This window comes from Enhydra lutris, unplaced genomic scaffold (genome assembly GCF_002288905.1).
Source record: "Enhydra lutris kenyoni isolate GAN:26980312 unplaced genomic scaffold, ASM228890v2 scaffoldscaffold18, whole genome shotgun sequence".
In the NCBI taxonomy this organism is placed as follows: domain Eukaryota; kingdom Metazoa; phylum Chordata; class Mammalia; order Carnivora; family Mustelidae; genus Enhydra; species Enhydra lutris.
In genome coordinates this window covers 6,513,712-6,585,800 of record NW_019154102.1, presented here as the reverse complement: position 1 = coordinate 6,585,800, position 72,089 = coordinate 6,513,712, and the positions used below count along the sequence as shown (strand labels likewise).

The 72,089-nt window shown below is 41.6% G+C and overlaps 1 protein-coding gene and 1 pseudogene across 1 annotated transcript in view; both read right to left on the bottom strand.

Annotated features, from left to right (window-relative positions):
- Window positions 1–10,752, bottom strand: part of LOC111147902 (spectrin beta, non-erythrocytic 1) — a 197,217-nt gene extending 186,465 nt beyond the window's left edge. Inside the window, exon 1 of the mRNA XM_022504166.1 lies at window positions 10,711–10,752. The gene's annotated coding sequence lies outside the window, so the exon portion shown is untranslated. The remainder of the gene's footprint in view (window positions 1–10,710) is intronic.
- A 15,588-nt stretch (window positions 10,753–26,340) lies between these two features.
- Window positions 26,341–26,792, bottom strand: LOC111148180 (annotated as a pseudogene).
- Between the last annotated feature and the right edge of the window lie 45,297 nt (window positions 26,793–72,089).

The window sequence follows — 72,089 nt, the reverse complement described above, 5'->3', positions numbered from 1 at the left end:
ACCAGGAATAAGATTTTATGTTTTGTCATGCTACATGTATTGAAAGGAAGAGTAATAAACATCATCAAGTGATTATTTAGACTGTCAAAACTTGACATCTTTAGCCCGAGATCTGAGAATGTGGCCCTTATTTGAAAGATAAGTATATGCACTGGGAAAAAGGTTTAAAGGATCAACACTGCATGCTGCTGAAGTCACTAAATACCTAGTGATTTCAATTTTCCTCTTTGTTTTCATTTTTATTTTCCATATGATCTACAATAAACATTTATATTTTGGTAATAAAATTTAAAAACTTTTATGTTAGATGATTTTATGCTAATTTATAACTTTTTGAAAGTACACATTCTTCAGAAGCCATTCAGAAAAAAACTATGTATACTATATAGAGTCGCAGACACTGTCAAATATTCAAGGATTCTAAGAAGGTTAAAAAGAAAATTAGTATTTTAACTTTTTTTTTTCAATTTTTTAAATTTATTTATTTGACAAAGATCACAAGTAGGCAGAGAGGCAGGCAGAGAGAGAGAGGAGGAAGCAGGCTCCCCGCTGAGCAGAGACCGGATAAGGGGCTGGATCCCAGGACCCTGAGATCATGACCTGAGCTGAAGGCAGAGGCTTAACCCACTGAGCCACCCAGGCGCCCCAATATTTTAACTTTTAAGACTATTGTACTCACGATAAAAGCACTCCCTTGCTACAGATTTAAAAATACAATGGAAAATGTTTAAACATCACAGAACAAAATAAATAAGCATTGTTTTAGGGAAGCATCTAGGTTTTCCTTCCCCTTTAAATAAGTAAGATAAAAGGGCTAAAAGGAAGAGGGGTGTAAACCACCATAAGGGCATGTTTTACCCCACCAAAGACTGTACAGCTGAGGAAGAACATTCCAGAAAAATGTACAGCCTTTGAATGTTTACATTTAGCCTTGAAGCAAACACACTAGGACAATTATCCCTGAACCTGCTATCAAAGAGAGTAAGGAAACAAGAAACCTCACTCAGAGCCAGAGGCAGTAGCCATAGAGGCCAATCTCCTGGAGGATGTTTTTTACCAGCTCCCTTGTGGCCCAGTTCCTACATCTTTTCCCACACTCCACGGAAGTAATAAAATACCAAGGCTCCAACAAAGTGCACACTTAAATAAGGAATGGAAAAACCTTTTCAAAATTTCAGTGCTCTTTATGCCTTTAGTATTAAGACTCTTTTCTGTAAGTTCCGGCAGGAAAAAAAAATTGAATCATTTTACTTATTAGTTTTTATCCATCTAAAATGAGGCTTATCGTGGTGTTAGGATATTTTTGATAAAGAGCAAGTGTTTATTGTTAAGTACTTCCAAAAATCTGGGAAATGTGGAGAGATTAAATTAGAGCTCTTCCACAATCTCATCACCAAGAGATAACCACTTTCTAAGCACAGACATATTTAATTATAGATATACACTGCCAAATAATAAATTCTGCTTATTTATATATCGTTCTGCATTTCATCCTAGTTCATCTGTTAGGTAAAAGTCTGTAATTATGTTCTAAGACAGAATTTATTGCCCAACCAATGGCTTCAAGTTTTTATGTTACAGATCAGAAATAGAAGGATGCTACAGACTGTAGAGCAGAGATGTCAAATGGCTCTAAAAATCATTCAGGTGTTTACTCCCATAATTTAGAGTTTGCAAAGGACGGAATTATGACACCTATAAGCAGGGGTCAGTTTTAAAGCAATCTTGAAATTATAACATCTTACTTTCAGATTTCAAAGCACACTTAACCTAAACCTTCCTCAATCAACCACTTAAAACTGATAGCAGGAAAAAACCACAAAAGTCATGGAAGTCAATCAGTTCATTTCTACAAGCTACATTTTACGAAGTACCAACACAGTTGGGAATTTAGGCCATAAAACAGAACTATTTCCTTCCAAATATTTCCCCCAAAGGTGGAGGGCAATGTGATTCATTCCTGAGACTCACTTTCAAAATGTTATCTCCACACAATTCCCCATTTTAAAAGTCTTAAAATAGCCCGCTGCCTCCGTTCATCGTGGAGATTAATCAATCATACATATATCCCTTGTCTCACCTATGTGATAGAGAGATACAATAAATATCATACACACACACACACACACACACACACACACACACACACACACATAAAAATTTGCTTTCATCCAAAGAAGAAAAGTATTATTAAAATTCATTCCTCTCACACTTAGCCTATAATATTCCCAAATGGTGAGAAACCATTAATCGGAAGTAACAGAAATCTGGAGTTATTTTTATTTTAAAATTTTCACTTATAATTTCATCTGCTTTTCTGACCAATTTCAATGAAACATGATGGTTTAATGGTTACAAAATTAGCTTCAGCAGCTGTGCTTGGGTTTCCACAAGTAAGAACAAGTATGTCACAGAAGTCCACTGCCCTCTTTCTGCACAAGGATGCTGTTTGGAAATACTAAAGAAACCTGGTCGGGGCGCCTGGGTGGCTCAGTGGGTTAAGCCGCTGCCTCCGGCTCGGGTCATGATCTCGGGGTCCTGGGATCGAGTTCCGCATCGGGCTCTCTGCTCAGCCAGGAGCCTGCTTCCCTCTCTCTCTCTCTGTCTGCCTCTCTGCCTACTTGTGATCTCTGTCAAATAAATAAATAAAATATTAAAAAAAAAAAAAAAGAATCCTGGTCACCTTTTCAGCTGACCCAGGTTAGTGTTAAGTCAAGTTAGCTTTCCATCATATCTAAATGCTCTACTTTTCTCTGAGGCCTATACCTTGAAGACACTAACTTAACTCATTTTTCCTCTGCTCTTAGAAAAGTGGACAGAAGGACAAGTAAGACAATTCTTTAGAAATTTAAACTATTCCTTACCAATGACTTATAAGTAGCCAGATTTGCTTCTTTCTTTCCTTTTTTTTTTTTTTAACAATTAACATAAAGTGTTGCTTGCTTTTTTGATTATTAAAAAATGGCCCTCCTGGCAGTCTATTATATTTATTGTGTTCTCTATGTGTAAAATATTTCAAAACTCAAAATGAGAAACATTAAGTCATAGGAATTTCCTTTCTTACAAGAAAGGAAATCACCCATCAACCCACCATCCAAAGCATTAACATCCTTCCAGTCTTTTATTTAATATAACAAAACCGGACTTATACCCTATTGTATAGCATTGCATAAAGGTATTTCCACTGAATATTATATTGTTAGCATTTTCCCATTTTAGTAATATTCTAAGAAACCATTATTATTTGAAGAACTATACTGAATTCCATCCCATTCCCTGTGCCATAATTTGAGTATGTCCCATTTGCTTTTTCACTATAAATACTGGTAAGAATATCCTTGTTTAAAAATCTGTCCTTATTTTTATTTCTTTCTTTTAGGTTACAGAAATACAAGTGGGATTTCACTCCAAAAAGTATAACCATTTAAGGTTTCTGTTATATATATATACAACCCAGTTTCCTCTACTAAGTTTGTATTAATCCAAATATTCTCCCAACAGATAATGCAGAGTTCTTATTTTATAGCCTTATTTACCCACCAATTAAAGTGGAAAAATTAATCTAACTGTTTTGTGTTTCAAATTACTGGTGAATTTGAATAATTTAATATAGTTATTATTGGCTTCTTTGATTTCTTCTTTTATAAACTATCTGTTCATATCCTTTCCCCCAAATAGTAGGACTTCAGTGTTTCCTTGTTTGTTAAAAATAGGCATTAGTTAGGTTTGCCTTTCCTATAATTTAGACATGATACATATGGACAAGTTTAACATAGACTGAACCTAGCATTATTTATCTAATTGATGGTATTTTTACTGGAATATCTTTTCTGAAAAAATCAAAATATTTATTTGAAAGAAAACATAAAGTTGAGACTAAGCAAACTATCCATGTCTTGTGGTAATTAAAATGTATTGTGATAGACAGTGGATTATCCACTTAGCTTTAACAATCCTTTGTGATAGGTACCACCATGCAGATGGAGATACTGAGGCTCACAGAGAGGTCAAGGTAGTATGCCCAAGGTCACTTGGCCTGTACAGGGAGTCACCAGGTTGTGTAATTCCACAGCCTAAAGCTCAGGACCCTTGCATCCAACAGCCTCCCATCAGTCACTCTGGCTCTGATCTCTCTCAACTCTTCCAACATTATCTCCACTGAGGTTCTGCTGGAACCTCAGATTGAACATGTTCAAAGATAAAACTGATTCTCTTCCCAACTAGATTTTCACTATTCCCAGGGTCTATTTCTGTCATCATCCAAGTCTGAAATCCATGTCACCTTAGCTCCTCATCCACTTAGACCTACCTCCCATCCATTCACTCTACAAGCAACTGGCACAGGATTGGGCCATCACAGCCTTTCTCCCATCTCTCCCCTCCTTCTCATTCCCTTGGTTACCACCTTTACCTGCTCCCTTAACCTCCAGACCCCCCCGCAATCACCTATTTCCTCTCTCCCTGCTTTTGATTACTTTCTGTTCCACTCTATTTTGAACTCTGCCAGAGTGCTGTGTTACTCAAATATCTTATCATCACAAAATTTGGGGGATATACAGGATCTTAAAATTAAGCATGAGATCCGATTAACTGGTAGTTACTGCCTAGAGCACTATGTTGAGAATGTTACTGAGGTTTTACCTCAGTTCTGTGGAAAAAGAGTGTCATGCCTGATTTTCTAGTTCTGCCAGGGAGGGAGGGACTGTGCCCAGGTGCAATGTTTTAACCCCCACTATAATTTCATCTAAGCTCTTCATTTTATAAATTTAGAACTGAGACCAAAAGAGTAAATGGCTTGCCAAAGTCACACACCAAGTCAATAAGAGGTCTTTTATCTTCTGGGGACATTAGAGAATATATTTTATACAGAAGAGTATATAGTCTTTAGATCCAGGAACTAAATTTTATTCACCATTAAACCACCATTAAACACACCATTACTCTAACCCAATTTCAAGCCCTGGCAAGAGAAGGTATCCAATAATTTGTTCATTGAATCAAAAACAATATGGCAGAGTCATTTTAGAGTAGCAGCAAAAGGAGAACAGTAGTATAAAATGCTTCTTGGTAAAAAGACCTATAATTACTCTACTTTCAAGAACAGGAACCTGAACTGACAAAGCGTTTCCAGTAAGTGGTCTTGTACAGCCTGTGCTGATCAATACGTAAATCCCACTGTAACAAAGCCTTTTAAAAAAATAAAAGAATAAGCTGTTTATTAGCTCTTTTGACATAAAAATATCAAGGCAGTTTTTGGAAAGCATTTAGAAGAGGTCAATGGCTCATACACCTTAGGTAGTTTGAAGAGAAGTAATGAAACTGTTATTAACTGAACACCTACTATGTACCTAGCACTGTATACTACTGTCTCCCAACCATATCAGGAAGTATTATCATTTCAATTTTAGGAAAATGTTTCTATTTCAATAAGGAAACTGGTTTCAAGAGTAATGAATTATCCCTAGGCCAGATCCTAACTGTGACCACATGGCTAGTATACAACAGCATTAGGATCTGAGCCTAGATACGTTTGATACCGAAACTAATGCTCTTTCCCAACTGAAAAAAGAAATTTTCCTGCCATAACAAAATTGTCCTCGCAAACCTTATAGAACAAAAATTGATTATGACTCAACTGAAATTACGGATGACTGTTCATCAAATGAAACCACAAAGAGTTTTTAAAAAGAAACACAAACTGGGAGGTAATTTTTGTGATACATATAATCCACAGGGATTAGCAGACAATCTACATAAAGAACTCCTACAAATCAATAAGAAACAAATCTAAAAGATAAATAGACAAAAAGCTTAATGGGGACTTTACAAAAGAAGGAATTCAAATAGCCAATAATATAAATACTTAACCTCACTGATCAGAGAAATGGCAAATAAAAAGCCTGATGAGATATCATTTCATAAATATCAATGGGACAACATTTTAAAGTCTGGTAAATGAAGTAGTGGCAAAGCTGTAGAATGATTATAACATGTACACTACTTGTAGGAACACAAATAGTATGATCACTCAGGAAAAAACATTTGGCATATTTAATAAGGTTGATGATACACATACTCCATTATAAAGCAAATTTTACTTGTGAGAGAAAGAGACAGACAAATGTGTGTGTGCTTGCATCTATCTCCATATATGTACTAAGAGACATATAGAAGACATATTCACAGCAGCCTTTTTATAAGAGCAAAAAAACTAGAATCAATTCAAATCTCTATCTACAGCAGTAGGAATAAATAAGTGGTAGTAGAATACTATGTAGCAGTAAAAATGAATGAATCACAGCCACAAAATGAATGAATCTCAGGAATATAATGTTAATTTAAAGTGAAAGTCACAGAAAAATACATAAAGTGTCATTTCTTTTATATAAATTTCAAAAACATACAAAACCCATAAAGATAAACCATAAAGAAGAGCAAGGGAGGGAATGATAAACATAAGGTCAGGACAGTGGCTACTTCAGTCGGGATGACAGAGGATCAACCACACAGGCAACTATGAATACACAATGATAAGATTCTTCTTCCTGAACTGGGTGATGGGTGCCTGAGTGCTCACTGATTTATGATTCTGTAATAGATCTTTTATGAGCATTATTTTGTACATACAAATCACTTAAAAAACTTTTAAGAAGGCAATGGACCAGAAGGGCAGGACACTGAATATACCAGAAGTAACTGATGACAGAGAACAAGATGGCAGAGAAGATCAAAGGGAGCAGAGGGGCACTTGCACTCTGGGGCTTAGCTTCCTGGACTCCAATTCTGCTATCTCAAAGCCAATGCCTTTTTATCTAGGCAGGGAGGGGAGACTGTTTTTCAACTTTAGAGGTGTCCTAGAAAAGAACTAAAAAACTTCACTAGTCTAAATAACTATTAAAAAAATAGGGCTCCTCCATCTAAAAATTGAAGAACTTTACAAAGTATTTCTGTATTAAATGATTTACAGTCAGTGCATCCCTTTCTTCAACACCACTTAGCGACCCAAGCGGGGGGGGAATGTGCTGATATTTCAGGCAAAATAAAAACAAAAGAAAGATACTAGAAGGATATGGAAGTTCCCTTAGCTGAAGGAGTAGAGCAGTTTCTCCATTTAACATGCATACAAGTCACTTCGGGGTCTTGTTAAAACGCAAATTCTGATTGGATAGGTCTGGGATGAGATCTCTAAGAATCTGCCTTTATAAAAAGAACCTGACTTGGGTGTTCCACAAACCTCACTACTGCAACAAGAGACATTATGAAAACACCTTCTCCAGGGACAGCTAAAAACAGAGTGTGGGTGTCTCTAATTGGGATAGTTTCATTTTACCCACCAAGATAAAGAAATTGAGATACTCTTCCTACACTATATAAACTTGGGTACAGGATACCTGTTATCAGAAAAATCAAGAATACTAAACTAGGTCTTTTGCAAAGAAAAGGTGCTCCAGGAGGCAGCAAAGACTGAAAACTTAAAAGAGAAATCCATGAGAAGTAGCCTTTCCAGAAGGGATATTAGCCCTTTTCTTATGGAAGAAACCAGAAACTACCAAAAGGAAATGCACAGAACAGTAATTAAAGACTGATTATAATGCAGATGTTGGTCATGGCCCAACATAATCAAAGGAGCATCACACAGGTCTATATATTACATATATATATGTGTATGAATAGCTCTAGAATTCTAAGAATATGCTCTTAAAATGAAAAGCTTATTATTTTAACAGAAACCACATCAAATAATTCCCACTCATCATGTCTGTTTAATAGTAGTAAAAACCCTTCCATCTCAAAATAGTACTTCTGCATGTAGAGTCATGCTTTCATACAGCACTCAATAACCACTCAAACTCTTCCAAGGAAACACCAATGCCAAGTCTCCGCTTAGAATGTGTCACAGCAGAGTGAGGTCTTCTCACTTGCTCCTACAACATCACAGACTGTTGTTACTAGTCTCACCCTAAGAGACGCTCTGCACAGAAAGCCCGCACAGCAGTTTCCTCACTGCCCCAATACTTACTCTCAGATGAAGTGTTCGGTTAGTCCAGAGATAAAGAAAGAGTGTAGCCTAACAGAATTCTGCACCTGGTGTGTAAGTCAGAACAGCTAAACCCCCTGAGCCATCAACACAGGATATTTCTTACAACATAATAAATCCAAAATGTCTGGATAATCCTTGGAAACAATACTCCCAAACATCTTTAGGCATCACAATTTTACACAACCCAAGCAACGATGAAATCAAAATTCAAAAATATTCTACATTTTAATGGCCCTCTATTAGAGAAACGCAAAAATAATGCACATAAACCACACAACTGACAGGCAGTTCCACTCTGCAGAACCACATAAAACCAAATGGGGGATTCATTAGAGATTTTTTAAAAATAAAAGTAGATATGTCCTTGCACTGAAGCACTGACCTTCCCTTCCGGTTAGCATACTGAAATTCCCTTTTTCACGCATACATTTTAGAAGAGGTGACATTTAGATGTCTCTCATTTGCCATCCCACATTGAATAAATGAATTGTAGAAGTGGCATTTAGAAGAGAAATTCCCAGTGTTCCCAGACTAAACAGATGAGGACTTTGGGAATCATCTTCCTCTAATCAGATACCAGCCACAGAGGCCTTGGTGGTCTGCCTTTGACCATCCCACCCCTCCCAGCCACATCTGCAAAAAATACGTACACAAAAAAATACATATAAACAAACACAAATGCAGTCAGTTACCATGATAATCCCATTAGTCATGACTGGATACTTAACGCAGCTATCTAAATCAATCTGACTACCAATATACCAACAATCATGACACTCACTTACCTAACAATCCTTAATAGAAGAATCCAAATCTCTAACTGTGCTTAACAGAAAAAGCAAGTGATAAAAAGAAAGCAAATACGGGTTAAAGAAACAATTTACAATCCACCAAAAAAATACGTTTTTCTTAAAACAACTTACTGAATGTTAATTTTTTTTAAATGTCTCAGAGACATAATAACTAAAACACATCAATCCTTTCATTTAAAAAAAAAAAAAAACGGTTTCCTATAGGAAAAATCATATTCTTAGTATTAACCAAAGAGAGAGGTACTGTAGTGTCATCGTCGGAAAGCTTCAATTAATCATTCTTCACATACGAAGAAAGCGATGGATAGCTGGGTTGTAGTCACAGATTATGGGTAATGCACAGAAAAACACTGCGACTCCCGATACTGACTGCACCACTGCCTCCGCACACCACCGGGCCTGTCCTCCCTGCAGCCCCTCCCTACCGCTCAGGTCCCTCAGTCGATCAGATTCCGGTCCGCACCGCAGGCCGGCTCTCTCAGCCTGCATTAGCTCTGCAGGACGCCCCTTCGTCCGAGCACTGTCCCACTGTCCGACCGGCGGGGCGGGAGGGGTCACCCCAAACAGCAGCCCCCCCCCCTTCACGGCTAGGTGACCTGGTCCTCCTGACGCCACATCCAGCTGAAGCAGCATGACAAGGTAGAAGCAGCTCCGGGCCGCGGCCAAGGGCAGCCCCGGGCCTGGGTGGGGCCGGGCGGGGGCCGCAGGCGCCGAGTGGCCGTGCCAAGCCCCGGCAACGAGAACTAGGGGAGGCTGCGATACTGCTGCATTGTGCTGCATCACGGCGAGGGCACTGGGAGCCATCCATCTTGCCAAAAAAGCACATCCCCGCCCAAATAAACCCACCGAATCCGTTTTTCTCCTCTGCGGAAGCACCCCCCACACTCGCCCTCTCCTTGCTCTGAGGCCCGGCTTTTGACTGGAAAAATAATGGACTTGGTTTGTATACTGACATCGACAACACTCCCCTCCCTCCCCATCTGACGACAGGCACTTGGCATCGTTCCTCTCACAAAAACAAAGAGAAGGCTCCCCCCGCCCCAAAAAAGAGGGCCGCGGGCGCGGTGTGAGGGATGAGAATAGGGGCTTCCAGCCTACCCCTGCCAAAGGCCGGCCCGGAGGGTCCCCGCGCTGGTACAAACCTGTTGAAGAGCGGGTGGCTGGAGCTGAAGGGCGGGCGCCGACGCGGCTCGGCGCCCCGAGGCGGCTCACGCCCAGCCCTGGGAGAGTGGGGACGGCGGTGAGGGCGGGGGACCCGCGCGAGGATGGGCGGCGGGGAGGGGGGGGCGCCGGGCCGCCGCCTCCGGCTCAGCTTCAGCGCGGCGCAGCGGGGACCACGCCTGGCCGCATCCCCCGTACCGTTACGCGCGGAGTCGGGCCCTGTCACCGCCGCCCCCGCTCCCCACCAGCCCCGGCCGCAGGGAGCACACCCGAAAATACGCCCTCCCTGCTGCCCACTCCGTACCCATCCCCGCGCCGGGGGCAGCTGCGCCCTGCTGGAGGGAGGAGGCGGTGGAGGCAGAGAGAAGGAATCGGCGCCGCTGCGCCCGAGGATGGGGCTGGGTGACCCCGGTGCGCACAGGGGTGCCGTGTTCCCTCACTGCGGAGCCTGCCGCCCCTGCCCGCATAGTCCGCGTACTGACGAGCCCAGGAGACCCAGACTCCCCGCGCCGCCCCCGCCCGGGCTCTGCAGCCTCCCTGCCCCCACGCCGCTCCCAGGGCTCAGGGCAGCGGTGGGGCAGCGGCGTCTTCCCGGCCTGGGCCCGCGCCCCTCCTCCTGCCCTCCCGCCGCCCAGGAGCCGGCCCGGGAGGCAGCCCCAGTGAGTTGGCATCTTCCTGCCTAGGCCCCCCACCTACCTCCCACGGATAAGGGGGTGGGGGCGCCGGGGTCCCGTCCTCCTCCCGCTCCTCGGCGGCCGGGCGGGTGGGCCGGGAGGCGACTCCGCGGGGCTGTCCGCGGCTGGGGCCGGGGCTCACAGGACGGGACCGGTGGGCGCTGCTGCGCGGGGCTGCGCGCTCGCTCCGGGCGGAGAGGCGGCCGAGGGAGGGACTGGAGGAATCCGCAGCCTGCACGGCAACAGCTGCACTGATTCCGGGGGCTGGGCTGGAGCTCCGGGCGGGGGGAGAAGGGGAGGGAGCAGGCAGGGAGGGGGGCGAAGGGCGGGGAGAGGGAGCGCGCGGGCTCCGGGGGCGCGCACACTCGCGCGCGCACACGCTCTCTCCCGCACACCCTCCACACTCCGCTCCACACTCCGCTCTGCTCGCAGCTCCTCGCTCCCTCGGTTCCCGTCTCGCCTGCCCTCTGCGCCTGCCGGGAGCCCCACAGCCGCCCACCCGGCCCCTGCCGCGCGCGCTAGCCGAACCTCGGGCGCGTCCACGCACTCCCCGGCCCGGGCTCTGCTAGGGCCCGCCGCCGACCTCATCCCCTGCCGCGGGGACCCACCAGGGCCGGCCTAGGCCGGGTGGGCACCGCCGGCCGCCACCACCCGGGCAAAGGGACAATGGGGGCTTTGTCCCCACAGCCGGCGAGGGCCAATTTCACGTTTAATTTGAGGCTAATTTGATTATCGCCTTAGAAAGGGGCAGCCTAATTTTCTACGTGATTTGTGCAGCCTCTTTTCGCCCGCGATGTTTGCGTTTGGAACGTCGCGGAGAGAGTGTTGAGGGAGGTTTTAGAACGTGGTTTGGTTGGTTTGGTTTTAGAATTTAGGTGGTCATGCCTTATAGGTTCCGCCCAGCCTGAAGAAGAGCGACAGGGACCTCTCCGTGGGAAACCTTGGGCGATGGGGGCAGAGAGTTGTTACTCGATGAAGTCAAGCTCTTACCTACCCCCCCCCCCCCCCCCCCCCCTTTTGTGAGGTTCTTCCCCCTGTCCCTCCCAGTGGCTGCGAACAGACCCTACAAGTGGTTTGTCCAACTCCTGCCTCTGGGCGTCCTGGCTCGCTTTACCCTAAAACCGGGTCCTCTTCCTGAGCCTCCGTTGCGGAGTGGGGTCTTCGAAGCTTCAGTGCAAGCCCCTAAGATAGCTTGAGGGTTTGATTTCTCCCCCCTACCCGCAAACCCTGAGATGGACACCGGACGCTTTGTCGAGTTTTTGTCCAGTGCCAGCGCCCCTTCTCAACCAGCTTGCCCACCCAATCAATCCCCCAGGCTATGTAGAAATTCTGGAACCGCCAGTGCTAGGGCGAAAAGATGGTGTCATCACCGTGTCCACGAATAGAAACGCTCTTTAGAGAGCAGAGTCTAGGGAAACTAACGTTCTGCCTGCTATGTAGGTGCCCAACGTCTGCACTGTAAGCTTTCAGAGGGAAGAGGGCCCTTCTCCGTTGAAAAACCCCAAAGGCTTTTCTCTCTGAACATCTGACCCTCAACCCATGAATTAAAAAACAAAACAGAAATAAAAGATAGTTTAGATCATGTTTATATCTCAAATCAATAGACTCGAGGGCTGATGAGTTTGTATTTTTTACATGTATTTTAAATGAATATTTTTAAATAAATCTAAATGAAATTGTTCCAGCAAAGTGAAGATGAGTCTTCCTTTTAGTGCTTCACCATCAGTTTGAATGTTTGTACCAGTGTTTACTTTTGATAGATGTGAAAATATACCGACAAAGGCAAATAATTTAGCATTTTTCTCAGAGGGTTGATCAACACCTCCAGAAGGTGAACCCTCCAAGGACAGGGTTCTTTTGTAGGTTTGTTCACGGTTTGTACATAGTGGACACTTAGGAGGTGCTCAAAAAATATTTGTTGAATTGAATTGCACAGAATCAACATGTAAGTGGCTGCCCTCATTAGGTAATGCAGGAAATCCACCAGGAATGAAAGTTGTTTCCCTTTCACTTATTTTGTTCCATGGCCCTCAGCACCTCCCCACCCACAATGTTAATGAAATACCAAAGTAAACAATGGCAATTCTGGAAAATGCTTGTTTAAATTCTTCCACTGTTACTCTTGAAATGGTGACTCTTAACAGCTTCCTTTATCACAGATAATAGTACTTGACTAACTCTTCATTTGCTGGATGAGTCACCTCCCTTACCCCATTCCACTCCCACCTAATTTTTAAAAATTTCTTTCGGAAAGGGAGGTCACACACAACCTTAGCAAGATATTCTAGTAAGGTGCCAGTAAGTATTCCAAAAATGTAAAAGGCAAGGATTCAGAGTTTCACTATAAATACCTGGATTTTCACCAGACTTTCACTATAAATACCTCATAATTTTGAATTCTTACCCTTTGGTGGGGAAAAAAAAAAAAATCATCATTTAGGAAAGTCCAGGGTACTACTGACTAAAAAAAAAGGTAACAGGTCAAAGAAAAGACAGTTTAAATATGGAGAGATTATTGCAGGGGGCATATATTTCTGTGAAAGGCAAGAATTTAGAAAAAGATGAAAAGCGTTAGTAATTGTGATAACTCAAAAGGATTATTCTCAAATATCTCAGAAGCAGCAAGTTGAAGTTCTTCCTCACATCACAAGATGATTTAAAGGAACCTAGAATTCACTGGTATCATGTCTGTAACATACCATAGTCCTACCCTCCATTTTTAAAACCATATGATTATATATGGCTTTGTCTCCCATAGAAATACTACTTTATTATAAAAATTTTTTAGATATAAATTGCTAATTTAACTTTCCATTCAAACTGTAGGGGAAAATATTGTCAACATAGATATTAGTCACTATAGACTAGGTTATAATGTTATTAATACACAGTTCCCAAATCCCAGTATAATACGAAAGTTCCAAATCAGCAAAAGTTTAATTATTGCTTATATAAAATCAACTGTGGGGAAGCTGTCTGCTCTGTGTCAGCTCAGTCTTCCAATATTTAATATTATGGTTCCTCCATGTCAGTAGGTACTTCTACAATCTCCACTGTAAGGGAAGAGCATGATGGAGGGCTAAGTACAAGCAACTAAACACTTGCACCCAGAAATGGCACAGGGTTACCTCCACTCACATTTTATTTGCCAGAGCAAGTCACATAGCTACACTTGAAACCAGATATTGATAAACAATAGTATTGTTTGCCTGTTTTGTTTAGAAAAGAGAGAATGGCACTTAAAGTAATTCCTTGGTTACATTAAATTAACCCAATTAAAACCCATCTTTTATTGTATTGATAATAGCCTTAAAATTTTAAATTTAGAACACATTTTGAAAAATTGAATAAGTTTTGGTTTTTTTTTTTTTTCATCTCTGTTTACTACTAAATTTGACTTCCTTTCAACTCTGAGCTAGTCTGAGAAGTTTCCTCATAGTAGAAATGTTCTATCTGGGGCTTCACACATACTAATTTTGCACTGGGAAAGCCTAAAGACTTACATGTTTGAGCTGTCAATATCATGAATTATCATGAATAAATAGTTTTTGAGCACTGGTAACACATTTATAGATGTATAAAATAATCCATTCTTTCATTTATTCAAGAAATATATGTACCTTAATCTGTTCTAGGCTTTGCAATAGAACAATGGGCAAAACAGTACAAAAATCACTGCCCTCAGGGATCTTCCATTCTAGTAGGATGGAAGTCAATCAGTCAATCAATAAACAGGTAAAATATATGTATGATGATAAACTTGAATAACGTAAATATGTAGAAATAATATTTATAAAATTATAAGAATGAGTAGCCTCGGCTTTCTAGGAAAAAATCCTCAAATTTTCTGTTAATAAAAATAACCATAAATAGCAATTGTAAAATGTTTTCCAGTTTTTAAAGTGCTTTAGCAGATATATTTTTTTGTTCTTTTTGTTAGTTCTGTGGGGTAGATATTAACCCCATTTTATAGGTTAGAAAACTGAGGACACCAGTAGGTTAAATGAGTTGCCCAAGTCCACACTGCTACTAAGTGCCACTGGTATCTGCTTAGAAGATAGTATATCAGGGCTGTGTGCTTGGCATTGTGTATTATTAAAAAGAATTTATATTTGCAAGATGAAAAAGTTCTTTGTGGGGCACCTGGGTGGCTCAGTCAGTTAAACGTGTCTGCCTTTGACTCACGTCATGATGAGCTCCCTGCTCGGCGGAGATCCTCCCTCTCCCTCCTTCTCTGCTGCTCCCCTTGCTTGTGTGCCCTCACTCTCTCTCTCTCAAATAAATAAATAAAATCATTTTTTAAAAAAAGAGAGTTTTTTGAGATGGATGGTGGTAATGTTTGCACAGCTATGTGAATGTACTTAACACATTGAACTGTACACTTAAAGGGGTAAAAAATGGTTAATTTTATGTTATGTATGTTACCACAAGTTTTAAAAATCTTCTTAAAAAATAAAAACTAAAATGTTTTAAATAATTCTAAATCGAGACCTCTAAAATAATAGAGTAAATGCTTCTTAACTTTTCTTCAGTTAACACACTTGTTGCATTACACTATTCATTCCCTCTGTATTGTGAGCATATGACATGTCCACCGCACACCAAGCACACTCTGACAGTAGGCTATGCTCTGCTACACCTGTATTTTTCAGTTCCCACCATTGTGCTATGTATTTACCAAGTCAGTTCGGTTTATTTCCAAATTTATTTATGCCAGTTACGACAATTAAACCTATTTTACTTAATAATTATAATTAAAAATTACATCAATCAATTAAATATGAGTGTGCAGAGAGACTCCTTTCAGTGATAAGTTGTATATACTTAAACATCTAATTAAAAGCTAAATATATTGCCATCAAATTATGGGTAGATAAGAATAAAATTTAGGAAGGAATGTAAATCGTAAAAACCTTGAAATATCCAGAGTCAGATGGCTTTGCTAGTGTCTTTAAATTCTTGGTCAACTTAAAAGAGAGCAAAGTGTATCAGATAGCTGGAGCTTCTGCAAAAACAAAGTGGTCTTTCACTCCATAAACATGTTGGAAGAAACCGTTTGACTATCAACAGATTAACAGGTGAACATACATTTATAAGTTCCAAGTAAAGTAAAATTTTATCTCTTTTTCCGGATATAAATCTATTCTTTTTTTTTTTTTTTTCAAAATGTGTCTCAAGGATTAGGCAATTAATTATGCACCAAAAGCATGAGCAACAACAATAAAAATAGACAAATTGGACTTCATCAAAATTAAAAACTTTTGTGTATTGAAAGACGTGATCAAGAAAGTGAAAAAACAATCTAAAGAATAAGAGAAAGATATTTGCAAATTACACATCTGATAAGGGTCTACTATCCATAATATATAACGACTTCTTACAACTCAACAGCAAAGACACAACCCTACTAGAAAATGAGCAAAGGACTCAAATAGAATTTTCTCCAAAGAAGATATACAAATGGACTTCAAGCATATGAAAATATGTTCACCATCATTAGTCACTAGAGGAACTCAAAACCACTTTGAAATACCATTTCACACCCTCTAGGATGGCTTTAATTTTTTTTTAAAAACGAAAGAAAATAACAAGTATCAGCAAGAATGTGGAAGAACGGAAGCCTCATATGTTGCTGGTGGAAGTGTAAAATGGTTCAGATGTTATAGAAAATAGATCGGCAGTCCCTCAAAGAGTTAAATGTAATTACCATGTTATCCAGCAATTCCATTCCTAGGTATATGACCAAAAGAACTGAAAACAAGTACTCAAACTCTTGTACACAAATGTTCATCATAGCCCTATTTACAATAGTTAAAAGGTAGAAACAACCCAAATGCCCAATAATGGATGAATCAAAATATGGTATATATATACAATGGAATAGTATTCAGCCATAAAAGGAATGAAGCAATGATACATGTTACAATGTGAAAAAAATAACAGACACAAAAGTCACTTATTATATGATGCCATTTATATGAAATATCTGGAACAGATAAATCCACAGAGATAGAACATAGATTGATGATTGATTGCCAGGGACTGAGAGAGGAGCAGGGGAGAGGAATGGGATATACCACTCAATTGGTATGGAATTTTATTTGGGAGTGATGAAAGTGTTTTAGAACTACATAGAGGTGGTAGTTACACAACATAATGAAGATCCTAAATGCCACTGAAATGTTTGCTTTAAAATAGTTTTATGTTATCTGGATTTTACTTCAATTAAAAAAATATAATTCAAAAGTTGAAGTCTTTTTTATTCCTCATTTCACATCATTTTCTTTTCTTTTCTTTTCTTTTTTTTAAGATTTATTTATTTATTTATTTGACAGACAGAGATTACAAGTAGGCAGAGAGGCTGGCAGAGAGAGAAAGGAGGAAGCAGGCTCCCTGCTGAGCAGAGTGCCTGACAAGGGGCTCAATCCCAGGACCCTGGGATCATGACCTGAGCCGAAGGCAGAGGCTTTAACCCACTGAGCTCCCCAGGTGCCCTCACATCATTTTCAATAACCAATCAGCCACTTGTCACATCAGGTAAATGGGCTTCTGCATGTTCTTTTTTTTTTTTTTTTTTTTTTTTTTTAAGATTTCATTTATTTATTTCTTAGAGACATAGAGAGAGCAAAGCCGGGAAGTGGTGGTGGGGGGAGCGGCAGGCAGCACAGTCAGAGGGAGAAGCAGGCTCCCCGATGAGCAAGGAGTCCAACGCAGGACCCTTGGGATCATGACCTGAATCGAAGGCAGATGCTTAACCAACTTAGCCACCCAGGCATGCATGCATATTCTTTAAAAGTTGCCTATATGCTCCTCTTGAAAGAGGGTTTGTCACAATTTACCTCTCATATACAAGCTGATTGTTCTACTTGTCTATTTTCAGACAGCTTGATTCTAATTACTCTGCCACAGAAATACAGAAGTGATTCTGAGTCCTTATTGTTGGAAACACACAAAAAATTTGGGGGGGGTGCTGCTGGAAACTTCCTTTGGCATGTACCTACTGAGGATGAGGACAGGAAGAGTTCAGAGTGTGATGGCCCACCATAAAACATCACGCAATCTTCACCTTCTTGGCCTGCACTGTCCCATACAGTAGCCTCTAGAAATGTGGCCAATGTTTTCATGACTGGTGTCATTCTTTTGGAAGTCCAAAGATGACCTTGGCAATAAGAGAGGACCATTGCCTCAAGATAACCTCACCCCACCAATGTGACATAGTTTGCCATCCTATGTAAAGGATTCCAGAAGTGGGCTAGATTCATGCCTAGAATTCATTCAAGAAATTGCAGAAATTCATAGGCTGATGGGTGAAGAACAAAGAGAAAAAGAAAAATCACTTCCCCACAGAGATCAGAAAAGTTTAACATGCCACTGATTTGAGGAGAAACTCTTCTGTCTGGATCTAGTGATTAGATCTTGTCCACTTTGCCTCCTAATTATATTTCCGATGTTGGAGTATCCTCATTTCCCATCCTATGTCTTCAGATTCTCAGTGAGTGGAGATGCCCAGTCACAGCATAAATCCTATGTCTCATTCTCAGGGCATGACAATGTAACATTAAGACTATCTGAACACTTGCTGTGGAGGCAATGAAATTCTTTCCTTGCTTGCTTCCCATGGTTGGCAAGCTGGTTTCTTCTCGAGTTTTTTCTTTTATACACAGGCTAGACCAAACAAGAGTTCAATTTTAATGATAGGCATTTATTTAAGACTGAGTCCGGAACTCTTAAAGAATCACAAAAAAAGAGAAAATACTGTATTTGCTTAATTTCAGTTAGTAAGCATTCCCCCTAGATGAGATGTGAAGTATAATAAAAAAATTTTATAAGTAGACTCCAAGCCCAGAAGAGAGTGCAGTGCAGGGTCTGAACTCCCCACTCGGAGATCAAGACCTGAGCTGAGATCAAGAATCAGTCACTTAACCGACTGAGCCACTCAGATGTCCCAAAGCATAATAATTTTTTGTAATTGTTTTAATACTGTTATTTTTGTCACTCATGTATATCTCTAGGCACTTTGATAAGTACATGTTCTCATTTTACTATTACTTATATCTGTTATGACATGTACTCATACTCTTATTAAACCATTTTAACAATGAGGAAATTGAGGCTACAAATCGATTGGGTCAGTTGTCTGAGGTCTTACAGCTAGTAAGTGATGAAAACATAATTCAAACCCAGATCTGACACCAAGTTTCCAAGTCTGAAAAGGGAAATAAGATTCTTTTGTAGAATAGTGCCTGGAAAGTATACAGCACTTTAAAAAAAATTTGATTTGAGTGAGAGAGGGAGAGAGAGAGCCTGCACTAGCAGGGGGAGGGGTAGAGGGAGAAGCAGATTCCCACTGAGTGGGGAGCCCATCACGAGACTCCATTCCAGGACCACGGGATCATGACCTGAGCCAAAGGCAGACACACCCAATCAACCGAGCTACCCAGGAGCCCAGGAAATAGGATCTTATGATATTTTTCTTACTAGCTTTAAAAGCAAACACAATGACTCAAAATATGGGGTCAAAGTTACCCTTTTTTTAACTGAAATAATTTTAATAAAACTTTAAAGAGACTCTTTTAGATGAAGCCTGAAAGGATGTATCTAAGTTTGAGGAAGTTTTAAGTACCCGGATTCTTATGTGCTTATGTTTCAAAGTTCATTCAACTTGAAAGTCATCGGTTCCTTAACAAGTGTTGCCAATATGAAATAAGAAAAAATACTTGAAACAGAAAATCCCCCTGTGTTTAGTGAACAGAGCGGTATTGTTGTTTGTTTTTTGAAGGGGACAGGAGATGGGGGTAGTGGTGGCGGTGTTTGTTTTTATGAAGTCTGCTTTGAAAAGCTCTTCTGAAGCCTTCCCAGGAGCAGCCAAGCGGGAGTGCTGGAGTTGATGCTGTACATGCTGGCTAAGTGTGGGCCTGCCTCAGCTGCAAGTAATTTAATCTCAGGATTCTCTCCAAACGGGACCTTGGACCAAAGCAAGCTGGGAATGCCATGCATTGGATTTCTCATGGCTGTGAGACCCTGTGGTAGAAACAAAAATATTTACAGGTCAAGTTTCTTAAGGTGGTGGGTTACCTAAATTTGAGAAGAATGTGGGATTTCACCCATTTGGGAGGAAGGTTTACGCTCTCCAAGGGGGAGAGTCTGTGGGCAAGCTGGAAAAGTTATCTAAAGCATTCCCTCAACTGTGTTTTAGCTGTTGGAGTGTAGATGCTATCTATCATTTTTAACCATCCTTAAAAGGAGAATCAGGGCCTTCTCTGATTCCTCTGCTCCTGTGTTTATTTGCCTTCCAAGAAGATTTGAGAATTTGCTAGGCTGCCTCCTCCATTCCTCCTCATCATAATTCTCCATGTTCTCCAGAAAGAGCAGCCCAAGACCTTTCACGTGACCATCAGCTACATCCCAGATGAGTGGAAGCTTCTGGTTGCTGAGCGTCTGCATTAGGTGGTATGAACTAGGGAATCAAGATGGCAAGCTTGAGAAGAAAACTCCAAGAAGACCCAAGTGGCCAAAGTTTCACCTTTCCAATGACAAGTATACCATAGGGGTTCATATTCCCTCACAAAGTTGCAACAATAAATTAGTACATCATTCCTTAGTTCAACCTTAGCCTAACTAAAAACTTCAAATAAACAAATAAGATAAATGCCTATTTTTGCTAAAAATCATTGTCACAGTCAGAGGTTTCTCTTTTAACGTTTTCTTTGACAAGCAATACATTCCCATAGTTAAAAAATCAAAATGGTAGGGATGCCTGGGCTGGGCTCAGTAAGAAGAGCATGTGACTCTTGATCTCAGGGTCATGAGCTGGAGCCCCATGTTGGTCGTAGAAATTATTAAATACATACATACATACATACATACATAATCAAAATGGTATTAAAAGGAATGCACTGAAATTCTTGCTCTCATCCTATCCCCACCCACCCCATACCCCACCCCATTTCCTATAGAAAACCATTTTAAAATTTTCTTGTGTCCACTTCCAGGGTACCTGCCTAGTGTCTGTTTGGGCATATATAAACAAAATCACATATATATTCTTATAATTTTTCTCTCTTTATCATACAACAGGCGGCATTCTACAAACACTGTTCCGTACCTTGCTTGCTTTTGGTCACTGAACGTGTCCTAGAGATCATTCCTCATCAGATTTCCTTCTTCTTTGTTGTTGTTACAGCTGCATAGCATTTTGGGATACACCAACTTAATTTATTTGGGTTGTTTCAGTCTTTTGCTTTTATAAACAGTACAAACAAGTGTTTCTGATCAGACATTTCTGTCTCAAACTTTGTTCCTTCTATTTTCTTGAAGTTTCACGCGCTTCTTGATGGCTGCCCAAGGGGTGTGCACTAGACTGACAGAAGGGTAGAGATAGAAGAGGCTTTAGAACGGGCTTAATCCAGCTTACTGTTTTAAGAAAGGGAAACCAAAGCTCCTATAAAGACACTTACCCAGGGGTACAGAGTGATTGGTCTGGGACCAGAGTCTGGGTTTATAGAATCTCAGCCTGAAGTCGTACCTGGTAGATTACACTGCTGGGTCCTGGATGCTGGGTGCTGGGTGCTAGGTGCTGGGTTCTGAGTGTGTGTGTGTGTGTGTGTGTGTGTGTGTGTCTGTCTGTGTGTCTGTGTGTTGCTCCTTCAGGAATATAAAACTCATTGACTACAAAGTCAAACATGGTAAGCTCCAGGAAAGGACTACAAAGCCCCTTGGAGCAAGATCTCCCAGAGCAGGAAGATACCTAGTTAGGGAAAATCTGGATAGGCTTCATCAAGGAGGTAGCATTCATGGCAGGCCTGGAAGGATGGATAAGATTTCACCAGGAAGAAAAGATGAGGAAAGGCAAGAGCACAGATGTGGATATGGGAAAACATCAGGTATCTTTGGGTAGCAAGGAGCCTGGTGTGGCTGGAGCGTAGTGTGTGATTAGAAAATGAGATTACTAGTTGCTTTATATTTTTTAAAAGATTTTATTTATTTATTTATTTGAGAGAACAAGTGGGGGGAGGGGCAGAAGGAGAAGCAGACTACCTGTGGAGCAGGGAGCCTGATGTGGAACGTGATCCCAGGCCCCTGGGATCATGACCTGAGCTAAAGGCAGGTGCTTGACTGACTGAGCCACCCAGGCATCCTACTAGTAGCTTTAATGAGAGTAGTGAACACTTGCCCTATGCCAGGTGTTATTCTTAGTGCTTTATCAATACTAGCCTTAAGTCTTCACAACCTGTGAAGCAAGTACCATTTTTATCTCCATTTTACAGGTGGGGACACTGAGGCACAGAGACCGTCAATAACTTGCCTCAAGTCGTAAGTCACACACTTGGTAAGATTGCATTCTATAGAGTCTGACTCTAAAGCAATGTTAACACTTCCCCATGTTCCTGGGAGATGAGACTGGAAAAAGGTAGTCCTATTAGAGAGGATATTGGGATGCGTGTTGAAACACAGACAGATTTATACCACCATGTTTGTAAACTCAAGGAAATAAATGCTTATTGAGCATATACTCTATCTCCAAAAAGTTATGTATGATAAATATTATTTCCCATGTAATTCAGATGGGGAACTAGGGTTCTGAGTGGGAAAGTAACTTGTGTAGACTCTCAAAGCTGTCAGGTGGCACAGAGAGCCTTCGAAGCCCATGTTTGAATGAAAACCGGTGCTTGTGCACAGGCTGGCGTTTATCCAAATGTAGCCCACAGAGTCCTAGTGCATAGCCTAGAGCGGAATGGTGTCTGTGGTCAAATGAGCTTAGGAAATGCTAAGATGAACAAAGTTAGTCCTTAATTTAATTTCAGATTTTCTCAGAGATTTTAATATACTTCCATGCTTCATAAATCAACCAAGAGGTAGATGTCATATCTCACATTTCCAAAACTGATCTTACCACGATGATCTCTTCTCCCACCACTCCCAAGCCCATTGTTCAAGTCACACTCCGTGGAAATAGTGCTGGGAGGTACACCAGTTTGGGAAAGCCTGAATAGAACATACTGAAGAAAGAAGGGAAGGAAAGTTGTGTTTCCTGATCAGCTGGGCATACACTCACACTGATCTATTGTGTTAAAATATGAAGAGCACTGGAATCTTTCTTTCTGAGGACTGCATAGAAAAGAAGTTATCCAAACTTCCATATCACAGAAGACTGATATATTTTGTTTTGTTTTGGCTTTGGTTTTGGTCCTTGTTTGTTTTAAGTATCAAAATAATAAACCTGATTTGATTTCTAAAGCAGAAATCTCCCAATTTCTATTCTAATTCTTTCCTATCCCAAGGTAAAGGTGTTTGGGTGTGGGAAACAAAAAGTGCATCCTGACCATGCTTTTTAGGTTATGCCTGTGAACTTAATTTCTGATTAGCTGGTGGTTTAATTTATAACTTGATGTTGTTAATGTGTTCCCATAAAAGAGAGTATGTTAAAAAAGAAGACCTTCAGGGCACCTGGGTGGCCCAGTTGGTTAGGCATCCAACTCTTTTTCTTTTCTTTTTTTTTTTAAGATTGTATTTATTTATTTGACAGAGAGCAAGAGAGCACAAGCAGGCAGGGCAGCAAAGGGAGAGGGAGAAGCAGGCTCCCCAGTGAGCAGGGAGTCTGATGTGGGGCTTGAGCCCAGGACCCTAGGATCATGACCTGAGCCCATGGCAGACACTTAACCAACTGAGCCACCCAGGTGCCCCAGGCATCCAACTCTTGATTTCAGCTGTGGTCTTGCTTTCAAGTCTAGGGGACTGAACCCCTCATCAGTCTCCACGATGAGTGTGGAGTCCGCTTGGGATTCTCTCTCTCCCTCTCCCTCTCTTCCCCACGTCACACCTGTGCATGCTCTTTGTCATAAACAAACAAACAATAAATAAATGCCTTCATCCTTTCCTTCAAATTGCCTCATGAAATGTAAAACTTACACACGTGGCATGGGTAAACCAAGGAAAACCGTTGTCTTTAAAAAAGGATTCTGTGAATCTTAAATACTGTATGCAAATAATACCTTCTACTGGGTACAAATTCTGCCTGTCAAAGGACATTTTTGTAGGCAATTATTACATTTGATAAGTTGAATGGAGCTTCCTTTTCAATTCTAGGAGTACCTTTTTTTTTTTTTTTTAATTTGTGGGAGGGTTATTAGAATGGCCAGAAATGCTATCTGTGCTGGTTTTGCTACCCGATAAAATAACCAGCTATAAGAATGAGAGGACGACTTCATAGCATTCATTCTTATTTTGAGAGCTGGGATGTGTGTGGAGGCTTAGATACTAATCCAAGCTCTTGCAAAAACCTGGAAAATCACTTGTAGTAGTGTCGTGTCATACTTTTGAAGAAGTTTGATAGGGGTCTCTTCGGATACAGACAAGATTAACTTGTTGGATATTTTTTCTAAGAAAGTATTTATAATACAGTACTTTGCTGCTGATGCTGCTATTGCTCTAAAACTTAATTTTAATGACTCATGGCTGTGAGTAAAGTCCAAACTCTCTCTATTGAACCCCACTGCACTCTGACTGGAAGGTAGAATATTTAGGATAACCATCACTTCCTTTCCCTAAGTCTGTAGGAAGAGGAACCCAAGGGAAAAACACAAATGAAAAAGATGTATTCACTCATAATCTTTCTTCGGCCAAAATGAACAATATATAGATGCAAATGCTAGTGAAACAGACTGAAAATTAAACAGCACAGGAAAATTGAGAATGATGCTAACCAAATGCAATAAAATACAAATCCATCCAAAACCTAATGAATACAAATAATCTTCTTTCTTTTCACACCCTATGACCTGGTCATACACATTGGGATATTTCTCAAGCATGGGAAACTGGGATCCACAACCTGTGAAACATACCAGCCTCGTGAGAAAGCTCTCATCTTAGGAATCACTGGAATTGGGATTCTGTACCATTCTAGTGGCTTTTTTGTTTTGGGATTGGGTCAGAAATATTGGGTGAAAGGAAACTTTAGATGGCCGTCCTCAATTATAACCTTGGCACCACCCACTCTATGAGCTCAGACAAATGATTTCATCTCTTGTGCCTTTTTCATTATCTCCCATTCCTATTCTCATTCTTTCATATCCAGAAGTACATGTCATCTGAAGCCTTGGGCACTTTGCATCATAAATCAGGAACAAATCCAGGAGGGAGAAAGAGTGAAGGAGACAAGTACCCTGGTTAGGAACCTAAATTTCTGCATAATCTTTGTATTTGATTTTTATTAACGGCATTTCATGTTCTGGACTGTTCCTTACATGTTTGTACATTTTCTCCTGGTCCTCGGAAAATTAAAGTCTCTGTAGAACATTCCATGAATGATCATCAGCATTACAGTTCCACTAAAATAACTGGGACCTATTTATAAACCACAGGAAATTGTTCTTGCTCAGGATACTGTCTGAATAAGTAATTTAAGAAATGAAAAACACTGTCAGTCATCCACATGCTTTCTCTATTTATTGTTTCCCAAACTGGCCTGGAGTGTTCCTATCTCTATACCTTTGTTTAGGCCTTCCCCACAGCTTGGAATGCCTTCCCCAATCACTCAAATTCTCTCTTCCTTTAAACTTCTGCACAGACATTATTTCAGGTAGAAATTTCTATAACTTTTGACATGGCCCCTTGCCCCCTAAAACCCAAGAAACTTTTTCTGCCCTCAAATCTGTGAGTCATTTGTACCCCCAACACATCACTTAGCATTTAAGTCCTACCCTATTTTGTTTTCTCCTTTATATCATTATATAAAACTGGGATTTCCAGAGAGATTGTGAACTCCTCGAGGAGAGCGTCCTCTATGATATAACCAAGGAACTATCCAACATTGAGCTAAGAACATGGATGGCACTTAGTGTGGTTGATAAAAGGTGATGGTCTCAAAAGGTCTAAAGCCAAATGAAAGAAAATTCCAGAAACCCTATGTGCAAAATACACAAAAGTTGACCTAGTGTGGTAGAAGTTGAGGTAAATGTAGGTATACTGGCATCCCGTAAACTGGACCCCATTCCCTACCCTCCTCTCAGTGCAGGTGCTGGACCATCCCCGCAGTTCACTCTACCTTTCTCTCCTGACCTGTGGGTGCCCAGTCTTCTCGGGCATCTGTGTGGGGAAGATAGCCTTCCCAGCACCCCAGAGGCCTCATTCCATTCCCTCCAGGCATAAACATGGCTGATCATGGATCATGGAAGAGACTTTGGGTCATATTCCCCACTTCCTACTGCCCCAGCATATTCCCTTAGGAATGCCTGTGTGTTTGAAATTCTGGAAGTCCCCAATAGTACTTTCTGTCAACACAAACATACTCTTCGCCATAAGCATAGTTCTCTTTTCTCCTTCATATTCTCAGTTAACTGCAAGGCAACAGAGTAAACAAAGTTACTGGTGGTACTTTTTTTATTGAGGTAAAACAGACATATAACATTATATTAGTTTCAATGTAATGAAATTGTAATGATTTTATACAAATATATATTGCAAAATGATCACCACAATAAGTATAGTTAATATCTGTCATTGTTCATAGCTACAAATTTTTTTTCTTGTGATGAGAACTTTTAAGATCTACTCTCTTAAGAATTTCAAATATGTAATACCGTGTTATTAACTATAGTCATGCTGGTGGTACTTTTTTTGTGCTATTTTTAATGACTGAAACAAAACAGATCTAAAACTGCAGTTTCTGGGAAAGTCATTTGTTCTTGCAGGTCTTGTAACTCTCCTCGAATTTGACCTTGGCTTCTCATCAGGCCTTGCATTTAAGAGCAGGGTCTCAGAAGACATCCTTGTTGATGACAGTTTTGTCTAAGGGGATAGCTACCTTGTGGGCATGAGTGATCGTAGTTATAAACTTTTGTAGAGGACTTGATCTTTGACCTCATGGCGATTTTCTTCTTACTTGTGGCAGCTGTCACTTTGTGGGGACAAGAGGTCAATTCCAGCCACCAGAGCATTGCTGTAGGGATGGTCTGAGCTACTGTCATCAATATTCTTCATGATGACTGCTTTGTGATGGTCTGAGCTACTGTCATCAATATTCTTCATGATGACTGCTTTGTGTCCGGAGTAGCATCCAGCCAGGACCAGCACCACCTTCTGGGGTTTCATGAACTTGACCATCTCGATACCAGCTTCTCAAGTCTACAGCAGAAAGCTCTGGTGGTACTTTTAATGGCACAAGGCAGATCTCATTCAGAGCACAGGAACAGAACGAAGAGTGGCCGTACCATCCACTCCTTGGCGCTAGAATCATCATAGCCCATACCACCCAGCGCTGTACTGCACTCTGCCGACATCGACCATCATGGCTGCCTGCTCTCCCTGGCTTCACGCTTGCATTCTTGCTCCTCCCTTGATTTGTCAACATGCTTATTGGACTAACAATGGCTTTATCCTTGACTTTACATCCTGTAGACCTCTTTGGGTGTGGGGATCCAGTTTTCACTTTCAACTCAGACCCTGGTGCTCTTAGTTTTGTTCACTGACCATTGGCTTTTCCAGGTTCACTGATCCTGGCCACTTCAACCACTTCAAAACACCAGGCGCTGCCAACGACACATGGCGAGATGAACCTGCCAGCTGGAATCTGGGGCTGTCTTCCAGAGACACTCTTGCCTGGTCCTGACTTGCCTGTGCTACAAGCCCACTTCTGTTCAGATCCACACCCTTAACTCAGCAACTCCAATTTCAGTAGCCTCCTGACTTCACCCTGCATGTGTTCTTCCAGATATTCAGATGCAGGTTACCTCTACAAACTTTGGCCTTGGGCACCTTTGTGGCTCCCTGTGCCCTCTCAAGCCCTTTGGCTGCCCTGCCCCCCAGTACCTGGCCCACTACAAGGAGAAGTCACAGTGTCACCATCACTGGGGCGGGACTTCCACTGGCCCCCAGTGCCCAGGAGCAGGCATAAGTCAGTCCAGAGAATCATTTTCCTGATAAACCAGTCAGAGAGAAGAGTTTTTTGATTTTCTAAAGTCGGACTTGCAGATCAGAAGATAATTCTCAGAGAGAGATATAAAATGGGGAATGTCAATCCAGAGTCTCAGTCAAGTAAGAAGGAGGTACACACATTTTATAAAAGAAAAGTGGTTTACTCTCTCTCCCATCATTCTACCAGATAGGATGAGTCCTGCTGGGAATGTGCTGTGAGGAAATGTTTATCAGGAAGAGAAGGAGAGGACTCAGGACCCTTGTTATCCATCTTCCATAAGCAGTCATTTCTCTTTCTTTCTTTCTTTCTTTCTTTCTTTTTTTGGGGGGAGAAAAAAGTGTTGGCGTGAACTTCTTGTGCTTTCTTATGTAATAAAAAAGTCAAGCAAAGGTCATGTCTTGGTTCGGCTTGGACTCGGCAGACTGCCTGCATTATTACAGTGCTGGGAGTCTGAAGCTCTTTGCTCCTTGAGGATTACCACACAAATCCTCCCCAAGTGGTTAAGCCTCTTTCCATGCAGAAGGGGCCTGTCTCAGAGCAGGCCATCACTGATGCTTACTTCGTTGGTGATGTTCAGCAAGAGTTAAATGCATCTTCATGGTTTTATTGTAAGAATTCTAAACTTAGGGGGGAGATTTCCAAAACCAGTGCTCCTTCGAATTAACTATGGTAAGTCACTTGCCCATCTGGGACCTTTTGCTCATTTGTAAAATGATAAGTGTTGATCTCATGCAACCTCAAAGACACCCTCCAGCTTTGAAATTCCCTAACATTGTAGTGAGCCTTAGTTGGTATCTAGGCACTGATTGGAAATCTATAAACCAGATAAGATATTCTAGAATTGAGCGTATCGCTATCCCTCAGTAATCACAGTAATAGAGTCTTAGCTTCAAAAGGAAACCATCCTGGGGCGCCTGGGTGGCTCAGTGGGTTAAGCCTCTGCCTTTGGCTCAGGTCATGATCTCAGGGTCCTGGGATCAAGCCCCTCACATCAGGCTCTCTGCTCAGCAGGGAGCCTGCTTCCCCCTGCCTCTCTGCCTACTTGTGATCTCTCTGTCAAATAAATAAATAAAATCTTTAAAAAAAAATAAAGGAAACCATCCTTTTCTTCAATAAATAACAAAGATTAAATGAGATAATATATCCGTGGGCACAACTACCATGGAGGGGCACAGTACATTTCAGTTCATGGGGCATTTCCTATACTAGCATTTCCTCAAATATAATTCTAGAAATGCTATTCTTTCACCAGAGTCACCAAGGCAATTATATCCTAAAAGTTCTTTATAATTTTTTTTAATGCATTCAGGATTCAGTCAAGGATCACATATTGTCTTTAGTTATTGGCTCTGCAGAATAGTCTCCTTTTCATTTTTCATAACATTGATAAATTCGAGGAGTCTAGGTTGATTATTTTACAAGCTGGATTTATGTGGTTGTTTCCTTATGTTTAGATTGAGAACAAACATGTTTGGCAAAAAAACTACATAAGTGATGTTCGTTTTGTTATTTTTTAAAACTATTTTTATTTTACCTTTCATCTGGGATCAAATCTGACAGAAATACCTAAGGTGGAAAAGGAAGGTGCTCCAAAACACCAACTCCCAGAAACAACCAGCATTTACCTTTTAATATATATGCCATTATATTTTTTTCTTTCATACAAAACAAAAATGGAATCTTTTTCTACATTATTTTTTAACTGGCTCTTTTTTCCTTTTTATTGCCTCTTGGGCTTTCTGTGAGTACCTGTAGCTCTACCTCATTCTTTTTTTTTTTTTTTTTTTAAAGATTTTATTTATTGATTTGGTAGAGATTACAAGTAGTCAGAGAGGCAGGCAGAGAGAGAGAAAGAGAGGAGGAAGCAGGCTCCCCGCTGAGCAGAGAGCCTGAATGCGGGGCTTGATCCCAGGACCTTGAGATCATGACCTGAACTGAAGGCAGAGGCCTCAACCCACTGAGCCACCCAGGCACCCCAGCTCTACCTCATTCTTTTCAGTAATTTGTTTCCAGTTGTTAGCTGTTCGAAACTGTGGTGCAATCATCATCCACGTACATTTTTGTCTTTGTGTACTTCTGGGAGTTTTTCTATAAATCATTTTCCCAGAAGTGAAGTTTCTGGATCAACTTTAACATTGCAAAACTGTCACCACCCAACATTGTGTCAATTAACACACTTAACGAAGATGTATCAAAGTGACTGTTTCCTCACATCTTCGCCTGGTTTTATCATCACTCTTCTTGATTTTACCAATTGGAAGTGAAAATTGCTGTATCATCATCCCTGGAATTTTTTTTTTAAGATTTTATTTATTTATTTGTCAGAGAGAGAGAGAACACAAGCAGGCGGAACAGCAGGCAGAGGGAGAAGCAGGATCCTCTCTGAGCAGAGAGCAGGATGCCAGACTTGATCCCCAAACCCTGGGATCATGACCTGAGCTGAAGGCAGATGCTTAATGGACTGAGCCACCCAGACGTTCCCCTCCCTGGAATTTTTAAACCATGAGCAAGGTTAAGTATATTTTTGTAAGTCTACTTCCTGGGTTTTTGTTTGTTTGTTTTTCCTGAATTATCTGTGTCTATCCTTTGCCTATTTTCCACGGGATTGTTTATCTTTTTCTTACTGGTTTGTAACACTCATTTTTATGTTAAATAAATTAACCATTTCTTTTCTTTTTTTCTATTTATTTTTAAAAAGATTTTTTATTTATTTGGGAGAGAGAGGGAGAGAGAGCATGTGCACAAGCAAGGGGAGCGGCAAAGGAAGAGGGGGAAGCAGGCCCCCCAATGAGCAGAGAGCCTGATGTGAGGCTTGATCCCAGGACCCTGAGCTCCAGACCTGAGCCGAAGGCAGATACTTAATAGACTGAGCCACCCAAGTGCCCCATAGCCATTTGTTTTCTGTAGGTATAATAATTCTTTTCTCCAGTTAATTGAAGCATCTAAGTAACATCCTATGAAACGTGTTCTAGAGAATATACTAGCTAGAAAAAAGCCATAGATCATTCTCCTTGAACTTTCCATACAGGGAATAGGGGCAAGGCACTTACTTGATTCAAATCTCTATGTGTGAATAAAATATAAGTTATATATTCATAACACGTACTCTTCTCACTGTATGTGTAATTGGGAAGTGATTTTTTAAAAAAATATCTCTGTGTTAATTTTCTTTAAAATAAAACCATGTTGAGATACTTTCAGATAAAAATTCTTAAAATCTGGGGCTGTGGTGGGTTATCAGGTAGAAGCAGAAATTGTTCTGAAGCTGGAAATAGACTAATAATCAAATCCAGTGTTTACAGCTGGCACAATCTTTTTTTTCTCCCTCTGGCTGAACACGGTTTGGAAATCATCCCTTTGGAAAGTCTCAGGAAGCTCTGAGGACAGCATCTTCAGAAGTTTGACTCTGTCCACTGAATCTTCTCCTACCTTGAGCTTCTGGGTTCAGCGCCGAGGCTGCCCTTTTGCGGCGTGTAGATCATTCTGTTACATGATGTGCACTGCCAGCCTAAATCCTGTCTCTGGAAATATTTCCAAATGGAAATGACTTGTGGTCCAAAGTTGTCCTTGTTTTTTTTTTTTTTTTTTTTTTTTCCTTTGCCTTACCTATCCCAACCAAGTTGGATTCTTTTTCTCACAATTTGGATCGTGTCATTGCATTCTGTGTGAGCAAATTTGTCAGCTTCAGAGACGCCTCCTCTATTTGGTGATAGTAAATTATGTTCAGCTCTTTTACAACATTCTTCGTGATCATCTATCCTGGGAAAGTGGACGTGCTGGCTGTGTGCCTGGTACAAAAATTAAAGATTAGTTAACTGGACGCACTAGGTACATCGCTCCAAGCTCAATCGAGGACACATGATTAACTCTCTCAGCTCTTCTAAATGTTACATTCACTCCTCGGCCTAAAAGTAACACAATTTTTTTTTTTTCTTGTTCAATACTATTGATTCCTCCATAGAAAGAAACAGGAGAAAACAATAATCTCCAATTTTGAATACTCCAGAGCTGGATTTGTCAATGAACTGGAATACATTCAGTCTCCAGTAATAAAGAATTTTCCTATGTTGCTTAGAGGGAGTTAGAATACATTTCCTAGGAATTTGATTTCATACATGGAGGCAGTCCATGAAGGCAAAAGTTAGATAGCCACCCCCAACCTCCAACACAGCCAAGAAATAGGAAATAGAGAAATAAACACATAGAGCAAAAAAAAAAAAAAAAAAAAAAAAAAAAGGAAATAAGGAAACAAACACACTTTCTGACTGCTAAACTATGAAATCACCACATAACGGCACTGGCCAGAGATACACAAAATCTTCTTAAAGGGACAGAAGTCAATGATCTATCCTATGGCTTTAAGGCTAAAATGCCACTGACTCAAGCATAAACTCCCATTCAAAGAAAAAAATGCACATTACTTGTAAAAGGAAACATACAAATGTTGCATGGCAGCTTTTTTGGTGGTTATATAATATAGATATATTAGTTTTGTTTCATCATTCTTCCCATCTGCCTTTTATCCCCCACAGGAGATACTCACGGGAACAAAAATACTCTTTGGCTTTATTTATTTATTTTTTTTAAAAAAGATTTTATTTATTTATTTGACAGAGAGAGATAACAAGTAGACAGAGAGGCAGGCAGAGAGAGAGAGAGGGAAGCAGGCTCCCTGCTGAGCAGAGAGCCCGATGCGGGACTCGATCCCAGGACCCTGAGATCATGACCCCAGCCGAAGGCAGTGGCTCAACCCACTGAGCCACCCAGGCGCCCCTTTATTTTTTTTTTAAAGTGCTATAATTGCTACCATAGTGGATCTGCTTCAGAACTGTGATAAAAAAAAAAAAATTCATCTGACTTGGTTGGGACAGACCCTCTTGTACCTACTCGGTTTGTTAAGCTACAACAGAAATATTTTGATAAAGAAAAATAGGGAACGTCTCTACAAATAAACAAAGGTACGTTTATGGTGAAATCAAAACCTTTTCTTCGAGAAGAATAAACTAGCAATATCTCTTCTTTTGATTAGAGAAAAGCTCGCATGGAATATGGTTTATTGCACTACTGATAAATTTATTTAAAAACCAGTTCTTATGGATGAAACATTGACTCTCATATCCCTTGGTTCCACTCCTCAGCAAGTATACAACGAACTGGGGCTTCATAAATGGAACGTTGAGAAAAATATTCCTGCTGCTTCACGGACACGCCCATAACACACTCACACAGTGGTCTCTGCACACCCTGGGCTTACACACTCCTGTGATACACAGCAAACAGCAATTAAGTACATGTTGATTTGATTGTGTCACAAGGATAGTCATCCTAGTCAATCATCTGTAAGGGATATCACTTATCTCTAAAAACTTTTTTTTTTTTTAAGATTTTATTTATTTAAGGGCACCTGGGTGACTCAGTGGGTTCAGCAAGCCTCTGCCTTTGGCTCAGGTCATGATCTCAGGGTCCTGGGATCGAGCCCCGCATTAGATTCTCGGCTTGGCAGTGAGCCTGCTTCTCCCTCTCCCTCTGCCTTCCTCTCGCCTACTTGTGATCTCTCTCTCTCTGTGTCAAATAAATAAATAAAATCTTTAAAAAAGAAGATTTTATTTATTTATTTATTTGAGAGAATGGGAGAGAGCATGAGAGGGGAGAAGGTCAGAGAGAGATGCAGGCTCCCCATGGAGCTGGGAGCCCGATGGGGGACTCAATCCTGGGACTCAGGGATCATGACCTGAGCCGAAGGCAGTCGCTTAACCAACTCAAGGTAGTCGCTTAACCAACTGAGCCACCCACGCACACCACTCACTTCCAAAAACTCTGAGTGGCTGGACATTCCGACTAAATTTTGACCCCTACTACCCCACCAATTAGAAGAAGAACCAACCAACCAACCAACCAACCAACCAACCAACTACAGCCCTCCTCATTCTTTTGATTTGCATGATTGTGCCATGATTACCTAATTTGTGTTTCATACTTTGCAGAGGAATTTAAATAGCTCAGATGTTTAACTCTTGCAAAAAACGGTGACTAGTCACACATAGCAACTACTTCCTTTGAGAAATGTCACAAGGATGTTTGCAGTGTATTACTGGGCATGTTCAGCATAGCATGCAAACCAACTTAACATATTTACATCCTGTGTCAAATATGAGCTTAGAAACAATCAGAGCAGGGACCCTCCCTCATTTCCCTCACTGGCAACCCCACCGTGCTGCTTCCCTCACTCTAACATTTTTCTGTATGTTAAAATGGTTCCATTCCCATGCTGTAGGAGTACATGTATGTGTCAGACCCACCAAAACAAACAAAAGGTGGTCAGGGCACCATGCCAGGACTGTCTGTAGGACTCAAAGCTGTTGACCATAAGGAGAAGGGAATTCTACCGCAAAGGCCTCATTGGAAACCATGGCCATGGGGGTTTAGGGGACACTGCTCGTGGGCCCTGGGGGAGAGCTGTGCAACCAGCCCCTGTGGCATCACAGTGATGCCAATACACTTGGGGAGTCAGTCCCTGACAGCATACATGAAAGCACAGGAAAAATGCATTTAGGCTGAAGAAATGGATTCTGAGACGAGAAGCACTTTGGAATAGGCCTGTCGCTCCCCAGGACCCCCCACTCTGACAAAAACCCTCTGCAGTTGCCTACTGCTGTCTGAAATGGCCTTCTTTCTTTCATTTAGAGCTCTCTTAAGGCTTTTTTAGATGAAAATAATTTGAGAGAGATGTATAATACTGTTCTTAATATAATACCTAAGTGTAATAGCTGTTCTTAGTAACTCATGCCTTAATGGGAGGAAGGAATAGAATGTTCCTAAGATAAAATGTGCTTATGGAGCACAGGGAGGGAGGAAGAACCTTCTTGGGGAGAGGGTGCTACAAAGGCAAGGAGCTGGGGGTTTGATGCTTGACGTTTTGGTGATGGTCTCGCTGGTTTCCTTCTTAAGTTTCATTTCAGTGGAGAGCAGTCCTGTTTCAGCTGCCTGTAAGTGATCCCTTAGAAAGCTAGAGCAAATGGGGAGTGGGCTGCAGAAGAAAGAGCTGCTGATCCACAGAGGCAGGGTTGTGTAGTAGAAAAAAAACCGGGGCTTGTGCTTGGAAAACCATTCGGTAGCTCTCTGTGGATTATAGGTTCTTTCTATGTAATCAAGTCCTCTGGAGTGGAGGATCAGCCTTCTCTAGATACTTACAAAATTAACATTTCATGCTAATTCCCAAACTCAAGCCTGGAGAAGCTTCCATTAAACAAAATAATGGCAACTGGTGGTTCTCAGGAGAAGAGCCAACATCCCTCCCCCATTCCTCACTTGCCGCCACCACTGTGTCTCTGCTCAGAGATTTAAGATTTGTTTTGCACCTTTCTGAGTGGATCTCAAAACCCTTGACAGACAAGAATGAGGGTTATCCCAGGACAGGACTCTCAGTTTGTATTCATCAGATTACACTTGGCCAAAGCAACAGTCTCAGTTGGAAGCAGGAACCGGCTTCAGGCTTCCTAAGAAGTCTGGTGGGGATTTTGAAAGCACGGGATGAGTCCGGAGTATGAGGCAAGTCTCAAAGTAACTAAAAAATGTGACAGAGGTGTGCCTCACTGTGACCTATACACTGCATATGCTCTTTCCTTTAATCCAACAGGCCAGTGGTGGTAGTGGTTATAATGGGCAGTAGATGACAACAACCAGCACTTACATAGCATTATGACATGCCAGACGCTGTTCTAAAACCCCTACTTACATCAACTAATAACAACCCTGAAGACAGGTACTATTAGCATCCTCCCATTTGACAGATGAGAAAACTGAGGCACAGAGATTAAGTAACTTGCCAAAGGGCACATAACAGTAATAGAACTATATGTGTGTGTGTGTGTGTGTGTGTGTGTGTGTGTATCTTAAATATTTTATTTATTTACTTGAGAGAGAGAGTGCAGAAGCAGGGGGAGGGGCAAAGGGAGAGGAAGAAGCAGTCTCCCCACTGAGCAGGGAGCCCCATATGGGGCTCGATGCGGGACTTGATCCCAGGACCCTTGGATCATGACCTGAGCTGAAGGCAGATGCTCAACCAAGTGAGCCACCCAGGCACCCCAAGCTAACTACATTTTAAATTTTCAAAATAACTGCTAGTGTTATTGCCTTCATTTTGCAGATAAGGAAACTGAGGCTCAGAAGCCTGACCTAACTTATCTAAGGTCACACAGTGTTGAAGTGGTAATGTGGCCCACTTCCAACATTTAGGGGGCCTACAGCAAGAGGACAACTTGAGACCCATATTCCATGGCAAAAACTATACATCAAGCTCACAGTTAAATAAAATCTCTTCTGCTTCATAACAACCTGGAAGGCCAGATTCAAATTTAGAATTTTTAGACTTCTGAAAATGCTGAGCAGAAAAGTCTTCTGTAAAGTCTGAGCCAAAAAGAGGCAGTGCACAGTGAGTTAATGCCCCAGTCCTTGGCCTGGTGCCCTTCTCTTCCCACCCCTGAAACTCTATTAAACAGATACTCCAGCACACACTGTCCAACTCATGTCCGTACTCTCTACAAACAGCTGCCCATAGGCCATGCTGGTATCTAGGGGATACATACCCTGGGGGGGGACACGCCTGGGAAGAGGCCTGCACAGGTCCTGCAAACAGGCTCAGGGCCATTGGCACAGGGTGGGGTCTCACAGTCTAGAGAGGGAGATACAGGGTCTGTTAGGCAAGTTTCTTTGACCTAGTGGACTCTTACCTCCACAGGGTGAGACGTGCCATGGGAAGGGTCATAGTAAAGCTCTCTAGACCTCAGAGCCCAGGGCAGATGCCCCTCCCATCAGGGTCTGAGAGAAGCACTGGTGATTGTATCAGAGCTTTAAGCCTGCCTGCCTGACTCCAACGTCCTCACCCTACTGAACCACCACGGATGTCATTCCCCTGCTTTTGACTCCAGTATCCATGTCACTGGGATTTGAAGTGGTAGAGGAACACTGTGGGAAGGAGGGACCCCTAAGAGTGGGGGACGCAGTGTATGAAGGGAAGGAGCCTGAGAGCTTTCCCCTCACCCACACTCACACTCCCCTTTTCCTCAGGGTTCTGCCTGAGGCAGTCAGCTAGCGCTGCCAAAACACTGCCCAGAGCCAATCCAAGACCCGACCACACCCTTTCCTTGTTTACCGACACAAAGCAGGGAGAGAAGAGCTTGGAAAATGATTCTTTCCAACACTGTTAATTCTCTCTTAACCTGGAGGATAAGACTTCTGAAAAATTAACTAGCCTTAGAGAAAAGCCCTTTTTCTTCCTTCAGATTTTCGAGGATAGCCAAGGGGCCTGTCGGCCTGACCTAGGCGGTCTTGCTCCCGCAGTTACTTCCTGGCACCTGGCATGGGCTATTTACATGGATTTAGGAAGGATCCTGTCAATCTGTCCAGGCTTCTAAATTTAGTTTCCATACATAAATGCAATTTCCTGTGTTAGCTATCATAATTGAAATTTTCCACAGGCTTAATTTTGTATTGTTGACGCTCGGATGTCATCGTTCGCGGTGTCATGCTTCCCGTTTTAAAGAACTACATTAACACCCCCACTAACCAACAGCTCGCAAGCTCAGGTTGTATTCGGAGCTAAAACTCCAGCGGGCAAGGGCAAGAGCCGGGGATCCCGACTGCTACAGCTACAGTCCCCCTCACCCGAGAGGGCCTCAGTTTCATTTTCTGTCCTTTTCCAAAGGCACTGGGGGAGTGAGCCAGACTTCATGCTGGAAACAGACTTCATGCTGGAAAACCAGAGCGCAAGTATCCTAATCCTGCGACCTCAGAAACCCACCCAAAACCAGCATGAGCAAAAACACAGTATTCCGTCATGAAGAGCAGGCCAGACTCGGTCAGAGAACATATCCAGATCTCGCCAGAGGATTGAAAACAGGTCCTGAAAGCTGTCAGGAACTGATCTCTTCTTACCAAGCCCCATCCTGCCTTGATAGTTCACTGTATCTCTTCTCTCTCCCTACCGCCCACTTTTCTCTGCTTTCCCACTCCTTTGTACCCCAAAACGCTGAGCAGACAGCCCCATAGGCCCTCCTTGGGAGTACAGGCTTACCTACTGCCCAATTCCAAACCGAGAGCATTTGATTGGCCCTGCTTGAATCAGGTGCCTATGTCTGGCCCAATCAGCTGTGGCTCAAGAGGGTGGGTGGGGTCAGAAATAGTATAAATGGGGCTTCAGGCCTGGGCGTACTGATGGGAGTGGGTAAGAAGTCGTCGTTGAGTTTTGGGTGGGTAAATGCTCTTGCTTGGAGGCCTTGCTTTGCTATCTAGATTGTGCACTACATGCATAAGCTAGTTAGATGAGTACTTCTTTACCTTTCCCTTAACGCTCCTTGAGGTCGTGGTTCACATTTATGTGTGTTCTGTGCACATCGTGCCGGCTTCATTACCCGGAATCGTCATCATGGCAATATCCTCATCATCCTACCTCACATCAGTAATACCTTTTCTCGCTTTCTGTTGTGGAGCCATGCCTGAAGGCCAAATTCAGAAGTAGGAAAAAACATTGTTGAGAGCCCAATATGATCACCGCTTAACATTTTGCCTGGTTTTAAGCCTGCTTGGAACTTGCGGAAAAAAATGGCTGCTGTCAATTTGATTCACTTTTTAGGCCTGGAGCCCAATCACTGCTTTCATTGCAGTTACTTGACTTGTCTAATATGTAAAACAATAGCCCATTCTACACTCTGAAATATCATAAACCTCTCAGTCCATAAATCCCAGACTGGGATATCTGAGGAATTTTTGGCAGATCCACCCAAGGAACATGGCCAATCTAGATGTAAGAGGAATTTCTTGAGTTTCAAGCCAACCAAGAACATTAACACTTCACCCATATTTCAGAAGAATGCAATCATTTTGTACAGTTGGACAGTCTCTAGGGAATGGGCAATATGACTATTATATGTTTTAAGAAATGTATATTTGGTTTCCCCAATATTAATGTTCATGGGGAATAAAGCACTCATTGCAAACTAAATTTTGGGCATGATGTAGTCGTATGGCCAGATTATTTTCTTTTCTTCTTCCTCTTCTTCTTCCTCCTTTCCTCCTCCTCCTTCTCCTCTTCCTCTTCCTCCTTCTTCTTCAACTTTTCTTGCTGGAATGACTGAAGAAATGTTCTGCACCAAAAGCAAGAAGTTAGCTAAATTTCATTAATCTCTTCATTAATTCATTTATTGTTCATTGGGCCTTTGCTATATACTGGTCCCTGCATTAGATGCTGTGTATGCAGAGGTGAAGACCCAGTCCTTTCTCTCATCACACTCACAGTTCATCAGATAGATTTAGAAACCGAAATGATAGTGCGATGGACCAAGGGTAACAAGTTCATAGAATGATAAAGGAGGACAGAGCAGTGACTCCTAACTCAGTCTGGGTTGGGTTAGGGGGCGGAGGTTGGTGAGGAAAAACTTCCTGCTGGAGAATGAAGTCTGATCCAGGTTTTAAAAGGAGTTAATTAGCTAAATGAAATGGGAATGGTATTCAGGCAGAGATGAGCATGAGAGAGCACGATCCACCGTAGTGTCTGGTGATGGCTTCTGTTGGCTGCAGTGTAAGCCGGGATTAGTACAGCTAGAGCTGGAGAGGTTGGCCCGGGACCAGGTCGCAAAGGGCATTAGGCCAGGCTGAAGTACTGGGACTTTATTCTCGGGTGATACAGAATCTTCACAATATTTCTTTTTGAAGAAAGAATTGTACTGAAATGTAAAATATATGCAGAAACATGCACATATGATACATGTTCAGCTTGATGAATTTTCATGAACTGAACACAGCTGGGTCACCAGAAACTTGATCATAATGTAACAAGAACCCCTGAAGGCCCATCTTGCTCCCTTCCAGTTCTACTTCCCTCTCCAAAGGGGACTGCCTGCTTAACTTCTAACCCAATAGATTTGTTTTGCCTGTTTTTGAATATTATTTAAGTGGAATTTTTAAATGTGTGCTCTTCTGTCAGTCAGCCTTATGTTTCTGAACATAATGTATGAATGCAGTTCATTCAATATCATGGATTGTAATATTCCATTATATGCATTTGCCATCATTTATTTAAACTTTCTACTACATATCAATATTTGAGTTATTTCCAGTGTGAGACTATAAGGAATATGCTTCTGTGACATATGCTTGCATATGTCTTTTGATGAGTATTTGTATGCATTTCCACTGGATAAAATACCTAGGAGCAGAATATCTGTGTCATAAGCTTAGTATATATTCAGCTTTATTGGATTTTGCCAGTCTTACAAAGTGATTGAACTAATTTAAAGTCCCAGCAGTATATAAGAACTTCAGTTGTTCCAGCTTCCCACAACCGGTACTATTCATCCTTTTCATTTTAGCTCTTCTGGTGTGTGTGTATAGTTGATATGGATTGAGTTGTGCGCCTCCCTCCCCCACCATCCTGCCAAAAGCATGTGTTGAAGCCTTAATCTTCAATGTGACTATATTTGGAGTTAAAGTTTAATGAGGTCATAACAGGGGGACCCTAATCTGATAGGACTGGTATCCATATAAAAAGGGGAAGAGACACCAGAGAGCTCTCTCTCTCTCTCTCTGTGCACACAAGGAGGAAAGGCCATGTGAAGACCGTCAGAAGGGCAGGTATCTGCAAGCGAGGAAGAGAGTCCTTATCAGAAATAAATCCCACTCGCACCGTGACCTTGAACTTCCAGACTCCAGAACTGTGGGAAAATAAATATCCTCTGTTTAAGCCACCTCGTCTGTGGTGTCTGGTTATGGCAGGCCAAGCTAATGGAGTGAGGAATCTCACTGTAGTTTTAATTTGTGTGTTATTCCTTTAAGTGTTTTAAATAACAGAGGGAAGTTACTGGTTTTGTGCTGTAGCTGCAGGACTAGAAATAAGGAGACTAATCAGGAAGCTAAAGGATTAATCTAGGCAAGAATGTATGACCTCCTGAGCAAAGTCAGGGCCAGTGGCGTTGGATAGAAGGAGCTAGGTCAGTAAATGGAAAACAGGTAGAATTGGTGAAACTTTTAGATGCGGAAAATAAAGGAGAGAGCAGTGCCAATTTAGCATTTTGTCCAAGAATGACCTTGGAGTCAAGCTATATATATTTAAGACCTGGCCCTAGCACTTAGTAGCTGTGTGGCATTGAGCTGTATATTTTACCATACCAAACTTTCATGACTCAACTGTAAATTAAGCAATTAATAAAAATAACAACTTCTTTCTAGAGTTACTATGAAAACTAAATGAAATAACGTAAGGTACCTATTGGGAAGAAAGCTAATATATAATATAATTGTATTAATAGAATATAATTAGCACATATTTATATAAATTTAATATAAAATTAATATAATATAATCAATATACTATTAATACATTAATAGATGAATATTTATAATCAACATAATTCACAGTAAATTTATTATTAATGCCACTATATTAATTATACATACTAAAATTAATATATAAATTATAATATGCTGTAATATTAATTATAAAATTAATAATTTTATAAAGTTGAAACCAGAGGCTACAGTTTACTTATTATTAAAATTATTTACTTATTATTGTTAAACTTGGAAGAATGAGAAAATTCTTTTAAAGTCTGATGAGTACTAGTTTTCTATTATTTTCTTTGTGAATACTTGTAATTGTGGAATACATAAAATTTTGTATATTTTGTATCCTTTTCTAGTCTGGGTTTTCTTTGCCCATATTTAGCTGATGAAAGTAGAGGAGAAAATATCCAGAAAGTCCTGAAAGCCATAATTAGTCCAGTCTAGGGCAGGGGATTAATAAATCAAAGGTTCCGTTAAGTGAAAAATATTTTGTTTTGATTTAATCCTTGTGGAATAAGTTGTTTAAATGATGCAACTGTGTTTTCAAATCATTCTTGCTCAAAGCGGCTTTCTTATTATTAGGACAGGAATATAATAATGAATGAGGAATTTTGACACCAATTTAGTTGTTTTATAAATGAGAAGTTATTGACCCAAGTGCTTTTGAGAATGCAAAGCATTAGATTAGTAACCACGTTTGTTTTAGTGTTAAACAAACAAACAAAAAATTGGGATTACTGTATTTCCATACCATAAAATGTAGGTTAAGTTTACACATATTCTGTACCATCTCATAATAAAGTTGCAATTCCCCTGTAAATAAAATAAAAGGTGATTTTAATGAATAACCTTAAACAAGTTGCAAGATTTGTCTTTTCCTTGAGGTAGCTCAGAGCAGAGTATGTGCTAGGCACTCAGTGAACGTTAGCTAGCTCCCTTCATGACCACCCACCACCACATTATTGATATGGGGGTGTCCAGGATTACTCCCATGTAGCACTCCTCCACCACTCTGGGTATCCATACCACTCGTAGTTTGACTTTGCAGCTTTTTCCACTGGAAGGCATTGTGTATTTCTCCATTCTCTGACCCTGGGCTGGCTTTGTGACTTCTTGCCAATAGAATGCAGTGGGAGTGATAGTGTTTTAGTTCCCATCTTGGGCCTTCAGACGCCTGAAATGGTTTCTGCTGTCTTGGAACTCTGCAGCTTTGCTATGTGAATAAGCATAAGCTAACTTGTTGGAATATAGACCATATGGGCCCATTGGTGCAGCTGTCCCAGCTGAGGCTCCAGACATGTTCGAGAGCCCAGCCAGGATCAGTGGAGTCTGGGTCAGGGCAGCAGAGATGCCAGCTGATCCACAGACTTGTTAAATGGCTGTTGTATTAAGTCAGTGTTTGGGGGTGATTTGTTAGGCAGCTGTAAACAGCAGATACAAGTTCCAAAGAAAGACATAAACTAAGGTGGAGAATACAGGAGGCAGCGCCTATCTGAAGGTGGGAGAGCTCTACTTCGGAGAAGTGGAGTTTCAGGGCGCTGGAAGACATTCTGCAGGGGTGCTGAGAAGTCCAGTCTGACCTGAAGCAGAGATGTAAGAGGACTGAGAGTCAGAGACTCCAGGAATGAGTTACATTTTCCAGGAAGACAGAAAAGAGAGCTGGGCTAAGTACCTCAGGGAAGTCGACATTTAAGGAATGAATGAAGGAAGAAGGTGGTATGAAGGAACAACCAGAAGAGAGGCATATATGGAAGAAAGGCATGACAGTTTAAAACTACGTTATCACTACAGGAAGGTAAGGAAAAGATCCGGAGCCCCCAACCTCATCTAGATGACTCTGTTGTCTTGGTGTTACGAGGGAAGCAGGGGTGAGCCTGAAAGCTCGTGACGGAGCTCATATGCCATTCCAAGGGGTCTGGATTTTATCCTCAAAAGTTGTTAGCAAAGGAGTGACTTGAACAGATATTTTGTATGGTTGGGGTTTTGTTTTGTTTTGTTTTGTTTTTGTTTTGGAACATCACTCTGCAACAACATGGTGGGCGGATGGATGGGAGCGAGCAAGACCGACGTTAGAGAGGCAAGTTGGAGGGGCTGTCAGAGAAGCTCATGTGAGAAAGGAGGAAGGCCTGGGCTTGAAGGAATGACTGCAAGCATGGAGAGCAAAGATGGATTCAAGTCAATGTGGGGCGACAGAAATGACCCAACTTTGTGACTGAATATGTGTGGGGTAGGTCAGAGAATAATACCAAAGGACTCCTCATTTTCCAGCTTAGGCATTGAAGTAACTGGTCTAATTCGATGGGAATAAATGTCATCTGGGGGAATACCCTGGCCCCACTAGCCTGTGATAATGACATAAAGTTATTCTTCCTTCATATGCCTAAATTCTTGCAGCCTAGAGCCTGGCCCAGAACTGCTTGCTGGAAACCAGCTCCCATCACAGTGTCCTGTTATTTCTCAGCGTCGAAGAGCTCCTCACAGTTGAGCTACAGAACAAGTCCCTTGGGTCCTTCCCCTCTAACCTTCTAATCTTGCTGCTTTGCCGCTGCTGCTACTGTTCATGCCCTTCTGAGATCCCTGCTCTGTGGGACCAGCTGACGTCCGAGTGACTGCTCCCTGAGGGCCCCCCATTCCAGCCTTGAAAACGGGATGTGCCCTCTCCAGACTAACCAGGTCCAGAATGGCTGCCTCAGTCTGGCATCTTCAGAAATTGGGTCCCTCTTGGCCTCTCCTTGTCAACCTTCACGCTGTGGCTAGATCAGAAATTCGGTGTCATCATTCACTGCCTCCATGTGACAACAGCAATTCCTCTTCTCGTAGAGCAACTCGAGGCTTCGCTGTATCTCAGATCCAGACTCAGCTGGTCTTAGGCACAAGATCTTTCTTTACTCTAGTTCAAAGCATTCCCCGCCTTTTATTTCTTGTCCCCAGAGAAACTACTTAACAGGATGGTTGAGCCAGAACATCCATTCTCTGCTGGGAAAACCTCTCTTCCCACGCACCTGCGTGTGGTTTTATTCCATTGTTCTAAAGCTGCAACCACACAAGAGTTCAAGGGTAGCCTATTTTCCCTAGCCTGGATCATTCACTCTTATCCAGGGTTCCCTTGATAAACTGGGAATCTAGGAAAAGGTTTATAGGAAGATTGCCTGTCCCTTCTGCTCCTGATGATGTTGAGAAGATGTGACATTCAAGGAGATTTGAAATGTGAAACAAACGCAGAAGTGGGAGAGACACACACAGAGAGAGAGAGAGATTTCAGATGTGGGCGGTAGTGGAAGTGACGGGGGTGGTAGGCGCTGGAGGCTGGCTCTCACAGCTGGAAGGGCCAATTTTGTGCATCAGTTTCCAACTCCACAACGCTGGTAGCTTGAAATCAGCAGTGATGAGAGTATTTACACCGCAGAAATCAGCAAACAGCACAAACCTGAAACGTTTATTGCACACTATCGTGGGTGGAGGGTGAGATCATCCAAAGAGCAAATAAAATGAGAGAGGAAGAGTCCTGAGAAGGAGTGCTAAGGAAGTAACATTTAGGGAATGGACAGAGAAAGGGGAGTTGTAAAATACAGCGAGAAGCATCCAGGATGCAGCAAAAGGTTGAGTTATTGACATGAGGGGAGGAGAGAAAACAACGCTGTGAGCTGTGTGTCTCATGTCCATACCCAAGGTCAGATGATGTGGTGGAGACCAACTGATCAAAGATGGTTATTCTTATTTTCTAAAAAGTTATTGTAACTCTTTCGAAAGCACAGTCGTTAAGTTTTAGGCAAAGCACGATCAAGCCAGTAAGTGGTTACAGTTGCTGAAATTTTTAAATCCAGTTATCTTGGTCATTGCAACAATGGAATGAAGTTACCAGTTTATTCTTGGGCAACAGATCTATTCAAAACTTCTGTCCAATTGCACAGAGTTATAAACACCAAACGATATTATTCTGGAACTCAAAAAGACCTTAAAAATCATCAATACTCTCTGATCATCTGGCTAAGAAAAAGACGGCTCAGAGAAGGGTGATGCGGCACATCGGAAAGACACGCGGCTGGCTGCTGGAACAGACAGCCTAGATCCCATCGGCCAACTCCTCTCACCTGCTGGACCCACCTATTCACAAAGACTTTCCCCAGGAGGGAAAGATTAAACTAAGTTCAGTTGAGACGAATGTTGAAGCAAAAACGTCAGCACTTGGGGCGCCTGGGTGGCTCAGTGGGTTAAGCCTCTGCCTTCGGCTCAGGTCATGATCTCAGGGTCTTGGGATCAAGACCCGCATTGGGCTCTCTGCTCAGCAGTGAGCCTGCTTCCTCCTCTCTCTGCCTGCCTCTCTGCCTACTTGTGATCTCTCTCTCTCTCTGTCAAATAAATAAATAAAATCTTAAAAAAAAAAATGTCAGCACTCTTTGCAAACTTTCAACTAAAATTTAAGTAAACCAGGGTCACTGGACCTACTTTCCTCTGCTTGTGTATGCATTTCCAGGAGTATGCAGGAGTGAAGCCCACAGTGGGCTCTGACTGCCAGAGCCAAGGTGGGGAGAGGTTGGACAGTGTCTAGGAGCCACTTTGCTTTCAAGATGTTTCCAGGAGGACTGTACTGGGAAGCTGTTCTCAGGTCAGGAAAGTTGGTACCCACTACCTTTGCTTGCCCTGAGTACCAGGAAAAGGCCTGCTGACTGCTTGCTGAATCGAATGGTAAGATTTTGAATATGATTTGAAATCACACATAGTGTTTCTTTAAAATATGACAATTTCTACTAGAACTTAATAGGGAGCATAGCTTTGGTTTTACTGGGAATTCAGATCTATCCACTCGTATCATTTTCCACCAAAGCTCTTCAGGGGAACTGTGGTTCGCACTGCCAGTCTACTGAACAGCCTCGTTTCCTGACTGCTGTTCAGAAGCTCAAAAAAAACGCCCCCCCCCAACAGCTTAGGGAGCGTGTGGGAGAACATTCTACTCCTTCCCCTCATCAGAGGGGGCGGGGCTGGAGGGCGGAGAGCTGCTAATTGAGTTTTCTTACTTTTTGACTTGAGTGGATCATGCAGCTGCCACCTGCAGGGGGAGGGTTCCAAATTGGAACTATTATGATTCCTCTTATTATTGTTTATCTAGTGAGCCAGAGAGTGTCCCTGTTTATTACCCTCCAGAAGCCCGTGGGTCAGTGAAATGCTTAGAACACTTAGTCCTTATTGTTATTTGCTTCTTGTGTATGACTACAGTCACCCGATGCTCCTCCTGAATCCTGAATTAATTTCTTAAAATGGCATCTAATGGACAGTGACACATGTCCCAGCTGCCCCCACTTCTTTCGGATTCCAGCTGGCTAATGCCCCCTCAGCCCACAATCTTTCTTCTTCTCCCATTACAACTACATTTCCACTCACTGTCCTTTGTATTCTGCTTGTTTTCCGCAAGCAGAGTTTCCTCTTTTCATAATGAAGTAGGTCATCTAAGGTAATTATTCACATTTCCATTTGCAAAATATATTCTCCTTCTCACGTAGGCGTTACTCCTAAATAGTTTGGTTCAGCAGCAAATGTAAATAATGCTTGATATCATCTGCCTCACTTGGTTTTGTTTCTTAGCTTCCTCAGTAGACTAAACACTTTTTTTCCAGTTGTCTCTGTTATGGGTGCCTTTTCATCTTATTCTTTAAAAAGACATTCATCTTTAAAAGCATTTACAGTAAAATGAAAGGGAATTCTCCTTTGTGCTCTGTGTAACATGACTGTGATCATGAATATTGTGGTTATTAGTTTCAGAAGCTCCTACTAACTTTCCTTACATAGGGAAGCTGTATCAATCCACCATTATCTTCTTAATGCATTACACGCACACATGCACACTCATACATGTACCCATGTGTACACACGCATACAGGTTCGTTTCTTTACTTCAGATATCTTATATGGGTTTTTGTTTTTTCGTTTTGGTATGTCTGGCCTCATAATTTGTTAACGTGTGGGGAAACTTCTAAGTAACATTTCAGTGTTAGGTTTCTTAGGTTGCACACACACTACAATACCCTAGTAGAGAACATTTATTAGAGAGTTTCAACCAGCCAATGACATGGGAGGAAGTAGATTTAGGAGACTTGCCAATGATTGCTTGTTGATCTTGAACTACGATTCTGCATGTGTCAGGGGATGACATTTCTGAAAGATGATGGCGCAGTGAGAGCAATGAGGTCAATAAAGGGGGCAAATGAGGAAATGAAGCCAATATGTAGTTCTCATAAAAATAAGTTTATTCAATTTAAAAAACAGTGAAGGTTGGGGCGCCTGGGTGCCTGAGTAAGTAAAACGTCTGCCTCCAGCTTGGGTCCTGATTACAGGGTCCTAGGATGGAGTCTTGAGTCTTTGTCTAGCTCCCTGCTCAGCAGGGAGTTTGCTTCTTCCTCTCCTTCTGGCCCCCATGCTCTCTCTCTCTCAAATAAATAAAATCTTTTAAAAAAATTAGTGAAGGTTATTTATGTCTTTTCTCCTTTTTGGAAGTTAAATGGACTTTATTTTATGGCATGATGGCGATAATACGATAGATGATAATTTTCTCCCTAATATCTTTACTCAGGAAAACAAAAATAAAATGATTATGTTTGTCTCTCAAAGGTTTTCTGAACATTTAGGGACAATTTAATTCTTTATGTTTTTCTATTTGCTTACTATACCCCCAACATCTTCTGCCCGCCTTACTGTCCCTATGGCATTTACTATCCTCAAATCAATTTAGAAATTCAAGGTCTTGCCTGAACTGGTATCTTCCTCCTTCCCAGTTACTATGCAGGCTTTCTGTGATACTTACCCTCTGGTTTTATGGGAAAACAGATCCCCAGAGAGGCATTTGTTCATGCATATATGCATTCAGTAACAATTTGTTAAGGGCCTAGATGTTAGTGGAACAGCAGTGACTAAGACAGATGAGTCCCAGCTCTCCCGAGGCTCATTTTTTGTCGGGGTGGGGCAGGGGCAGAGCTGTTGGGTTCCGGGGGTAGGGGGAAGTAAGAAGAAACAAACAAACCCTTAAGTAACAGAATTCCATGTAGTGAGAAATATGAGGCTATGGGGCCATTGCTGGTTATCTTCATGACCACCAGAAAGACTGTTGGTGGTGCTGGGGAAAGGGGGGGCTACTTTTGAGGGGCAGAGGTGGGGACAGCTCCACAAAAGAAGTGATGTTTGAGTTGAGATCCGAGTGACAACAAAAAGCTCTCCAGCAAATGACTAGCAGAAGAGTGTTCTAGACCCAGGGTACGGCATGTGCAAAGGCCCTCACCCAGAATTTGTTCTTTGGGTGTAAAAGGTGTAGAGTATAAGGAATAGAATAAAAAACTCTGTTCTGAACATATAAAGTTTAAGTCGATCATTGGCGTCATTGGCATCCGAGTGAAGATTTTACATATGCAGCTGGATATATTCGTTCTGAGTTCAGGCAAGAGGTTGAGGCTCTAGATAAAATCTGGGAAACATCAGCATATGGCTGACATTTAGCCACGTAATGGGGAGAAAGATAGGGCCAAGGAATGAATGGAATGACCCTTGTGTGAAATGACATTGAGGAATCAAGGATGAGCAGTCAGCAAAGGAAACTGAGAAGGAGTAGCTAGCAAGGTCGGAGGAAATCTAGGGAAATGTAGAGATGAAAATATTGCACAAATGAGAGCCAACTGTGCCAAACTGCAATGTCAGTGGGATTTTTTTTTAATAGAAAACGCAATTTTCATTTCTGTTGTTTTAACATATCTGCAGTTCTAATACATGTAAAGGCGGCTCCTTCCCCTTGATTCAGGCACCACTCAACTTAAATTAAGCCTGGTTCCACGTTCACCTTCCCACTGCTCAGCTCTGCTTGCTGCTTCTGCTTCCAGAACAGCTGGGGCCCCTGGATGCTGAGAACCACACGCTAACCTGAGGTATGTTCCCCATCCAGAGCACAGAGAAAGTGCAGCCCCTTGACACAGGGTTCACTCTTAATTGCCCTTCTAAATTTGAAGGCTTGTGTTCCTCTCCTGCTGAGAAAAGAGAATATAAATTCTTCTGAGATGCCAAGTTGGCTCCAATTCCAAGACAGATTCAACCCCCATCTCCCTGTACCTCATCAATATAGATTAAATTTATTTTGCATAGAATAGTTTCAGTTTCCCTTTAACTAGGTTAGTGAACGATCAGATTCCCCACCTCATTCCTTTTTTTAGGCTGTTGCTGTCTTTAAAGACTGTCCCTTTTTCCTCTTCCGGTTTGAAAAACAGGCAGAGAAGCAGAACATTTAGAAAGCAGCTTCACATGGGGCTTCTCACATCCCTCTTTGATGGAGATGCCTGTGAAGACAGCCCGGAAACTGCTGAAGCTTTAGATTCTTTTGTATTATATTCTTTATTGTTATTATTCTCTTTTTGTATATCATTTGGGCAAAGGCATATGATGGAGCCAAAAAGTACTGGGACTGAAATTTGAGAAAACCAAATTCTGTTCCTAACTCTGGGCAAGTAAAAGATCACTTTGATTTTCAGAGGCTCCCAAGGAAAGGGGGACAGGCTTCCCTGTAGGAGCTGTCTCATAGGGTAAAGCATAATTTTCAGAAGAATAAAATCCTATTTCTCAGGCAAATAATAATACATGGCAAAGATTTTATTTATTGAGGGGGACATTAAGATGTTAAAACTGGCCAAAAGAGCAGTGAAGATGTGTGTGTACGTGTGTGTGTATACACTATTTAATACAAAAAGTAAAAGATGGTCAGTTTAGATACGAAACTAATAAATGTCCAATAGGACAATAAACTGTGATCTTTATGCTTATCTACTCTATTGGACAGAAATTATTTGCGTTTTCATGACAAAAAATTTTTCACATTAGCCCCTATACCTTCAGAGTTGTAAAGTCAATAGAAAATTAATCTCAAGACTACACTGACAGAAGTCCCAGTAATCTTTTCTGCTTATTTTCAAATGTCATATAATTTTGGAAACAAATATATATGATGCTAATTAGCAATTCTTTAGCGCTTAGTACATGTTGTACAACACTGACATACATTACCAATTTGAATCCTCACCACAACCCTATGAGGTAGGCACTTTTATTATCCCCATCTTATAAGAGAGAGACAATTGAGGCTCAGAGTGGTTAATTAATCAGCCCAAAGTCACACAGCTCATAAGGCAGGGGTGGCAATCAAGCTGAAGTCTTATTCCAAAATCTTTGTTTGAACTCTTGTTATTATTATGCGAAAGGTCAAAAGGAATAATGAATGTGAAGGTGCTTTAAAGATTGTGAATATGCTAGAGAATAAAAACTGTTACTGTTAAATCTAGCAATTCTTACTGCTGCCAGCCCAGAGGGAGGTGGGTTAATTATGGAAAAGGTCTATTGCCCTGGGAACGCCTCTGAGACTTTATCTTAAATCTATTCCCTTGAATTGAATAGGTTTTGCTTAACACAGCCTACGTTTTCCTTCTGCCTTTTTTTTTTAATGGAATGGATTTCACTGAGACCATTTCTTAGCCCATTTTTTATTACATGCACGGAAAGGTGTTCCACTCTGAAACCTTTCCTCCCGTCTCTTTGCATTTCTTTTCTCAGCCTAGGAAACTGGAAAGAACACAGGTCTCAGAACTGGATAGGCCCAAGTCTTTACTTCAGCACCAAGATTGACTCGGTGAAGATTTGGGGCAAAGTACTTAATCCAGCTTGTTGTGAAGTCTCACTGCACCAGAATCCCTTGGGGCAAAGGGGTATCATTCACTCAGCATGCAGGAGAGAGGCCTGAAGAATCTGAAATTTCAGGTCCTCACTGGTGAGAGAGCAACATTGGTACTGACCATGAAGGTGGTTTTGAGAACTGATATTTAGTAGGACATGGGAAATGTTAGCTCCCTTCTTCCTGTCTTCTTTCCAATGAAGTCTGTTAATTTGCCATTCTTCTCTTCCCTGGTCCACTGTGTGTTCCCGCTCCTTCATTCCTGTCCTCTCTCCTCCAGTCCATCCATTCCATCATCTCCTGTCGCCTCCCTCCTTCGCTTTCTCCTATCATCCCCTCTGCTCCCTTTCTTCCCTCCTTTTGTTCCCACCTCTCCCCTCCCCTTCTTTCCTTCTGTCTCTCCCATCTCCTTGTGTCCCCTTCCTTCCCATTATCTCCTGAACCTCCCCTTCCCTTCCCCTAAATTCCTTCCTTTCTGGTTTCCCCTCCTCTTTCCTCTATTCTCTCTTACAAGGTCCCTGAGACCAAATGGGTCCCTAAATTAGTCACCTTACTAATTCACAGAAACTCAGGAATTTTAACCCAGCAGAACTGCTGGAGCCTCATTCTATTCCACCTCTCACCTTATTGATGAAGGAACTGAGAACAGAGAGAATAAGCCCAAACCCTTGTATCCTGACTCCTGTCAGAGCTCCCTCTAACACATTGCTGAGCTACCTCTGTGTCTGTGCTTTTAACAGTGTCGTGGTTCATCCCCATCTTTGCCTCATGCTGTAATGGGGGGTTGGGGAGAGATGGGATGATGAATTATTGCTGTAGTTTGCTTGTCAGGAGTGTGATAAGGTCTTCTAACGCCTGAGACCACCAAAGAGAGTATGTCATAGTGCATAAAACAGGGAAGGTCAGTCTTCACCATCACGTGTACAGTGTCCTCCTTAACCAGTCAGGAAAGCAGCAAACCCAAATTTCGAGCTAACACATCTGTGATCATTTCCACAGAGAGCCACAGTTTTTGCACTCAGTGTCCCTGGGAAGGGAACAAAATGGCGTCTGGCAGGAGAGAAGGCTGGCGAAGAAGAGAGGTAATGAATTCGGGGACGGCAGCCAGAGACCAAGCCACCAAACTTACCATGTCTACTACAAATGTCTTTGTGGAAAAATGAAAATGCTCCACTGGAAGGTATACTTCCTCCCCAGACACATGCTGAGGGAGGGAGCTGAGGGGGTGCTCACCTCAGGGAAGGCCTAGCTATGCAGTCTCTAGATTTACATGAGCTTACATTTAATTCCCTTGTGCTATGTCTGAACCTTTAATCGGTGGTGGTTAGTGGCTTTGAGGCAGCTGTACTTGGGGGAGGGCCCGTATCCACACCTGGGTCAGAACATTGACCAAGCTGTTGCCTCTCTTTACCCTGACTTGGGGAGGGCAGCAGTATTTTGGGCGGCTTCTCTCAGCGCAAGGTGGAGAAGAGGCAAGTCTACAGACACAGAAGGTAGATTTTTGGTTGCTCAAGACTGGGAAGAATACAGAGTTTCTTTTTCAAGTGATGAAAGTGTCCTGGAATTAAATAGTGGTGATTGTTGCACAACTTTGTGAATATGTTAAAGCATTGAATCGTACACTTCAAATGGGTGAATTTCACAGCATGTGAATTATATTTTGATTTTTTAAATTTGAGGGGGATAAAAAGGGCCAAGGTGGGTTTTGGCCCAATGCTCAGGGTTGCCAAGGCCAGTAGCTGCTCTCTCCGCAGGTATCCTGCCTGCATATTTTAAGTGTTTTTAAGTGTCTTATATACTTACTCATAATTTTCATTCTTACGGTGGGATGATGGTCTGCTTTGTGTCATAATTCATGAAGAGATCTTTCCAACGCTGATGATTTAAGAATGTTCCACATTTTACTATTACAGATGTCAAACAAGGTCAAAAAAAGTTCTCTGCACTCTGCCACAAATCTTGGTTTTTCCACAAACTTACTCTTGGAATCTCTATTCTGATAGTGCTGGATGACTCATTGTCCCTATTTTAACTCTCTGTCCCTTTTTGCCTACAATTTCACCTTGTCCCCTTAGGTAAGCCCATCATAAAAATCTAGCTCCTCTGACTTCATCTGTGTTGCTTTTTTTTTTATGGCTGGACTCCTTGCACAATTTTGTCGTGTTACTTGTTTACCTACCTGACTGCTCTGTCAGACTGTGAGCCCCCTGAGGTCAGACACAGTGTCTTATTAATTTCCAATTCCCTATTGCCTCTGCTTGGCAGGTGGAATGTATAAAATAGATGTGAATTGAATTGAATTGTATTGAATTGCAAAGATTTTGAAGAACAGTACTGAGGGTGTCTCTCCAATTCTGTTCAGTAATTCTCCTTAGGGCTAACTGCAAACACTGGAATCACCTGGTTAAAAGGCACGAGTGTCTCTCCTTACTTGCCACGATGCTTTCTCAAAGCTGATACCAATTTGTAGCACCACCTGAATGGAACACCCATATCACCAGCAACTTGCCAGCCCATCCATTTGTTTTTTTTAAAGATTTTATTTATTTATTTGATAGACAGGGATCACAAGTAGACAGAGAGGCAGGCAGAGAGAGAGGAGGAAGCAGGGTCCCCGCTAAGCAGAGAGCCCAATGCGGTGCTCGTTCCCAGGACCCTGGGATCAAGACCTGAGCTGAAGGCAGAGGCTTTAACCCACTGAGCCACCCAGGCGCCCCAGCCCATCCATTTTTAAAAGATGCTAATTTAGTAGGTGTCAAGTAACATTTCAAGGTTGCTTTAATTTGCATTTCTTTGATGACTACCAGGGGTGAACACTTTCTCAGGCTTCACTGGTTCTATTTCTCCTTGAGGGAATCGCTTGTTCATATGCTTCATCCATTTATGTATCGGAGTAAAGAAATATCATAAATTTGAATAGGATCCTTTTATATTTTATATGACCTTATATGCTATCACATGATATATATTTTTCATATTCTATATCTTTTCTTACATTTTTCCTGTTTTTCCTTGTACAGAAGTTTAAAATTTATATGTGTCACTTTCTTTTTTAAGATTTGAGCTTATTTATTTATTTGTTATTTCTCTATCAGAGAGTAAGAGCACAAGCAGGGAGAGCTGCAGACAGAGCAGGCAGAGGGAAAAGCAGTCTCCCTGCTGAGCAAGAAGCCCCATGTGAGCTCCATCCCAGGACCCTGGGATCACGACCTGAGCTGAAGGCAGACGCTCAACCGACTGAGCCAGCCAAGCCTCCCCATGCATCACTTACTTTCCTTCTAACTCTTTACAAAGTTTCAGGGGAAAAGAAGTTCTTTTCCACAGATCTGCTAAGTGTTTTAGTCAATGTTCCGTTCTTTTCTCATAATAAAAAAATTAATTCGTTTATCTAGCTAATTATGTCGTCTTAGCTATTTTTAAAACTGTTATCACTAATTTCTATACCTCTTATCAAATATTTCTTGGGCCAGTTATGATTATGTGACTTCAAGTAACATAAATCCAAATAACAGTGGTTTAAACAAATAGGAGTTTAGTTTTCTCACTCTATAGGAAGTCCAGAGGTTGGTAGCTTTCCTGAAATGTGCCTGTGGGATTTTAGTTCACAGAGGTGACAGAAAAAATTCTTTTGGAAAAAAGAATTTACTACTTATATTTCCTGCTTGAAGAGGGCATACCATACCACACAGGACCGCAGGAGAAGCTTGAGATTTTGGTCAGAAGCAGTCGCTAGAGAAGGCCTAGGCCGGAGCCTATACTGGGGTTTCTGTAGGCAAGACAAGGCAGGTCAGAGTAAACAGGTTACGAATGACTAGTTTGAATAATTCTGGTGGGTTTCGGGCTATTAGGGTGGTCTCTCTAGTTGCCTGGTACCTGGCCCTGAGGTGATTTTGGACTGGAGAAATATTAGCTTGGTGTGTGAGAGTTAAATAAAAGGGGTGGTAGGTGTGTACAGGAGAAGTACAAGTAAGTTTTTTACTGTCTTGAGATATTAGCTAGTCCTGGAAGGGCCATTCTCCCTGGCCAGTAAGATTTTCAAGCTGTCAGGACATCATCAGATACAAAAAAAGTTCAAAAACAAAATGAAACAAACCATGACTGATATAGTAGCTTTTGGCATCATTTCAGTGTCTCAATGATTTGGGGCTGGCGACTCTAAAATTCTCCTTGCCTTTCCCCTGTGTTTACCACCTCAGGGTTCCAAGATGGCTGCTGAAACTCAAGCTATCTTATCTATATTTAAAGCAGGAAGAATGTTGCATTCAAAGCAGCAGGAAGGAAGGGCAATGGGAACCACATCAGTTTCTTTTATCAGGAAAACAAAAATTTTCTCAGAAACCTACCAGCAAACTTTCACATATGTCCCATTAGTCAGAACTACATCATATGGTCACATCTAGCTAAATTTAATTCAGAAGACAACAAAAAGAGAAGAAGGTTGAGAAAGACCATTGAATTAGCCAACTAGAAGTGTCTGCCACACATCTTCCTTCTCTCCTTATATTATAAAAATACTAGTTTGTAATACATTAAAATACTTTAAAAGTATATGCGTGTGTATGTATATATATACATGTATATATAGTTTTATTTCCATTTATTCTACACAAATGCTTCTATAAATTATTAGGCCCTTTAAGTCTCTTTATTTGGCTCCATTAATCTGTGATCTATCTAGCACATTTCTTTAATCCTTATTCTATTATATAGAAGTTTTTAATGGCTGATATTGGCAGGAACTTCACTGCCTTTCTTTTCTATATTCCCTGTTGATGGAATTATTATTTTTATGCATACATTCTAGAATAATTTTGTGGATTGAACATAATTATTGGGCTTTCAATCAGAATAGTATTAAATTTATAAATTTAATTAAACTCAAATCCAATTCTATTGGTTGGTTCAGATATTTTAATATTATTGTCTTTTTACCTTGGAATTGTCTCTATTTCTTATATGAACTGTCATCTTTTAAATGTTCTAACCAAGTTTTGAAGTTTTCTTTTTAAATGTCACATGAAGTAGTTCCTAATCATTTTAAGTTCAGAAAGTTGTATGTGTGATGTGTGATGTGTGTGTGTGTGTGTTTTAATGTAATCTTTTTTTTTATTTCTTTATCAGGCTAATTAAGTGTATGTAGGAGTTATCTTGTATTTTGTGTTTTCCCTGAAAATCAAACTGTGTTTAAATGAACTTGTAAGTTATAGATAAGGGACTTGCCTACTTGTTGATCAACTCTCACCTTCTGTATTAGTTAGTTTGGGACTGATCGTAAGGAACAGAAAACTTAAGCCAAGCTTTCCTAAACATGGGAGGCTCACATCACTGAGGTCAGTTCAGCAGCTCTACCAGGTAATGAAGGGTTGAATTTCTGCTTAGGTCTTCATTCTGCTGGGCAACATAACCTTCCTGCTGAGGCTGCTGGTCCTTGTGGTGATCAGATAGCCAACACTAATGACTAAGTCTGTGTACTTCCTAGGGTGCCTGGCTGGCAGTCGGCAGAGCATGTGACTCTTGAACTTGGGTCCAAAGTTCAGAAATTACTTAAAAATAAAATCTTTAAAAAATTTTTGTGCACTTCCTGATTCATGTCCATTAAAGAAAAGATAGTATTTTTTTTTCCAGACCTTCTCAACCAAACTCCCCTCTTTCCCACATCTTTTTCAGTCATACTGCAGCTTATGCCTTGCTTACCCCGGGGCCAATAACTGGCTAGAGGGATGGATGAATTTAGGCCATTAGACTTGAGTTGAGAGTGGTGAAACTGTTCCCCCAAAGCATGTGGGGTTCATAGAGAAGCTATGACTATCACCCCCCCCTCAACCAACTCCAATCACTACCACACATTAGGGTGGTTATCAAGAGTTGAACAATGGACATCTAGGAAGCAACCATAACATCCATCACACTTCAGATGTCACTTTTTCCAGGACACCTCCTTTGCTGCCCTAAGTCCAAGTTCCAGGTCTCTCTTATGTGCTCTTTTAACACAGGGGATCATATCTTAGTAGACCTCCCGGCTGACTTATGGGACCAGAAAAATAATAATGTACTTATAATCCCCGGGCCATCTTATAAGGAAGATGTATCTTCCTCATGGGAGAACTTCACTGGACACTTAAGACGTAAGGCTTAAGTAGTCTGCATAAGGAAGAGAGATCCATAAGTGCAGCTTTCAGGGCAGACCCAGGGCCAGGGTCCTGTCCCTAGACTGGGAGACTGGGGGTGGAATAGGGTGGTTGGGTGAGGAGGTTAAGGATTGATGTAGAATGAAGACAAAGATGTTTATGGGGACTTTCAGAGAGAAACTCTGAGCATTGTGAAGTGTACAATACTTCTATGCATTCCTCAGTGAAATATCCTTCATCTGGGCATAATAGTGAATTTATTTTAGGAGCATGAAGAGAAGGGCAGGGGTTTGCATTCAAAATGGTAGGGCAAGAATGGGAGGGAGCCTGGCAACATCATGACATTGGGTTTCACTTGTCTGTACTCCTTCCTAGACTCCAAGTTCTGTGAGGGCAGAGTCCAGGTCTGTCTTGCTAACCTCTTTGCCTAGCTCAGTACCTAGTACACAGGAGCCTAGTAAGTATTTGTGAATGAATGAATGAACAAATGAACAAACAAACAAGCTTGGTAAAATCAGAGAAACATTGGTAAAATCCCAAGTCTGCCACTTTTTTAGCCGTGGAATAGGGAATATGACAATCTCCTATGTAACTTATCATGAAATTTGTATCTAATTTAATAAATGGTAACCAGAACTAATTATTAGTTCTTCCCAAATTCTACCAGCTAAGCTGCAAATACTAATAGTAACAAACACTAACATTTATTAAACACATTCTTTGAGCAAAAAAGCACCTCATGTGCATTACTTTAATTTTAATCCTCCCAAGCACCCTATTCTTCCAGGACATTCCACATGCCCAGCATCCAACAATACCTCTAGTCACTCACAGGCACTAAAATCTAGGTAGGGAAAGAAGGAATGCTTTGCTGATCTGTTATTTGCTACTTCAGTTTCTGGAGGTGCACAGCTTAGTTACTCTAACAAGATTGGATAGAATGTAAGTGACTGACAATTTACTTTTAATAGTGAAATGCCATAGATTCATGGTTGTTGTAGCAACAAAGATCACATGACCTTAGAGGCAGGCAGAGGCTGAGCTTGTGGTCACTGGTAATAGGAAATGTCTGAGAATGGATTTCTGAGTGTCAGGAATCAGTGAGCTTTATTTTCTCACAAGGTCCATTCCTGGAACATTGAAAATGCTGAGGGCTAAATTCAGATTTCTAGATGATACTCAAAGATTGCCTGGCAAGGAGAAAGAAGAAAGGGACTTTATTTTACTGTTCATATAAGTCTTCTGGACATATTAGCATTTTGGGATGTGAGTTTTCTCTTTTCTAGAATAAGAATAGTAAGATCTGATTCTTATCTCTCATGGGAGTGTTTAGGTGTTTAATAAAGTGATGTTTGGAATTTCTCTATGGAAAAATGCTACAGAGATACAAATCATTTCAATCACTAAATATATATGAACTCCATATAAACTCTGAAGTGTTGAAGGAGAGATAGTACAGACTCACTTAAGATTAATTTCTCTGTGAGTTTCAGATCGGTATTGTGTACTTAAATCTCCTGAATAATATCTTCAATTCAGCATGTATATAAAATATAAATAAATGTACTCTTATAGTTGTGGATGCTCTTAGATACAGAATTATGTGCTTGTTGCTGTTCTTAACTCCATAGATTTCTGTCTTTTCAGAAGATATCAAGTGATCACTTTGACAATATTGTATAACACTATCATATGAAGTTGTCACTTGCTTTACAAGTCAAAGGGACTTCTCAAAGCCTAAAGCAGCTGGCAAAGGAAAAATATAACAAGAAAAGCTAACTTCAAGAATTTCAAATCTTCTAGACTAAAACAACTCCATTGTTTAGGAAAAGTGTTTTCATCAAAGCAGTAGACAATTTCAGTCGAGAGCGATAATGATGGTCATAATGATTGCTATTAAGTTTTGGTGGTTGAAAGGAACAAGCTTCAGTTACCTGAAATAGATCCCTTGACATGGAATATTCAGTCTCTCCCCGTGAGCTTTTTTGTCACTAATCCATGGGGTGACCTGTGTTCCACTCCTGATTTGGTGGGTGTGGGTGATCTGGAGAAAGTCACCTAATCTCACTGCATCTGTTTTCCTACCTGTCAAGAGAGGAGACTGGAGTAAACAATCTCTACAGCCCTTTCAGCTCTATGATGTTGTGATCACTTTCAATCATTTCCAGAAAACTTAGTGCTTGTCTTCGGAACAGTGTTAAGCAACAGCCTGAAATGAGAGCTTAAAATTAAATGGAAATCACCAGGGTCACTGTAGTAGCTAATGCTGCCATTATCGAGTGATCCCATTAAACCGGACCCTGCCCCTCAGACTTCTAGTTTACCATCCATTTAATCCTCAAAACAACCTCCTCGGGTTTTAACAACTTGCAGAACTTCCATTACCAGCCCACTGGTCTTTTTACCTACGTAAAGACAGATCTAAAGCCTGTGGATGCCGCCTTAGAACAGTGCAGGGAGAGGTTTGCTTTACATGGTTTTTACCCACTATTGGCATTTGCTTAGGTGTTCACCAAGTCCGGAGCGGATCAATTCTTTGTCTTCATCTTCCAAATCATTTTGGTAGCATTTGACATAGTTGATTGAATCAAATCTTAAGACAATTGCCTCATGTACCTCCGATGACCTTGAACCTGCCTAGGTCTCTTGGCACCACTCCGGCCACTCTTTCTTGGTGACCTTTACTGGCTCATCTCCCCAGTTTCCACTTGTTGAAGGGCCTTTTCTCTTCTCCACCTGCACTCACTCTCCGGTGATCTCATCTGGGCTTGTGGCTTTAAATATGACCTATACGCTGATGATACTAGAATTAAACTTCCATCTGGAGCTCTGCTCTGAACTCCAAACAAATATATTTAACCGCCAGCTCAACAGTTTCACTTGGATACCTGATGTCAAACAGAAGAGACCAGAACTTTTTATTTTTCTCCTCCAAACCTGCCCCTCCCCCCATGTTCCAAAATGCAGTCAAAGGCCTTAGGATGGCCCCAGCTGAGAAACTAGGAGTCATCCTGGATTCCTCCTTTTCTCTCACGTGGCACCTTTAACCCATCGGCAAGTCCTGTCAGCTCAAGCCTGGAAAGTTATCCAGACTCAGAAGGCTGTTCACAGGATCCTTCATCTCCCCCTCAGTCCACACGCCTAACACCTTTGCCCAAGACTAGTGCAATAACCTCTGATGGGTCTCTTAGCTTTCACTCTGGCCTCCAATCCATTCTCCAAACAGCAACTTGTGATTTCCCTAAAATGCCTGTCATTGTAAACTCAGGGACCTCCCTTATATTGGCAGCACAGTCCAAACTTCTAGCTTGGTCCGTGAGAGCCTGTGGGATCCCCCTTCCAGGTCTCTCTGCATCCACATCTCACTTACCCACTCCAGCTACCCTGGGCTTGTTCTTTTCTGTCAACACGTCCGGTAGTCTCAGGTCCTGGGACCTCTTTACTTTCTCTTCTCTCAGTCAGACAAAGCTCTCATCCAGATATTTGTTTGTTTCAGGTTCTAACTTCATCCAGGTGCCACTCAATGGCACCTTATCAGAGAAGTCTCCTCTGACCTGCTCTTTGAGAAAGAGGTTCCCCCTTCTCCTAGACGTGTTCTATGCCCTTCCCCTGCTTTTCTTTCTTGGTAACTGTTCACATTCTTCTCTGGCTGGGGCTTTGTCTGTTGTGTTTAATGCTCCATCCCCGTGGTTACAACAATGTTTGGTACATAGCAGGTGCTCAATAACTATTTGTGGAATGAATGAGTACATTGACAGACATTATAATTACAAAAGCAAGTTTTATGACGTGAATAGATATTCCATGAAGGAGAAACCATCATAACAGTAAGAAAACACCTTGGCAGCCATCAAAGACACATTCTGTTCCTGTGACTTTGAAAGGTCCGGACTTTCTTCTGCCCGGCTTCAGTTGCTCATGAGAGGTCCTCAGTCCTTGTTTTTAACTTCCTGTCTGCTGCCCTGGTCTCAGTGGGTTCCCCAGCCCTTGGCCATGTATTCATCTCTCCACCTCCATCTTCCCGTTTTAGGTTTTCCATGTTCTGATGACCTGTGTGGACCCTTTTCTTGACTTTCACATTTATGCCAGCACTATCAAAGCCCAACTAATTAGTAAAATAATATATTGTCATTGTTTTATAGTCATTATCAAAGCAATACATATTCACTTTATAATTAGAAAAAAACAAGGTAGAAAATAAATTAGAATTCTTGCACTTACTCTTCAGAGATACCCTTCAAAAGACTACTAACATTTTGGTTTAACTTAACTCTGGGTAAGAAGCTACCTTGCCCCAACTATGGTCGTATAAGATCCTCCCTGGCTGGTTTAGTCCTCTGGTCTCCTTGACAGAAAAAAGGAAAAGAATAGAAATGAAATACAATGTAGCATTTTATTCATTGTGAATCAGCAAAAAACCCAACAAAACAAAAAACATCTAAATAATGATAGTACCATTCTGGTGATGTTGTCATTAAATTTACAAATGTATAATATGTATATGTAACATGTACATATACATATTGTACATAATTTCATATAAATAATTTCAAGAATTTTTTTAAAAGATTTTATTTATTTGACAGAGAGAGACAGCAAGAGACGGAACATAAGAAGGGGGAGTGGGCAGGGAGCTGAGCTGGAAGCCTGATGTGGGGCTTGATCCCAGGACTCTGGGATCATGACCTAAGCTGAAGGCAGACACTTAATAACTGAGCCACCCAGGTGCTCCTAATTTCAAGAATTTTTAATTGCAATAGTTATTGTGACTATATGAAAGACTGACAATATCTTATAAGTTATAGAAAATATTCATAGCTTTTTTAAAGTTATATTTAACATACTATATTCATTTCAGGTATACAGAATAATGATTTGATATTTGTATATATTGTAAAATGACCACCATAGGAAGAATAGTTAACATCTGTCACCATACATAGTTTAAACATTTTTTTTCTTGTGATGAGAACTTTTAAGTTTTAATCTCTTAGCAATTTTCAAATATGCAGTATTAGTGACTAAGTCATCATGTTGTACATTACATCCCTATGACTTCAGGAGTTATTTTATACTTAAAATAATCAAATAGCAGAAAAACTTATACAGGAAGATGTTATTAGTATATCTATTTTAGCCAAAATTCAATAGTGTAATCTTGGAAAATCATCTAAGTTCAATAATAAGGAAATGGTTAAGTTGTGATATATCTTAAAGAAAAAACTTCATTCACAATTATAATTATAAATAATAGGCAAATGATTATAGTGTAATATTAAATGAAAAGAATACAAGATTGTAAACAGGTAAAAATATTTAAGAAAGTAGACTATGGACAGGGAATGTGGACTATGGACAGAAGACAATACACACACAAAAATTTTGTAACAAGAGGATGGGATTACGAGTGATTTTTTCCCCTTATTTCAAAGTACTATTTTAATATATTTACTGCTATTACTTTGATTTTTTTTTGTTTTGTTTAAAAAAATATGTAATTGTTGATCTCTAAGAGCTTATACTCTGTGTCAGATGTTTGTGACCTCCTCAGCAGTGGTTCCGAGCCCTTTTCCTCTTTGTCCATCTCATAAGTAAGAGGTTGAAAATACTATATTGGACTTCCCAGCCCCCTTCACAGCCAGTGCTTGTCATGACCCACTCCTCGCTAATGAAATCCAAAGGGAAGCCTATTGGACTACAGCTGCAAAAAAGTTTCGTCCCTAACAAAGTCAGGCCTATTTAGAGGACCCTTTTTGCCTTTGTCTTTTGCTCTGCCTTTTAGCTTATGAAGACTGATTCTGAAGGCTGTGGCAGCCATCTTGAAACATCACCAGCTCTTCATTGAGGGTGAGGTAGAGTGACAGAAAGACCCTTAGTACTAGTTAATACCACCGAGTTACTGAACAAACTCAAGGAAAGATTGCTTCAAGACTTTTTGATAAGTAAACAATAAACGTCCTTGTGGTTTGAACCACTATTAGGTTTTCTACTACTTGAAGCTCAATGCATTCTAACCAATATAGCCAGACAAAAATAAGACTCACTGGCACATAGAGCTATCTAAATATATGGCAACCACACAGTGATAGGAAACATCACAATTAACACACAGATTAATTTAAAAGTATGTTATGCTCTCATAGAAGGAAGAGAAAAAATTGATGACCTAATGCGTACTTATTTGCTGCTAGGTTCCCTGGATCTGTTCATGTTTCTTGGTAGAAAAAAAAAATCACTTTATATTTCTGATTAAAATAAAATGAGCATCCAGATACCTTTTTTTGGCTCGTAATCTTTTTCAAGTATGTATATCTCAGAAAGCAGCCTTTTAGGGAGTGATATGGTGGTGTTTTTTTCTCCCTCCCTATATCCTCTGACCTCTTTTATTATTATAGAATACTACTAAATTATGTAAGATGGAGCTCCCTGGGATTTGAAGATGCACTTCCTGGTGGAGGTGGGGGAAGAATATGATTTCTTTATTGATCCAGTATTGGGAGTCTCTTCAACTCAGGCTGTGTCTACTCAGTACAAATCTGTTTTTGAAGATGATAACGAGTAATTGAGTTTGCTGAAAAGGAAATTGATTCCCTAAAGCTGAAGAAGTTGGTGACAAACAGCTTTTTATAAATAGACTTTAGAAATAGAATTCTAATGTATCCTATTTTTTTCTAAATGGTAGATGACCCTTAGGTGAAACAAAAAGCCAGGAGAATGGACTCTGTGATTATTGTCAGTGAGGTGGTGAATCCTTGGTCTGGTATAGACTGTGAGAGTGGAATTTAAATAGCACCTAAGTGATTAAAGACACTGGCTCTGCCCTCCAGTGCTTTTTTTTTTTTTTTTTTTAAGATTTTATTTATTTATTTGACACACAGATCGCAAGTAGGCAGAGAGGCAGGCAGAGAGAGAGGAGGAAGCAGGCTCCCTGCTGAGCAGAGAGCCCGAAGTGGGGCTCGATCCCAGGGTCCTGGGACCATGACCCAAGCTGAAGGCAGAGGCTTTAACCCACTGAGCCACCCAGGTGCCCCCCTCCAAACTCTTAAATGATGATGGGGTGGGGGTAAAGTGGCCATAACACGTTTTATGTCTGTGGTCATTGGTGTTGGTTTGGAGGCTCTGGCTGGCTGCAAGTAGTGGCAGGAGAGAGGAAATGTGCCTCCTCCATCCTTTACTTCATCCTGATGGTCACATGAAAGTTATCTGCAAGTAACAGAAAACCCATCTTTAAGTGTCTTATACAGATATCTGTTTTCTTTTTGTTTTCCACATAACAAGAAACCCAGAAGTAGGCTGATGCTCATTTAACTCAACTGATCAACAGTACCACCGGGCACCTAGTCTCTTTCTATATATCAACTGTAGCGTCCTTAACATACTGGTCTTCACCTTCCTCATTGACTCCTGATGATGGCAAGATGGCTGTATTCCATCATTTGAATTCAAGGCAGAAAGAAGGGAATGGGACAGGAGGATATTACTAGCCATATATATGTATATATATTGGACAGCAGATATATATATATATATATATATATAAAATATATATATTATGTAAGTATATAATATATATATTCAAAATCTGGAAAGCAAAATATTTCACAGAAAAATTCAGGAGACATGTATTTATATAATTATACTTATATATATTTATATAAATATCATACATATATATGTATAAGATCTGGAAAGCAAAATATTTCACAGAGAAATTCAGCAGACTTCTGTTTCTGTGTCAAGGGTCTAGATTGTACCACATGGCCATCCCTTGATGCAAGGGGGCTGGGGTAAAAAAATAGCTTATCCCATTGCCTGCCTGAGCAAAGTTGGGATTCTGTTAGTAAGATGCTGCCACCAAAATACAGAAAGAATAGAAACATTCTCTCCTGATCTGCTGAAGATCATTAGTCCATTTTGAGTTCTTCAAGGGCTCCTGAAGCCATGGTGGAGCCTGGTGGGAGACAGCAACAGAGCCCAGGAAGGGCAGCAGCGTTCATGGGGAGGGACACCTCCAGAACAACAATCTGGCCTCTCTCCTCATGCTTTACTCTCTTCTCCCCACGAAAGGAATAATGACTTCTCTGATGGGGGATTTTAGAGGAAGGAACTGGGCACACTCTGATCATTCCTTTCTTCACTCCTCTCCTTTGGGATTTTCTGACTCATCTGTTCCTGATCATGCAGGAAGCTTAGTGGACAGTCCTTGACCCTATGGGTGAGGATTGAGATTGTCCAGCTGTGCCTGTGACCCGGGGCAATGTGGACGAGGCCTATTGTTGCACAACTAGCTAAGTCCTCTAATTTAGCATTTCTCAGTAAAAATGCCGATAATTTTCATTTTCACTTATCTGACACCTGTGTCTAGCTCATAATTATTATTGAACTCAGATGGGTGAGAGAGAGGTCATATGCATGTGCACCCTTTTACCTCTCCGTGCATGAACCTCTCTGTGTGTCCTCGGACTAGTATGGCCCCAGGACACTCAAAGCTCTAATGAGCCACACTGATAAATCTGAATATGAAGATGTTATCAAAAGATGTAGTCTCCTTTATGTGAGTAATGTTTGGCTTCCATTTTTACAGCCTTTTTTCTTGCCAGGATCATGTAGTTGAATGCTTTTAGGTTCAGCTGGACTGATATTAGTCTGTTTGCTTGAACTTATACAAAGTGAATTCAATATAAGTTAGCTAAGGTTTAAAGACGATGAAGGCAGTAAGACCACCCCCGAAATTACTTCAAGGATGGATATTTTGTTAACACAAAATAAGTCTTCATTCTTAGATTGAGTGAAAAACAAACTCCAGAGGAAAGAAAACAGATTTCTGAAAATATCCTTTTCTTCCCCTCATAAAAAGAACATTGGCAATTCTACATTGTTAAGCAGCTCTGTTTGGAAACTGTTCTTATTCATCTAGGTTTGGGGTTACTTAAGATCCTGTACAAGTCATGACCCGTATACCTAAGTCTGATCCAAAAGAAACTCTCATGTTTAAAAAAAAAAAAAAAAAAAAAAGGCATTATATTCAGGAAAGTTCAGCTATGAGAACAATACTGAGAATTTCCTAAAGTGTTTTCCAGATCCCACCAGCTCTGTGCATAAATATGCATGTAACCAAAATGTAGTTTTGTGGCTTCTGGGCAACTCTCATAATTTAAATCATATCCTTAAAAATCAACAGACCCACCCATGTAGAAGAGTTAAGTAAATTCTCACTGCTTGGCTGCCCAACAGGATTATGATTTTCCCTGAAAAGACCTTTATACAGGATGTGTGAGTCCTGTAACATGGTAGGGAGTCTGAGTGGCCAGATTGGGGGGTGGCAGTGTGCCCCAAACCGCCTAGTTCTTTCTTACTATTTTTTTTTTTAAGATTTTATTTATTTATTTGACAGAGAGAGAGAGACAGTGAGAGAGGGAACAAGCAGGGGGAGAGGGAGAATCAGGCTCCCCTCTGAGCAGGAAGCCTGACGCAGGGCTCAATCCCAGGACCCTGGGATCATGACCTGAGCTGAAGGCAGATGCCTAACGACTGAGCCACCCAGGCACCCCTCAAACCGCCCAGTTCTGCTGGAGGACTGGCAGCAGGGCAGTCCCAAAAGTGCAGTTTGCACTCTGGCTGCTCAGTGCTCCATTAACCCATCGTGTCCTTCCCATAAGAGAACTTACAGAAAAACTGCTGAAAAAATCCCAAACTACTCTTAGCATGGGATGGAAGCTGATTGCATGGAATGTTACTGGTTTGAATTCCAGAGGTTTGACCCAAATAGAAACGTTTAAATGTAATTGCCGATTTCCCACCAGGTGAGGCTAACGGACAGGTAACCTCGATCTTATCAGTCGTATCCCAAATCCTTTTTACGTTTATTCACCAAAATGCACCCCATCAAGTAAAATGAGTGTTTCCACAAAGGTTTTATCAGAGAAGCACCATCACTAGGGGTGATATAATAACAAGGGATTGATTATAGGGATTTCACCGTATGCAGTGTGGGAGTTGGTTGAACAGTCTCTGTGAAGTTTGCTTCTGCCTCTGGTACTGGAACTCAAAGTTAGCAAGCAGGCAGCTAGGGGGAAAAGATGGGCGGGAAGTAGGGGAAGCACAGAATAAGTGGACCGTGTGAGGAGGAGGCAGAATCTGCCAGGACAGCTGGACCTCCAATGGCACTCTCAGGCACCAAGTCTATAGCTCAGGTGACCTGCGGAAGAAGCTGCAGCCCCTCTGCCCTGGGGGAAGGTGCTGCTGGCCCGGGAACCAGAGGGAGCTGGGAGCACTGTGGTCCTGCCGCTGCTGCCCCAGTGCCGTCTGGTGGAGCCTCTGAATCTCTAAGGACAGGTGTGAGGGACACCAGTGCTCCGGGTCAGCAACAACCTTCTGAGCACAAAAAGAAAATGGCTACTTCATTTCTGCCTTCTAAATCTCAAACAAAATTTCTCTTCAGACCCAAGCCAACTGTGCAAGAAGGAGGACTCTGGGAAACCTAGTCCCAGCTTAGCTAAATTGACAGAGTCCACATCCCACATCCACCCCAGAGAGGAAGGAGGAAGCTCGGTCCACTGTAAAAATATCAGAATCTCGATTATGTTTCTGGATGGAAAACGAATGTGCTTTACAATCAAGTAGCCAGGTCAACTGAGGGCAGGAAAATGGGACATTTTCACTTTACATGACAAAAGGAATCTGAGATGGAGCATAGACAAGCTAAAAGCCCAGCATAAATTATTCAAAATATCAAAAGATACAGAGAAAATGAATAGACACCTTGAATAGAATCAAAGTGTTAAAGGCATACAAACCACCTCAGGGAAAGAAGATTCCTTGAAAGGGCTCTCTCTAGTAGTAACAGCAGTAAGAGCACAGGGCAAAGGACATTTAGGTCTTCACCAGCATCCCTGTGAACGAGCAGGAATGCGCCAGAGAGTAAATCAGGGGATTTCTGGGCTCATAAAAATCCTCATGAAGGAAAGAGATCCAGCTCTCCCTGTCAATTCTCAGCATCTCTGCTAAATGATCCAAAGGACAAAGTGAGGTAATATACCATAATCCATGGCCTGCCCGTATCGTCACATCCTTAGTAATCCGGGGGTCCCAAAGGTGGATTTCTGACTGGGTTCCTGGGATTCTTAACACACGCGTGCTCACACACTCATACTCTCTCCTCTCACATTTTTCAACCCCCATAATTTTCTAATGGGAAACTAGAGCCTTGAGTTGTAACCAGATGGGTAGAACGAACCAGCACTTACTTCTGCAAAGGGCCATGGCAGCCTTTAAAACCTTCACTGTGATAACTGCCAATGACAGACATTCTGAAGTGTTTCAGAGACATTTAGAAGATGTGCTTTAGCTAGAGAGGCTTCTGTTAGTTGGACCTGCCACTTTTTCTATATATTATTAAACTGTGCTGCTGCTAATTGCAAACATACAATTACCCTCAAGTGCACTTATCCTTGACCTGCCCACATTATAAATATTTTAGAGCTACACGCTTCTAGTCTGAGAAGATGACTGGGATTCATCCTTTCCTTTCTGGGTTGCAGACCAGGTTGCTCTTTACAACCGGAACAGAAAGCCAGGACTCATTATATCTTGATTTTTATGACAATATTTTAAGAGGGGAAGAATTTTAACTAACATGCATGACATAAAATGTAAATCATGACTATATATATTTTCTTACGATTTTATTTTTAAGCGATCTCTACACCCAAAATGGGGCTTGAACTCATGACCCCAAGATCAAGACTTGCATGCGCCACCAGCTGAGCCAGTCAGAAGCCTCATGGCTATATATTTGAATACTTTATTTATTTATTTATTTGAGAGAGAGAGAGAGGGCACAGGCATGCAAGCAAGGGGAGGGGCAGAGGGAGAGAGAATCTCCAGAAGACACCACGCTGAGCGTGGAGCCCCACACAGCCCTGGATCTCACGACCCTGAGATCATGACCTGAGCCAAAACCAAGAGTCAGTCACTTAACTGACTGGGTCACTCAGGCACCCCGACTGTATATTTGAAAGGGAAATTATGCCATGCAAATTTAAACTAAGAGGGGGAAAAATAAAATAAATACATTATTTAACTGGTAAAAAGATAGGCATCTTGCTGACTCTCTAAAGAAACAAAATCTCTCCCTGGACATCCCACATTAACCTCAGAGTGTTGTGTCCTATGTTTGACAGAAACTGGGCCTCTACACTGACAATGTGAGTGTAATTTATATTGACTATTTCAGTTCTTTAACTTCTGACCGGAACCGGAACCTTCTCCAGAGCACAGAACACGTAACAACAATCGAACATCTCAGCAACATAAAAAAATACTGAAATAACATTAATACATGATTTCTCATACTTACCCAAAGTATTCCATGGATTATTTCAAGATCTATATAGTTCAAATCAATTTCTATCCAGAGATCTACCTTCAAAGTTTTGAAAGTTTTACCACTAAAGACAATTTTAAATAAGAGCCCATAAAGAATGAAGCCTTGGCTGCCTAAAGCTCTTAACTGACAGGAGCTAAGATACGTCCAAGTTCCATCCAAAATGGAGGGGCCCTGGCAAGCTCCAAAGAGCCAAACGGACCAGTAAAGCAGGACAGCTAATGGCTGTGGGCAATGGACGTGGTCAGATGAGGGGACCACCTTTTCTCTAGAAGTAATTGCGTGACCTTCCTAAAAAAAAATTTAAAAAGACTAGGTTCATTAGTATAGGCATGTCTTCCTTTCCCTCCACGCTCTTCCTTCCTCCCCACAACCAAACAGGACAAAATGGCCATTTGAATGAATGCTTTGAATGCTTCCCCTATCACCTTTGACATTACCACCTGGATGGGTGAGGCCTATTGTGTTTTTCTTCCTCCTTCCCCAGCTGGGCTCTGAGAGAACATGGATGCAGTTACTGATAAATTATTCAGTGGAACTCAAGGACCAGTCCTTAGTTTAAGAGTAAAACAGATTTCTCTCAGGGTAAAAGCAAGGCCTTAGCCACATCTGCGAGGGAGTCAACCTCTTTCTGGCCGCTACACTGGATGAGGGAAGGCCTGCTGGTGCCTCTGTTTGCTGGGAGAGCGTCAGAGCCTGGAGAACCTCATGTGTGTCATGCGTGTTCTCCAAAGGCATGCTCTCTGCGGTACCCTCGGCTTTGAGAGGCTTGACTGAGGAGCCCATGCTATTCCTGTGGATGCCTTAGGGGAGAGTAGGGCAAGGTAGAAATCATGTGCAGCACCCAGTAGTTTCCGTGGGGGCACCGGGTTCTAATTGGCCCTGGCACCGTAACAGGCTCTTGGTTAACAGAGGCCTCCAGTTTCCCAGAAAACCACTACAAACCAGTGTGACACCAGTGACCTCCCCATTCCCAACAGAGAGCCTCTGGGCACAGAAGCAGATTTCTTTTTTTTTTTTTTTTTTTTTGAGAGATCACAAGCAGGCAGAGAGGTAGGCAGAGAGAGAGGAGGAAGCAGGCTCCCCTAGACAGCAGAGAGCCCGATGCGGGGCTCGATCCCAGGACTCTGAGATCATGACCTGAGCCGAAGGCAGCGGCTTAACCCACTGAGCCACCCAGGCGCCCCCAGAAGCAGATTTCTTAAGTCTCTCCATCTCAAAGCCCCCAGTAAGAGAGCTAGTGCTCCACCCTGCATAAAGACAGGACTAGCCCCTGAGGAGCAAGGGGCTGGTGGTGTTACAGCAGGTCTCACCCCAACACCAAATACACATACCCATTACAAGCCTACTCTGGAGAAGGGGAGTGGAGCTTTGAATCGCTTATGAGGTTAGTCTGGACAACATTTAGTAACTGAAAGTGACCTGAGAGATGTCAGATCTGCCTAAAATAACACTAGGGAATGAACTAGATGATATGAAAGGACATGTTTGAAAGCCATAATGGTTGAAAGCCAAAATTAACAATATATAAAGCCAGGGGCACCTGGGTGGCTCAGTCGGTCAAGCTTCTGCTTTCAGCTGGGGTCATGATCTCAGGGTCCTGGGATCCAGGCCCTGGTGGGGCTCCATGCTCAGCTCATGCTTCTCCCTCCAACCCTCCCCAACCCCCACCCCTGCTTGTGCTCTCTCACACACTCTCTCTCAAATAAATACATAAAATCTTTAAAGTCATTCCCTTCTTCAAGTTGAGGCCCCTCAAATAAACGGGTTACCTAAAATGCATAATAATTTAGTTCCAGTAAATTTTTAGAGCTAAAGCAACACCACGGAGAAAAACAGAATGGGCGAAAAGCTTCAGATTTTTCTAGCTGTTCTCTCCCCTAAGGGTATTTCACCTGTCCCTGAAAAGGAGCCCCACGGCAGCCTGGGGTTGGAGAACTGGGCAGGGAGTCAATAGACCAGAGCCCTGGGTCCGCAATGGCAAGGCCACAGGCTCTGAGAAGCCCCACTGCCTCCCCAGGCTGTTTTCTCATCTCTCAGATGCCCAGCAGCCCTGGCTCCCCAGCTGCTTCCAATTTCCCCTCTACGTGCTCGTGAATGACTCATAACCTGACCTTTTATGGGGCCAGAGCATTTGAAACACATTAAATATAGGTAAAATACAATTCTAACAGTTAATCCACAGAAAACATCAATTAGAGTAGTACAAAGATTCCTTCACTCCAGGGTTTGTGCGTTGCTCTGGAAATCAGAAGAGATCTCACCCACGTTCCAAAGTGGAGTTATTAAGTGGACGTTGGTGATGCAGCACGAGCCTGATGAGCCTGATGTGGTGGCTGTGAGATGGTTCACCTGGGACCCCGAAGTCTCCGCCCCCATCGGCGAGTGCCGGCTGCGGGCTTACCCAGCGCAGCTGTTTGGCCATCTCCATATAAAAGGAAGAGACGAAAAATCCCAGAGCGCCTAGGGAAGGAATTACTCCTGGCTTCTCTTTTTTATTCCTCTGAAAAAGTTTTTTAAAAGTTATTAAATATGTTAAATGCACAGTAAGATACAGATAAAGTATAACAGTACACGTTTACCTTACCCAGGTTTTAAAATCATTAACATTTGGCCACATGTGCTTAGATTAAAAAACCACAAGGAAGGATGGGAGGAAAACATTTCAGCGGGACTCAAAATGCCTCCCCAATCTCAACTGAGGAAATACTGCCTCTCCCCAAAGGTAATAACTTTCTTATTCATGTGCCCTTTTTCCTGCTCATGTTTTTGTACTTTTCCTACAGATTTGTTCATGAATATATATGTTTTAATATTTTACATAAAGGGTATCATACTGAAAATGACATTTCGTAACTTGCACTTTTGACGTTTTAGATTAATCTGTGTTGAAATATATAGATGTTGAATCATTTTAGCTGAGTATGCTATTTCCTTGTACGATGTT